Source organism: Gymnoscopelus microlampas (genome assembly GCF_963454915.1).
Source record: "Gymnoscopelus microlampas genome assembly, chromosome: 3".
NCBI lineage: Eukaryota > Metazoa > Chordata > Actinopteri > Myctophiformes > Myctophidae > Gymnoscopelus > Gymnoscopelus microlampas.
The window spans coordinates 2,513,031-2,585,119 of NC_139940.1; the positions used below are offsets into that span (position 1 = coordinate 2,513,031).

Genomic DNA, 72,089 nt, shown 5'->3' on the forward strand with positions numbered 1-72,089 from the left:
CATAGCGTGCTGGATTTTTATCCGATTTTTGTAAACACCAAAGATGTAGTTATGATACTGCATACTTATAATTATAATCATGTTTTTTTGTTTTAAATAACATTAAGTATGCAGTATCATAACTACATCTTGGGTGTTTACAACACACCAAACCGTTTGAAAATGGGATGAAAATTGAGCACGCTATGGTTATTTCAATAGTACATGCACCATAGACATAATGTTTTGAATGACTGTCGCAAGATGGCCGCCATTTGGCAACGTCGTACTCCATTGGCCAGAAGCGCGGGTGAGTCATCTAGCCTTTATATATATCTATGAGTAAAACCCCCTCATTTATAATGAAACCACGGCATGGAGCTACTGGACTGAACTAAAGTGAGAGTTTCTCAGACATTTTCATGTCAAGAACCCCCAAATTAATGTGTATTTGGCTAAATATAGCAAATTAAATGAATACTGTGACAGACCTGCCCCTCTGTCTCAGTGATTATAGGGCAGGGTGGAGCAGGGGCCATGAGACCAATGTGTTCATCTGGGTGAGGGGAGTTTAGGACCTCTCTCTCCTTCCAACACCTCTCTCTCTCTCTCTCTCTCTCTCTCTCTCTCTCTCTCTCTCTCTCTCTCTCTCTCTCTCTCTCTCTCTCTCTCTCTCTCTCTCTCTCTCTCCCTTGAAGCAGGTTGAGCTTGGGTTTGTCTCCTGCTTTGGGGCCTAAAAACCCTTTTGTTTAAGTTGCCTTTATGCGCCTTTTTATACAAACCTCACACATCACATGACATATACATCCATGCACTGCAGACACATGACTGATTACTGACTTGCTCACACCTCATGTCAGGTTGTTTTGATTTATTTTAATTTAGAACAATAAATATAAGTTTAAACGTTTGACCTTTGCGTGGACTCTCTTATTTTGCCATGTATTCCCTAGTGCGTGACAATACAAAGACTCAACATACATACAAACATACATACATACATACACGTGTTGTTGTGTTTCTTTAGTTTAGTTTTTAAAGTGTCCATTTCTGATTTCAAAGTTATTTTTGGCCAGCCTTATTTGCGTTAAACTGTCGTGTTTTTTAGTTTAGTTTATTACGGATCCCCATTAGTCCTCACCACAGTGAAGACTATTCTTCCTGGGGTCCAAACATTCACACTTTACAATACAATTAAAACATAATACAATGTAATTCTACCATTGCATAGTTAAAAACAAACAACAAAAAATCATTGAAGATTTTGATCTTCACAAATTCTATAAATGATTACATAGTATATCACCTTTAAGTTTGCAAATCAAGAAATTACAAACAAAACAAAAATAATTTCAAAAAATAAAATAAAATAAAATAGTATATACAACTAATCATAGTTCAAACATTAAACAACTAACTAAATCTAACTGTTTGACTAACTGTCCGCCCCTGTAGGCCCACTGTGAATAATGCTGCACTGATTTCTATTGGTGTTTGTGGAGGGAAATACATATAAAAACCCTGCATTCCTGGACTTTGAACTGTTCTTTGGAGCCTAAACCATCGGTCAACTGTTACAGTATCATTTAGATTTATGATGTAATACCTGTCTGTCTGTCTGTCTGTCTGTCTGTCTGTCTGTCTGTCTGTCTGTCTGTCTGTCTGTCTGTCTGTCTGTCTGTGTTCTGTGTTGTCATGACAACAATGACACCCCATCTGTTCAACAGAGTTACAGACCTGTAAGGGTCCATTTGGTTCCATCTGTACACTCTCACAGTCACACATCCGTATAAGGTTCTTTATACACTCGTAGAGTTACATTAACACCAACCAAGGCGCTAAACACAGAGACAGTCTTATTCTAAAACGACACGGTGTAAATACAACCAACTAGTCAATAAGTAAATGGTGTTTATTTACCTTTAGAAAGAATGACACTCAGAAAACCCACTCTGACCACTTTGAGAAGCACAGCGTCAGCGATACAGTTTGAAAACACAGTGAAAAAGTAAAAAAAAAAACTTTACATAATATTCATAAAACATAATGAAAAAACCTTACATATCAAGCAGCATATCACACCATTAAAACATTATCAGAGAACATGAGATGAACATGAAACCAGAACCGTTCCAGTCCTGATGCCCAGAACACGCCTAACAACGTGACTCACTGGCATCACCTGCCGGAAGGAGCAGCCTGCCAGCCACGGCCTCTAGGGGGCGCTGAAGAACATGCATGAAAAGGGGGAAGAAATGCACTTTTATAAGTGGAATTTCACTCATAATAATAAATTAATAATAATAATAATAATAATAATAATATATATATGGTATAATGAACTGATTAACAATATAAAGGTGGAACATTAATAATCATGGTCTCACCTGGTTGAATCTCTTCACTCATCATCTCTCTGGTTTCTGTGTAGAAATGTAAATAGCCTTATTAAACTATTGATGTATTATATTGTAAACAGCCTTATTAAACTATTGATGTATTATATTGTAAACAGCCTTATTAAACTATTGATGTATTATATTGTAAACAGCCTTATTAAACTATTGATGTATTATATTGTAAACAGGTGGTTTGAACCACAGACATAATATATTATAGGTTATATTTTATGTAAACATGCTAAACTATACATCTATTATAGTACAGGTATAAACAGGCTATTTAAAGCATATGATATGATATGATATATTTATATTATATGTGAACAGGCTGAGTGTTTTGTCCACTACTACATGCATTACAAATTTACAATGTAGGCATTTATCAGACGCTCTTTATCCAGTAAACAAGGTAAACACATGCATAGAATACAGAGAGACAGTGTAGTGTCTCAGTAAACTATAGGATCAAGAATAGTACTTAGTTACTAGCCAGGGAGCTATTTAGGGGTTAAGAGTCTTGCTCAGGGACACACATGTTGCTCGATTCCATCGGCATGGAATGGAACCTGGGACAACCAGGGGCTTTGGCTTATGATTGAGGAAGGTCTTACCGTCATAGTCTCTGTATCTGCTGTTTGGTCCACCACCAGGCCTCTCACCATCAGTCCTGTCTCTGCTGTTACCCCCACCATCAGTCCTGTCTCTGCTGTTACCTCCACCATCTGTCCTGTCTCTACTGTTACCCCCATAATCTGTCCTGTCTCTGCTGTTACCTCCTCCATCAGTCCTGTCTCTGCTGTTACCTCCATAATCTGTCCTGTCTCTGCTGTTACCCCCACCATCAGTCCTGTCTCTGCTGTTACCCCCATAATCTGTCCTGTCTCTGCTGTTACCTCCTCCATCAGTCCTGTCTCTGCTGTTACCTCCTCCATCAGTCCTGTCTCTGCTGTTACCTCCATAATCTGTCCTGTCTCTACTGTTACCTCCATAATCAGTCCTGTCTCTACTGTTACCTCCACCATCAGTCCTGTCTCTGCTGTTACCTCCATAATCTGTCCTGTCTCTACTGTTACCTCCACCATCAGTCCTGTCTCTGCTGTTACCTCCACCATCAGTCCTGTCTCTGCTGTTACCCCCATAATCTGTCCTGTCTCTGCTGTTACCTCCATAATCTGTCCTGTCTCTGCTGTTACCTCCTCCATCAGTCCTGTCTCTGCTGTTACCTCCATAATCTGTCCTGTCTCTACTGTTACCTCCATAATCAGTCCTGTCTCTACTGTTACCTCCACCATCAGTCCTGTCTCTGCTGTTACCTCCATAATCTGTCCTGTCTCTACTGTTACCTCCACCATCAGTCCTGTCTCTACTGTTACCTCCATAATCTGTCCTGTCTCTGCTGTTACCTCCTGTGTCTCTGCTATTGGCTCTGCTATTGGCTCCTGTGTCTCTGCTATTGGCTCTGCTATTGGCTCCTGTGTCTCTGCTATTGGCTCCTGTGTCTCTGCTATTGGCTCTGCTATTGGCTGCTGTACCTCTGCTATTGGCTCTGCTATTGGCTCCTGTGTCTCTGCTATTGGCTCCTGTGTCTCTGGTATTGGCTCTGCTATTGGCTGCTGTACCTCTGCTATTGGCTCTAGTGTTTCTGTTGTCTCCTCCAGCATCATCTTCAGTCTCCAGCCTCTCCAGGTCTTCAGGTGTTGTTGAGTGTCTGCGAGGAGCTGCTACTCCATGCAGCCTGTCAGCTGAACTAGGGAGCCGGTCTCTTCCTGGTGCCTCCTTACTCTGGACACCTAGGTCCCTGCTGTTCCCTCTGATATCATGAAGGTCCTGACTGTTCTCTACAGCATCATGAAGGTCCTGACTGTTCTCTACAACATCATGAAGGTCCTGACTGTTCTCTACAGCATCATGAAGGTCCTGACTGTTCTCTACAACACCATGAAGGTCCTGACTGTTCTCTACAACATCATGAAGGTCCTGACTGTTCTCTACAGCATCATGAAGGTCCTGACTGTTCTCTACAGCATCATGAAGGTCCTGACTGTTCCCTACAGCATCATGAAGGTCCTGACTGTTCTCTACAACATCATGAAGGTCCTGACTGTTCTCTACAACATCATGAAGGTCCTGACTGTTCTCTACAACATCATGAAGGTCCTGACTGTTCTCTACAACATCATGAAAGTCCTGACTGTTCTCTACAACATCATGAAGGTCCTGACTGTTCCCTCTGACATCATGAAGGTCCTGACTGTTCCCTACAACATCATGAAGGTCCTGACTGTTCTCTACAACATCATGCAGGTCCTGACTGTTCTCTACAACATCATGAAGGTCCTGATTGTTCTCTACAGCATCATGAAGGTCTTGACTGTTCTCTACAACATCATGAAGGTCCTGACTGTTCTCTACAACATCATGAAGGTCCTGACTGTTCTCTACAACATCATGAAGGTCCTGACTGTTCTCTACAACATCATGAAGGTCCTGACTTTTCTCTACAACATCATAAAGGTCCTGGTTGTTCTCTACAACAGTAATGGTTTGTTTTCTTGTCACACTGTCGGCGTTCATGACAGCCTGCTCCTCCTGACTCTCTGCATCCAACATCTCTCTGCTGGCTGTGGGGCCCCTCGGCCCAGCGGGGCCCCCCGGCCTAGCGGGGCCCTCGTCTCCCAGCCCAGCTCTGTGTGTCCCCTGAGGTCTCCTGGTTGTAGAGGGACGGGACGACAATGAAAATTACACATCACAATTGTTGTGGTAAAAATAATTGCAATTAACAATATTATTGCGAGAATCAAAATATGCTTAAAGGAGTAGTTCACCCAAAAAATGAATATTTTATTTCAATTACACACCCAAAATTCACATACAGCGTCTCTTTTGTATCTCCTACCGTAAGCGCAGCCGGTAGTGATGTGCGGGTCGGGTTTTTTCATGACCCGCCCCGCCCCGCCACGGAACCCAACCCGCCTCAACCCGCCCCGCGAACCCATATATAAATCTATGGCTCAACCCGCCCCGCGACCCGCGGTAAAAAAAAAAAAAAAGGTAAAATCATGAAGGAAAATAATCTTCAAGTATACACCCCAAGTGTATTCAAACTGTTTTATTGTTATTATTCTTATTCTTATTAGGAATAAAGACAAAACAAGAGCATGTGATTTTTTTATTTTTTTTGCGTGTGCGGCTGACCCGCTCACCCGCAGCCCACATAATTGCCTCTGAAATCCTGACTCGACCCACCCGTGCCGCGGGTTGACCCGTGGGTCCCGCGGGTTACGGGTCGGCCCGCTCATCACTAGCAGCTGGTCATCAAATTATTGGATCAGGAATGCACAACGCATTGTGAGCTTGTAGATCGGCTATTTTTGCCAAATCGATTTGTGTATGACAGAGGTAAACGATACATTTAAATCTCTGCGATATGATAATTGTGAGCGTTTTTTAATCACGATAAAGGATAATAATAACGATTATTGTCCCATCCTTACCTGGTGGTCTCTGGGTGGACAGTGATGTGTCCCTCATGTCTCCTGGTGGTCTCTGGGTGGACAGTGATGTGTCCCTCATGTCTCCTGGTTGTTTCTGGGTGGACAGTGATGTGTCCCTCATGTCTCCTGGTGGTCCCTGGGTGGACAGTGATGTGTCCCTCATGTCTCCTGGTGGTCTCTGGGTGGACAGTGATGTGTCCCTCATGTCTCCTGGTTGTCTCTGGGTGGACAGTGATGTGTCCCTCATGTCTCCTGGTGGTCTCTGGGTGGACAGTGATGTGTCCCTCATGTCTCCTGGTGGTCTCTGGGTGGACAGTGATGTGTCCTCCTCGTCGTGTCGTCTCAGATGCCTCCACAGTGTTCCTGTGCAGGACTTTCACAGCATCTATAGACAGAGTATAGACAGAGTGAAGTGCTATTATTGAATAACAAATTAAATCAATTCAATACAAATTTCAATTCTAATTTGTCTCAAATTGGAACAAGTTGTCTCCCTTTTTTTGGGGGGGGGGGGGGGCATTAGCAGAAAATAGCCGATCTACAAGCTCACAACGTGTCTGCAACGCGTTGTGAGCTTGTACATCATTGTTTTTTGTACATCGTACATTTTCTGCGAAGAGGTTTGGTGTAGAGGGGAAACAGAGTGGACCGAGTAGCTAAAGGTCAAGTTTACAAAGTATTGAGGGTTTAAATGGTTTAAATGTCAGAAAACACACATTAACATGAATCCAATATCTAGTGGGGGGTCCCTGCTTCATCTCTCTCTCAGCTAAGGGGGTCCATGGCCTGGAAAACATTGAAGACCCCTGACTCATTGCTCTAGTTGGGGACCAACAACTGATTATTGTTCACCTGCAAAGTCAGTGATTGGAGAGATGGGATTGAACAGGTTGTGCAGTTTTGCACAACAAAATGCAAAATAGTAATACTGTAAAAAACAACAACATGCCAGCTGAATGTACGGCTCGTTTGAGGCTCCTGTACTCTTCATCATCATCATCCTCATCTTCTTCTTCTTCTTCATCATCGTCTTCTTCATCATCATCATCATCTAAGGGAGACAGAGACGGGTTTAGATAGGATGGTCGTTAAGATACACAGTAAAATCATCAGCGTTCATTTAACTCTGAGAGTGTACACATGTAACCACATGTGTACACATGTAACTCTGAGAGTTTAAAGGAATAGTTTGCCCAAGAAATGACTTTTATCGTTTACTTATACCCTATATTGTCTTGAATACGCTACGAACGTTTTTGTTTGTAGAAACATTGCTTAACGGTGAATTGAAGAATTGAAGAAAAACAATGAACAAAATACTTGATGAATCCAAGTAAATCGGAGGCCGAGATTCTAACGACAGCAAAACAATATATAAAGAATCAGTGTGTTAAAGACATCACAGGGTTAATTAAACAATGAACTATTCCTTAAAGGATGTTTAGACTATACTCTAACCTCTGCTGTCTTCTCCAAGGCCTCTGTCAGGTCCACCTGCCTCTGAAATGTAGAGAATGGTATCTGTCAATCACCTGTCAATCATCTGTCAATCGTCTGTCAATCGTCTGTCAATCATCTGTCAATCATCTGCATGGAACAACCCCCTGACCCTCAGCACAGGAGACCCTTAGGGATGTGTTCTGAGCCCCCTCTCTATACTCCCTGTTGTAAAATCTGCATAAAACAACCACCGTACCAACATGTAGATTCTGTGTTTACTTGATCAATTCATTGATGAATGAATCAGTGACAACATAGTTATTGTTAACCCATTAGTCCTTAGACTCACCAGTCTCTGTGGATGGAGGCTCAGAGTCTTCTGTAAAAGGAACCCAGATGATTAACTTAATGTACAACATAGTTTTCTCCCTCAACAGTAAACAAAACAACATACATTACAAGTGGATACAGGGTATCTAAACATTTATATAGTGACTTTTAGGACCTTTTTAATACCTCTAAAATGAAAAAGAAAACTATTAATAAGACCATTACTACGTCAAAGGTAATCAACAAACTATACAATAAAGCTGGTCAAACATTGGCCAAATTGTCAAATACTATAAGAACGAGGCAAACACGCGTTGCGAGGCGTTGTGAGCTTGTAGATCGGCTATTTTCACATTGTTTATCTGTGGAGTCAAACTAAATGTAACGCCTCAATTCCTACGATTCCAAGAGATTGTCACGGTGAGGGGTCCCCAGTTCAAATATGATTATTTTAATCCATCATTAATAATGAATGCATCATTAATTAACTCATTAATGACCTCACCTATGACATCTGCAGCAGGTGCAGCAGGTGCAGTGTTTGAATGCTCCAAATCTGAAGACAAAATGACACAAAATTATGAATTATATTCATATGATATTAAATTATAACACTGATACCACTATGTGCTCTGGTGTAATAGTATGTAATAATCTTCAGTAGGAAAGTAAAATAACAACAACGGTGACTTAACCTAAAAATATCTACAATCTACATTAAGCTCACAGCGTGTCATGTTGTGAGCTTGTAGATCTAGTATTTTCATTGAATGTTCACCTATAATGACAGGGCCAGAATATGGATGCTGTTAAACACTATCCATATCACAAGAGGTTGAATACTTTTATTGGAGGAAAATGTTTCAGGATGGAAGCATAAATGAATTATTCTGCTGTTAGCCTACTGTAGGATATAAGGCCTACAAATCAGTGTTAAAGGTAGGGTAAGTGATTTTCTTTGGTTAAAATAAGTGTTAGCTAGTTAGTGTAAGTGTAGCTCTATATTCTGATTGTACTCATTGCTATAGAGCAGGGGTTTTCAACCAGTGGTCCGGGGACCACCAGTGGTCCTTGAGGGGGTTCCAGGGGGTCCCCAGCCAAATTAATAGTTAGCAACCAAATTGACCCTTATATGTCTGTAACTCTGAGAGTGTACAAATGGAACCAAATGGACCCTAACAGGGTCCATTTGGTTCCATTTGTACACTCTCGGAGTTAAATGAACACTGATGATGGTGATACAGTGTAGATTGGGACCCCCAAGAAATCAAAATGGTTGAGTCCCTCTTTTCAAATGGGGGTCCCTGGGCTAATATTTGTCAATTTGGGGGTCCTTGACGCAAAAAAGTTTGAAAACCACTGCTATAGAGTGTTTGTTCAGTAAAAGGAGTCTCCTTGTCTCTCCAGCTTATAAAACAGAAAATGCATTTTCGTTTCAGTTTCAGTTTCATGGGTACTTTTTCCTGATTGGCTGAGATTTTGACACCTACCGGAAGATGTATTTTCTGTTTATTAAAGAGCTGGAGAGACGGGGGGACTCCTGTTACTGAACAAACACTCTATAGCAATGATTACTATCAGAATATAGTGCTTTAACCTTTTAACAAAATACTTTTTGTTTTAACCCAAAAATATCACTTACCCTACCTTTAAGTTAGAGAAAATCATTAATTTTATTCCAACTAAACAAATTTGCACCCCCCCCCCCCCCTCCCAAATAGTTGACAATGCTGAAAATAAAAGAAACACTAAATATTTACCTGCTGAGTTTAGCTCAAGTTCTACCGGCTCAGGTGTAGTTTTATCAGACTCTAAAACACAGTGTAGGAGGAGAGACATTAACACAACTAAATAAAACAATACATACTAGACTAAGGGTGCGCTCTAACTGAACTGGAATTTTGCCCATGAGAATATAGCCCTCATGGATAAAATAGCCTAATATAGTCTATACCTGTTAAGTTTAAATCAAGTTTAAACGTTACCGGTTATGTTTATATTTACCTGTAAAGTTTCCAGGTAATGTTTTCTCCGTTGGGGTCACATTAAGAGCGTCTATTGAACAACAAAAGAAACTTTAATGACTTATTTTCCCCTGATTTCTGAATGCATGAATACTCTTTACCCAAAACGCAACATTATGCTCAAACTGACAGAGAAAACCACAGCTGATGCTATGAATGAATGATAAGCCACAAGAAAAGGAGTGAAAGTTACACGTTTATTGTCAAAGAAATGATTCCATGTTACACTTATGTACTCTCATGTAGCCCATGTAGTACCTCCACACACCCCTAGGGGTCCACGTACTCCATTTGAGAAACATAAAAAATATTATTGCTGTCAGGTCCAAAACTGTTACTTTCCAAGATTCAAATAAAAAATATAGCAAAGGTAGCAGATCTACAAGCTCAAACGTGTCTTTTGAGCTTGTATATCTGATATGATATTGTATGCTTTATGATTGTGATCACAATATGTAAATAAGCCCGACAGCAACGATATACATAAATCTACAAATGGAAGAACACTTTTCCTTTTTTTAAAACATAAAAATAAAAAGTGTGCAGACTCACCATTCAGGAAACTTAAAACGTTTTGTCTTTGATCTTTATGGAAAAACAACAGAAATATAAATCCTCCTCATCATCAGTGCTCATATTCATAACTAATCCACACTCCTGTATGATGTGTAAATAATATAAGATATTATTTAAATATGTACCTCTTATTGGAGACATTAACACCACAGTCACCAGGCTGAGAGTTAACACACAACACCACAATCTGCAACAAAACAAATGACAACTTTTCACAAAATTACATCAAATTATGTTTTTTTTTTATCTTCTCTGAAGAGCATGAAAATGCCAGTGAATCACAAATAAATCCTCAGTGTTAATTTATCCATGTGTCATGGAACACACACACACACACACACACACACACACACACACACACACACACACACACACACACACACACACACACACACACACATGGAACCAAATGGACCCTTACAGGTCTGTAAGTCTGAGAGTGTGCACATGGAACCTAATGGACCTGTTATATCGATACACTCTCGACATAACGACTGTTGTATAAAGCCTCATAAGTGCATTATGCATTATAAATGTGATTACAATGCATTATAGACCCAACGTTTACATAAAGTAAATTATGGAGAATTCACACAGGACAAACTGTAGGTGATGACACAAACAAGCAAACAAACAAACAAAAAAGAAGATAAAAAAGGAATTGGAACACTATAAACATTATAACAACACAAATCACCAACACAAAATATACTTAAAGTACCAAAAGTAAAAGTACTCATCACGCAGATTGTCCCAAGTTTTCAAATGTATACAAATCTTTTGAAAATAGCAGATCTACAAGCTCACAATGCGTCGCATCGCGACACATTGTGAGCTTGTAGATCGGCTATTTTCAAATGGCGGAAATGTATACAGGGCTGAAGTGGTTAATGTGTGTTTTGTAATAATAATCGAAATCTATCGAAAGTTTTCAAATAATTGTACTGGAGTAAAAGTACAATATTTGCCTCTGAGATGTAGAGGAGTAGATGTAAAAGTGCTGTAAATTGGAAATAAACCTCAAATTTGAACTTAAGTGCAGTACTTGTCGAGTATATTAATTTGGCCCTTGACGTCAAAGGTTTTTGAATGCTCTATAATATCAGAATGAAAGGTTAAACTTACGTCTTCATGGTAGAGTCAGGTCCTTCATATACAGATGGAACTAAACCTGGCTTTTATACACTGCTATGCCCTCCGACCCCATGACCCCATGACCTCTGAAACAACAGCTGTTCACCAGTGGTGGAACTGAAGTAACTGAGTACATTTACTCATAAGTACAATTTTGAGGAACTTTTACTTTACTGGAGAATGTCAGTATGTCAGTACTGACATTGTCGGCTGACTACAAACCCATTCAATCGGCTATAACCATTATTACTTTGGCTATTCAAAAATAGCAGATCTACAAGCTCATTGCGCGGCACCGAGTGCCGCGCAATGAGCTTGTAGATCTGCTATTTTTAAAAAACAATCTCGAACATTTGTGCAAATCCCAAATACATAATATATTTTTTGGAAACAAAAATATTTTTAACTCAAATCTTTGCATCTGGAGGTCCCTGGAACAACATATTTTACAAAGCTCATGAGTTTGTAGATCTACTATTTTTGAAAAGCCAAAGTAGAAAACAATGTATTAAAGTGGTTACAATCTAAAATTACAGATCCTTTCCTGGTCTGAATGGTTTAACTTGTTTTACCGGCTAACTACAAATGCCGTTTTAATGTTTTTACTTTCTCTTATTTGTCTTTCTCTCTTGCTGATGTTTGTAAAGCACTTTGTTTCTTACATTCATTCATTTATAATATAAAGACACATTCAAGTATCTGACCATGTATTAAGTCACCAAACTAACTTTGATGAGACAGTGTTGTGTTGTTTATCATTTCCTGAAAAGCTAATATTTTGCCTTTGGACAGCAGAGATATTTTGATGCCAATCATTGTGTTCTTTTCTTTGGTACTAAGAATATTTTGATGGCGATACTTTTGTACTTTTGTACTTTTTAAGTAAATACAGGCCCGTCTGGCTGTGGGAATGGGTGAATATCTGGGTTCAACAGAGCATGTCTGGCTGTGGGAATGGCTGTCGACTGAGCAGGTTAACGAGAATTCATTACGATTAATTACAGGCCCTGATCTGTTCCTACAAAGGCTTATTGACAACGGAATGTCAGTCTTAAAAAACAGGCTTTCCTGAACAGCCACACACGCACACACACACACACACACACACACGCACGTGCGCACGCACACGCGCACGTTCGCACGCACACTCACACACGCATGCACACACATGCACGCACATACACACACGCACACACTCACGCACGCACACACTCACACACACACGCAAACTCACACACATGCACGCACACACTCACACGCAAAATCACACACATGCACACACGCATGCACGCACGCACGCACACGCTCACACACGCTCACACACGCACACACACGCACGCACGCACACACGCGCACACACAGAGTACACATGAAACAGGACATTGTTTATGGTTACAGGTGGTTGTTTGTTTGTCTGTGTCTCCATGGTAACATGTGGTTTGTGATGCAGAGAAAAGGCCTGCGGGGTTTCTTCACAGGATTGTTTATTTACTTTAAAAAAAGCATCCATTGTTTCCCTCTGAGCCATTTCTGATTGGTCCACATGATTACGACCTCACTGAGAGGACCTCTCAGCAATGTATATACATCAACTTCTTCTGTGTTCATAACGTTATTACATTATTATTATTAAAGTGTGTGTTTGACACGATCTAAATGTCTCAATAGAAGAACAAGGAGACAAAATACAACCACCCCAATTATATAAGTTATATTGTATTAACATACTCTACCATACGGATTGTATAAGTTATATTGTATTAACAATATAAGTGTACAAATGGAACCAAATGGACCCTTACAGGTCTGTAACTCTTTAAAAAAAAAAATACAGTGAGGCTTAAATATAATTTCTCTGGGGACCCCCAGGAACCCCCTCAAATGGGCCCTGGGGGGTCCCCGGACCCCATTTTGAGAACCAATGGAGTATAAATAAAGTGGAATTGGATTGGAAGCAGTAAAACAGCGCTCTCTTCAGGACAATGAAGAAGGAGCAAAGCAAGTCAGGCAGGAAGAATTAAAAGCAGTGGTGGAAAAAGTACTCACATTTTTTACTTAAGTAAAAGCATCAATACTGCAATGTAGAAGTACTCCTGTTACAAAGTAAAAGTTCGGAATTCTAAATTTACTTGAGTAAAAGCACAAAAGTATTGGTATCAAAATATACTTAAAGTATCAAAAGTAGAAATAACTCATTTTGTAACTCATTTTGTCCCATTTCACAAGTTTTCAAATGTATAAAAATCTTTTGAAAATAGCAGATCAACAAGCTCTCAATGCGTCGCATCGCGACACATTGAGAGCTTGTAGATCTGCTATTTTAAAATGGCCTAAATGTACATAGGGCTGAACTAGTGGTTAATGTATGTTTTGTGATAATAATCTAAATCTAGAATTTAGATAATAACCTTTATTTATATAGCACCTTTCATGACATAAATGCAGCTCAAAGTGCTTTACAAAGCAAGAAAAACAAAAAGCAAAAAACAGAGCAAAAAAACCCCCCAAGAAATAATAAATAGAACAATAGCAAAGAAGAGTAACTAAAGTTTGCAAATAATTGTAGTGGAGTAAAAAGTACAATATTTGCCTGCTGAGATAGCAGTCGAGTACAAGTAAAAGTACTGAAAACTGCGAAATACTCCAATAAAGTAAAACAAATAAAATAAATAGGTTACAGGTACAAGTCAGTACTTGAGTAAAAGTACTCAGCTACTTTTCCCCCCCACCCACTGGAGAACACACACACAGCGCCCCCTGCAGGCCGGGTCCAGACGGTGCACTAAGCCCCCGCCGCCATATTGAAGCATCAGCAGCTTCACTACAAGGTAAGAGAACGACTCAAACCGCCACAATGGAGCGTTTTTAAACTCCTTTTTACACCTTTTACACATCTATGCTCTGCGCCTCTCCGCCGGCCCACGGCCCCGCGAGACGCGTGTTCAAAAACATGCCTATAAACATGTCTTTAAACATGTTTTATTCCATGTTTTATTAAATGTTTTTTTTTCTCCATGGAAGGCGTCGCCTCCTTTTTTTTTTTTTTTTTTCCTTCATAAACCTGAAGCCTCTCTCCGCTCGAGCCTCTTCTTCTTCTTCTTCTCTCTGTACGGCGGCGGCGGCGCGCGCCGAAAATAGCAGATCTACAAGCCCTCGAGACGTGGCGGACGCCACGTCTCGAGAGCTTGTAGATCTGCTATTTTCTCGCGTTTTTTTCCTCCACCCTCTAGCCGAGCCAAAGCCCAGCTAGCTCCCATGTTAGCATCTTAGCTTAGCATCCCTTTCCTTGGATGTGTGTGTGTGTGTGTGACAGAAACTATATTAAACCAAACGGTCCTTTTGGTCTTTAAGAGCGTTTTTATTGTTTTATTAACCGTGTTTTATTTAGTGTTGTTGGGGTTTTCATATAAACGTTTTCATGATGTATAAAAAAAGGTATAAAAGCCCCACAGTGGCGTGGAATCATGGAAGCGATGCTAACTATGCAAAGCTAACCCCCGGCTGGCGGTTGTTCTCCCAGCCGGCCTTTCACGTCCCTCCGGCGGGCAGAGGGGGGATGCTAACCCCGGCTAGCATCGTTAGCTGTCGCTCTGTGTGTGTGTGTGTGTGTGTGTGTGTGTGTGTGTAGGCCCTTGTGTGTGGCCGTGGAGGCTAACGTTAGCTAGCATCGTTAGCTCCTCTGCATATATTTATATAATAAAATAATATTTATTAAATATTGTGTTTTACTCCAGAGAGAGGTACAAATAGAACCAAATGGACCTTTTTTTTCCTACTGGTCCATTTGGTTCCATCTGTACCCCTGGCTGTCAGAGTCCCATAAAGGTCTATTTAGACAGTGTTGCTGATTTAATGTCATTACTGATGTTTATTCAATTAAACTCTTTGCAATGGTACTAATGTAACCCTGAGAGGGTTAGAAAGGTCCATTTGGTACCATTTGTAGAGATAAGACACCCGTAAAGGTCCATTTTGTACCATTTGTAGGTCCATATAAGTCCATTTGGACAGTGTTACTGTTTTAATCATATTACTGTAAAATTAACTCTGAGAATGAAGGGTACAGTTGCTATCAGACGGGTCCATTTGGTACCATTTCTTTTAACTAGGGTTGTCATCCGGAACGGGATCTAAACATTTGAGGAACCAGGAAACGGTTCCATCACATTTAGAACCGTTTTTGGAACCGGTTTTATCTCGCTGTCAGATCTGTAATGTGGACTTTATGTCTAATATACTATTACTATACCTGGAGGGTACGATACCATAAGGGTCCATTTGTGTACACTCTGAGTTACAGGCCGCTGTGAGCTTGTAGATCTGCTATTTTTGAAAAATTGTGAAAAAGTGTGCAAATCTTTGAATATATATATATTGTAGTGATAAAGGATAATTCCTTTTAACAGGTCGTTCATGAAAGTCCTTGCGGTCTTGTTTCCAATGAGAACCTGTGAGCAATTAGGGGTTAAGAGTCTTGCTCAGGGACAAATTTCATTTCATCGACACATATGCTGGCCTGGCCGGGAATCGAACCTGCGGCAACCAGGGCCTCTGGCTCCCTAGGCGGACTCACTAACCACTCAGCTACCCAACCCGCCTCGACCCGCGATTTTTTTTAATTCTGTAAAATCATGGTTAGAAAATAATCCCCAAGTATATTCAAACTGTTTTATTGTTCTTATTCTTATTAGTAATAAAGACAAAACAAGAGCATGTGATTATTTTAATTCTTTTTGCGTGTGAGAGCTGCTGACCCGCTCACCCACAGCCCGCATAATTGCCTCTGAAATTCTGACTCGACCCACCCGCGCCGCCGGTAGACCCGCGGGTTACGGGTCGACCCGCTCATCACTAATATATTGTTGTTTTTTTTTGATGGGGGTCGGCGGTCAAATACATATCAAAAGTTTGACATGAAAAAGTTTGAGAACCACTGATATAGAAACATACGTTTTTTTCAGAATACTGTTGGGATTTAGAAGACATTTTGTAGAATCGGCTTCAGGTCTTAATGGGTTTTAATGTTATTGTTTTTTTAGAGTTGTATCCGATACCGAAACCATATCGGCAGAAATGCCGCTGAAAATACTGGTATCGGCGAGTATGGCTGTCTATGCCGACCCGATAACATTTAATTTAATTTATTGAGGAGATGTGATTTACAGTCATATGTTGAACGCTTCAGTTGATGTCTTATACTCTGTACTGTACTATTTACATTATTATTTTACTAACTTGTAGCTGCACTTTAACTATTATTAATGGCATTTTGATTTATTCCTAGATATCAGTGGTTCTCAAACCTTAAAATTTCAAGCACCCCCCATAACTTTTAGAGTGTACACGGGTCCATTTGGTTCCATTTGTACACTCTCAAAGTTATAGACCTGTAAGGGTCCATTTGGTTCCATTTGTCTACACTCAAGAGTTGCATACCTGTAAGGGTCCATTTGGTTCCATTTCTACACTCTCAGAGTTACAGACCCGTAAGGGTCCAATTGGTTCCATTTGTACACTCTCAGAGTTACAGACCCGTAAGGGTCCAATTGGTTCCATTTGTACACTCTCAGAGTTACAGACCCGTAAGGGTTCATTTGGTTCCATTTGTACACTCTCAGAGTTATAGACCTGTAAGGGTCATTTTAGTAACCATTTAATGGTGAAGTAAATGTTGTGCTGTACTGGATTGATGGCCCAAATATTACCCTAAAACACCACAATACCTAGTTTACAATCTCTTTCATGTAATAAATTGCAGCCTCTGCCATTTGTAAATTGCAGTAGTTGGTATTTGCAACTTCAGTTATCTTTCGAATTAATTGTTAAAGGACAACTTTGTTTTTTTACAACCAAGGTTTATGTTTTAGATTGTAATTAAAGTAAATAAAAGATGAGTGTTAACATTTTTAATTTTACCGCTTTCTATAGTTTTAGCAATTTTCGCGACCTTTTTTTACAGTGGGCAGGGGGCATTCTGTCCGGTGGCTAAATATGTCCTTTTTTACACAATAACCCAGCGATTTCTTTATTATTATTTACAGTAGCTCTTCTAGCCCCCATTAACTCACATCTGGCCATCAATAGACCACAGGACCTTTTTTATTGTGTTAAAAAAAGGACATATTTAGCCACCTGACAGAATGCCCCCGCCCACCACTGTAAAACATATCGCGAAAATTGCTAAAACTATAGAAAACAGTAAATGAAAAAAAATAACACTCATTTTTTATTTACTTTACTTACAAGCTAAAATATAAACCTTGGTTGTAAAAAAAAGTTCTTTTAGCCGACCTTTTCCCTGAGTCGAGCCTAAGCTGACCTCATACCTCCTGGCCTGCTACTTGGGGGCCCAGCCAGGGGTCTTTCGTCCTCGTAGAAATCCACTGGCTGTTTCTTTCGGCTGTCTCCGATGCAGCTTTGACGGCTCGAGCGCTTGCCCTGTCCTAATTGCCTGTTGGCCTGTCCTTGGCTTGGCCTGGCCTAATTGCAATTGCCCGTTGTGAGCTTGTATATCTATTTTTGGCAAAGAGGTATAGGTGTAGAGGGAAAAAAGGGGAGACAAGTAAACAAAAAAGCTTTAATCTAAAACACAATTTTATACAACATAGAGGGGGGTCCCTGCTTCATCTCTCTCTCTCAGCTAGGGGGTCCTTGGCCTGAAAACGTTGAAGACCCCTGCTCTATGCTATATTATAAATGCACCATTTACTGGTGTGACAGTCGTGTAGCCCAGTGGTTCCATAATGCTTCAGATCAGCACACAGACAGAAAGACCTTTCCTCACTGGAACAAATGTTGTTATATTGAAGAAGGAAGGCAAACTCTGACAAGACCTGAAGCCGATTCTACAAATGTCTTCTAAATCCCAACAGTATTCTGAAAAAAAAAAACGTGTGTGTCTATATCAGTGGTGCTCAGACTTTTTCATGTCAAGGACCCCCAAAATGATATGTATTTATTTGACCGCCAACCCCCATATCAAAATGTGTTGTTCCAGGGACCCCCCAGACGCAAAGAATAGAGTTAAAAAAATGTTCGCTTTAAACAATATATATTCAAAGGTTTGCACACATTTTCACTATTGTTTAAAAAAAAATTGCAGATCTACAAGCTCATGAGTGCCGCACTATGAGCTTGTATATCTGCTATTTTTGAATAGCCAAAGTGTAAAATAATGCATTTTTTTTTAGCTCAAATGAAGAAGTGACACAGATGCGTTCCAGGTCTTAATGGGTTTAAAGACGTTATTTATGTGCCTGCACCTTTGTGAATAAAAACAGGCTTTGATTGTCTGAGGTTTGCTCCAGAGCCCTTCTCCTGCTCCTGAGATGAACCGGACCAGCCTGCTTTAGGCTTGACTCGAGGCGCGGTGGAACCTCTTTGTTCTGAACGTTGTGTCATATTGTTAGTGACAGCTGTCCTGTCACCATTACACATTTAAGTTGACGATCGCTCAAATAATTGAGATTAACAATTTAATTGTTTTTTTTATTTCCGTTTGCCCTTTAGGCTTCGTAATAAAAACTTCCACAGGGCAGATATGACAAATAACTTAAACATACAAAGAAATTATTGACATATTTAATACTTTTGTAAACATAGCAGAAATAGCTGATCTACAAGCTTACAACGCGTCCTAAGCCTTTAGATCTGCTATTGCTGCTTTTTTTTTAAATATTCGGACATGTGTAAACTTTTTTCAACATGGAAACGATTATGAGGATTATGCAAAAATAATTGTGATTAACTCAAATAATTGCGATTTGACGAGTATGTAATAATTGTGACAGGCCTGTTTGTTAGACATGATTTGGTCCACAATTTACTAATTTACTGTCAATGTACTGTTAGGTGTAGAGATACCTACTGTACCTACCTAATAGAAATCACTGTAAAACTCTTAATTAACTCATTTAGAACAGGAAAGAAGACTGTGCCATTTTTTGATTTCCTTGGCTATTCAAAAATAACAGATCTACAAGCTCACAAGCTTGTAGATTTTTTTTCCCGTAAAAGTTGTGCAAATCTTTGAATATATATATATATATATATATATATATATATATATATATATATATATATATATATATATATATATATATATATATTTTAGAGGTGGGCATAGATTAATTTTTTTAATCTAGATTAATCTATCTGCAATCCTGGAGTTAATCTAGATTAAAATGGCTCATTTGAAGTCTGCCAAAGGCATTCAAAATATGTGTGTTCTACCCAAATAATGACCAGAAGTAAGTCCTTGCTTTTTCTTTCCTCCTTACGTTTCTCGATATTGCGATATCGATACGATATACTACCGTTAAAATGTCATATTCTATATTTTAAGTGTTGCAACGTCAAATTATTAAAAAAAAAAAACTGTCAATATCACTATTTAAGTGCTATTGGGTTCCCACACTTGTTATTTGATATTCTAAGTGTAGTAACATTGAAAACTAAGCATTCTTCATCTATAACAAGTCAGTATCACTCATCACTCTTCACTTTAAGTATCCTATTTTTTTGGTTCACACTTTTTATTTGATATTCTAAGTGTAGCAACAATGAAAACTGAGCATTCTTCTTCTTTAAAAAAAAGAAGCAATTCAGTATACTCTTATTTTGAATTTCTCTGACCTAAAGTAAAACGGGACAAACGCTCTTATTTTGAAGGCCAACCGTCCGGAATCAAATGTTACTGTCGTTTGACTTGACGGACATTTGATTCTAAGTGAAAGACAAGTCGCGGAAAATCACTGAGTTCAATAAAACGAACGTCAATCCGACGAATGGACATAAACAGTCAAGCTTTTCATACAGAAGGCTTTAGGCAGCTTGTTACATTAAGGACATTGATTTTCAATGAGAGGCGAGCGAGTGCAGCTCCTCTAACTCTAGGAGCAGTCTGACACACGCATGTATGCTCGTCACACAAACACATCGCTCGCGCGCACACACCCACACCCACACACACACTTTCAACAAGTTGAAATCAACGCTACATGCAAAGTCCCCCCCCCCCCGCTCGCGCGCGGACACACACACACACACACACACACACACACACACACACACACACACACACACACACACACACACACACACACACACACACACAGAGTAAAGCTAATGTATTTGGCTCCCAGACCCAACTTTGAGAATAGATTAACGGCGGTAATTTTTTTTATCGCGCGATAAGAGTCCGCCGTTAACTTAGCCCGGTAACGGCGTTAACGGCCCGGCCTTAATATATTTAAAGCGAACATTTGTAACTCAAATCTTTGCTTCTGGGGGATTCTACAAATGTCTTCTAAATCCTAACAGTTTTCTGAAAAACGTATGTTTCTATATCAGTGGTTCTCAAACTTCAAACTTTGTCGTGTGAAGCACCACCCAAAATTATATGTACCCCAACTACAAATATGTTGTTCCAGGGACCCCCCAGAAGCAAAAGATTTCCCCCTTTAAAAAACATATATCCAAAGATTTGCACAAATCTTCACGATTTAAAAAAAAAAATAGCAGATATACAAGCTATGAGCTTGTATATCTGCTATTTTTTTTAACAGCCCAAAGTATAACATATGGACACAGATGCGTTCCCGGTCTTAATTGTAATTGTATTCTCGCTCTGTAAAGCACTTTGAGCTGCATTTCATGCAGGTTAAACCCCCTCCACCCCACATACAGAACCACAGGTGTATTGTGTGTGTGTGTGTCTGTGTGTGTGTGTGTGTGTGTGTGTGTGTGTGTGTGTGTGTGTGTGTGTGATGCTGAATGTCCATAATGTAATGTACTGTACGGAGGAATAACGCCCTGAATGTGTGTTTTTATTTCATCTGTTTCCATCCAGCTCTACAATCATAAAGGCATCTCAACGGTTCCTGTTCATAACATCTATCATCATCGTCCTGGAGGAACCCTCCAAGGTACAAATATTTCATTATTATCATTTATTTATTGTTATTATAATGTATTATCAGGGTCCCCACGGTCATGAAATTCCCGGATATATATATATATTACCCCCCCACACTGTTTACTGTAAATTCATATACTTTAACTGCTCCTGGTATTGATGATTTCTTGTATTGTATGTCTTGTAGCCCCTTTCGGGACCCTTTTTACCTTTTTTGTATTTGGGAAGGCGGTATCCAGGGTCCCTTGACGCTCGAACCACTCTCTCTCGTACTCACGGGTACCACTGTCTGGTCTCGGGCTAATATCTCGTCGCTTAGAAGTTGCAGAGATTTCTCAAAGGTACCCAGAGATGCAGTAGTAGCGCGCCATAACGCTGCATTAATCCGCACGGATCGGCCATGCCGTTCAACATTTTTAATCATTTAGTAAAACTTAAGCTCCTCTCTCACACTCTGCTCCACTGCCCATGTCCCGCCTCCCCGCGTTGTGATTGTCACGCAAGCATGTAGGAGCTGGCCAATCAGAGGCAGTACCGTAGGACGCGCAGCTAGTGGGGGAGGCGGGACATGGGCAGTGGAGCAGAGTGAGAGAAACGGCATGGCCGATCCGTGCAGATTAATGCAGCTTTCGGGCGCGCTACTACTGCAGTTCTGGGTACCTTTGAGAAATCTCTGCAACTTCTAAGCGACAAGATATTTGCCCGAGACCAGACAGTGGAGTACGAGAGAGAGTGGTTCGAGCGTCAAGGGACCCTGGATACCGCCTTCCCAAATACAAAAAAGGTAAACAGGGTCCCGAAAGGGGCTATATGTCTTGATGAATTGAATACACAGGACCACAATGGAAACGAGCCCTGAAGAGGGCTTTTTGCATTATTGTATTACTGTACCTCTGTACTCTTTGCAAACTGTCAATAAAGTATTCAATCAATCAATCGACGACATGCCCAACGTAGGGATCGATAATGTTATTAAATGACTATTCTTCATAATCGATCAGTCTGATCAACCCTAAACATATCCATGTTAATAACTGATCTGCATTGAGCACAGTGATGTAACCTAACCTGCAGCTTTTTGAATCACACTCTAGTTTGATGTGTCTTGTTGTTGTTTATTTCATGTTTCAGGAGATTTAGAGACTCTGTGTCTGTGTAGAATATGTCTGGACCTGTTCCAAGTCGCTCCCGAGTTTACCCCGATGTAAACACACAGAGACCCCGAGAGTACTGGGACTACGAGTCCCATGTGGTCGAATGGGGGTAAGACGCTCTCTCTACACCTACATGTTTGTCAGTAAGGTTGTGTCCTCGCTAGATTTGTCAGCTAATTTCGAGGTCTCCCCTTAACTCTGACAGTATACAAATGGAACCATAACGGGTCCATTTGGTTCCATTTGTAGACAATGTCCTGATGCTGTTGGCTGCTTAACCCATTAAGACCTGGAACTGTGTCATTTTTAGATTTGAGCTAAAAAGCATTATTTTAACCTTTGGGCTATTTTTGAAAAATCGTGAAAATGTGTGCAAATCTTCTGAATATATATATTTCTAAAGCGAACATTTTTAACTCAAATCTTTGCTTCTGGGGGGTCCCTGGAGCAAAATATTTTGATGGGGGTCCGCGGCCAAATTCATATCATTTTGGGGGTCCTTGACATAAAAAAGACTGAGCACCACTGATGTAGAAACATACGTTTTTCAGAAAACTGTTGGGATTTAGGAGACATGTAGAATCGGCTTCAGGTCTCAATGGGTTAAAGGAGCATTTCACCCAAATCATTTTGTGGCTGTGTCAGAAGGTTCCACTCATTATAGTTCAGTCTGTCTCAAGATAAGGTTTGAAAGTGTTAAAGTTTAACGGAGTGATTTTTCCCCTCCTTTTTCTCTCAGGAATCAAGATGACTATCAGCTGGTCCGAAAACTAGGAAGAGGCAAATATAGTGAAGTGTTTGAAGCCATAAACATCACAAACAATGAGAAGGTGGTCGTCAAAATACTCAAGGTACACACTTTTTTTTATTTTTTTTTATTAACACATTGGCTGCCATTGACGCAGATCTGCGTTCATTTGCGCAAAAGCCCGTTGGCTGCCATTGACGCAGATCTGCGTTCTTTCAAAAAAAAAATTTTTTCAAAATAAAAGTTTTTTTTTTTTTTTTTTTTTTTTTTTTTTAATTTTTCAAAAAAACCCAAAGACCAAGGAGATATGATTTTCCGAAGAGTTTTGCTCCCAGACACTTCCTTATAACTGAAAACTTAAAAATTATGTATCTCGGCTCCTAAGTGCTTTTTTTTTCTCATTGAAAAAGTCTGGCAGCCAGCTGTAGGTAAAAATTCAAAAAGCTGGCAGCCAATGAGTTAAATGTAGAAGAAAAAAAAAACACTCCCATCGGCGTTTACCAACAGGGTTTCTGCAGATCTTTAAAAAAGTCTTGAATTCATGCTTCAAAGTTCTTAAAAAATGGCACAGACACACAGACAGGCAGAAATAAGATTATGGTATTTATTTTACAAATTGGTTTGTGCTTTTTTTGTATAGCTATAAATTGGTGATGCGTTGTGAGCTTGTCGATCAGGTATTTTCGGCAAATGCCCCTCCGCAATGGGGATGATAGCGTTGCAAGTGGTTAAATTGAAGTGGCATTCAAAAGAGTCTTAAAAGTCTTAAATATAACTTGCAGAAACTGGCAGAAACCCTGTTCAAATGCAAAACAAATTTTAATGAAATTAAGACCTGGAACGCATCTGTGTCACTTTAGATTTCTTTGGCTATTCAAAAATAGTGAAAAAATATTTTTTATATATTTATTTCCTACATGCTTGTGTGACAATCACAACGCGGGGAGGCGGGACATGGGCAGTGGAGCAGATCTGCTATTTTTGAATATTTTTTTATTCAAAAATAGCAGATCTACAAGCTCATAGCGCGTCACCGAGTGCCGCGCTATGAGCTTGTAGATCTGCTATTTTTGAAAAAACATGAACAAATATTTTTTATATAAAAAAAAAAAAAACTGTTTTAACAATCGCCTCATGTCTTAATGAAATTAAATCGAGGATTGTTTATTTGGAAAAGTGTTTCTGGTTTTCTTTCTTATGGGCCCTGGTTTGGTCCTCTCTGACGCACCTGTTGTTTTATGTAGGCGTGTAAAAGTCTTGCTGTTCACTTACATGTCTTGTGCGATTACCTGTTTGTACATTTTATTTATGTCTTTATTTATTGTTCTGCAACTTCCACTGAAGTGAGTGGTGTGTGTGTGTGTGTGTGTGATGACAATGTGTGTTGTTACAGCCGGTGAAAAAAAAGAAAATCAAGAGAGAGATCAAGATTCTGGAGAACTTGAGAGGAGGTCCAAATATCATCTCCCTGTTAGATATCGTTAAGGACCCTGTGGTGAGTTTAATTAATGTTAGGTATCGTTAAGGACCCTGTGGTGAGTTTAATTAATGTTAGGTATCGTTAAGGACCCTGTGGTGAGTTTAATTAATGTTAGGTATCGTTAAGGACCCTGTGGTGAGTTTAATTACTGTTAGATATCGTTAAGGACCCTGTGGTGAGTTTAATTAATGTTAGGTATCGTTAAGGACCCTGTGGTGAGTTTAATTAATGTTAGATATCGTTAAGGACCCTGTGGTGAGTTTAATTAATGTTAGGTATCGTTAAGGACCCTGTGGTAAGTTTAATTACTGTTAGATATCGTTAAGGACCCTGTGGTGAGTTTAATTAATGTTAGACATCGTTAAGGACCCTGTGGTGAGTTTAATTAATGTTAGATATCGTTAAGGACCCTGTGGTGAGTTTAATTAATGTTAGACATCGTTAAGGACCCTGTGGTAAGTTTAATTAATGTTAGATATCGTTAAGGACCCTGTGGTGAGTTTAATTAATGTTAGATATCGTTAAGGACCCTGTGGTGAGTTTAATTAATGTTAGATATCGTTAAGGACCCTGTGGTGAGTTTAATTAATGTTAGGTATCGTTAAGGACCCTGTGGGTAGCGGAGGTGGATAATCACCCTGAAGGGCTTTAATTTTCAATAATGACCACCTCCCCACACATTATCTCGCTTATTACACGGCTACTTAGTAAATACATTGACCCAAAAGTAACAACAAAACGGAAGTATTTCCTTGCTTACGGCAATGAAAGTATTCCTTAAGTATTGGGCTGGGCGGAGAAGTTCGCCTCGGAAAAAACAAATGACAGTAGTCCATAGGTAACCGGAAGACTCGCCCCAAAACACACTCGCCCCCAGTCGCCCCATTCTAAATACCGACGGATTTGCCCCAGGGCGACTCGACTCTTCAGACTCCACCTTTATAGCCCGTAGCACTAGCCCTAGCCTTGACAACCATGCAGGCTTATGCAAAGACTAAAATGTAAGGTAGATATCATGTTATGTAGACAGATGACAGGTTCATGTGTAGACCTGGCATTCTATAGTGTGTATAGTTTCAATGTACCGATTTTTGTTGATATTATACTATTTAGACCAGGGGTCTTCAACAGGGGGTCCGGGACCCCTAGGGGGTCCTCCGAGTTACTACAGGGCGTCCGCCAAATCTTTGTGTGATATGATATTTTTTTTTTACATTAACCACTTGACTTGAACCCTATAGAATCCCTATTCTTAGGAGAACTTTAGCCAAAAATAGCAGATCTACAAGCGCGAGGCGTTGTGAGCTTGTAGATCTGCTATTTTTGGCAAAGAGGTTTAGTTGTAGAGGGAAAAAAGAGCAGATCAAGTAATAAAAAAAAACTTTTATCTTAAAGAATTTTATACAATATAGAGGCGGTCCCTGCTTCATCTCTCTCTCTCAGCTAGGGGGTCCCTGATTTAGACTGATGATAGGTTCTTGGTTTACCTATGATCCTAGATCAAATTTATTTTAGCATCTGCTAAATGCTTACATTAATATACATAATAAACCCTTAGTTCCTGCACTTCTCTCAGCTCTAGTTGAGAAGAACTAATGTGTTGTTTGTTGTCAAACGTCGTAGCAGAACATGAACAAATGATTCCTCTTTGTTTTCAGTCTCGAACCCCAGCTCTGGTTTTTGAACATGTCAACAATACAGACTTCAAGGTATGTCTCGTTGCCTCTTGTTTTACGTGACGTTTTTGAACTACATTTCTTATGCACATATTTAATTTGATGTCCGGATGTATTTTTGATGTTTGCACGCTTTTTCCTTTTCTTTTTTTCCCTCAGCAATTGTATCAAACCCTATCTGACTTTGACATACGGTTCTACATGTATGAAATCTTGAAGGTAAGGACCTCAGCGATCGATGGACTGACTGATATCCAGGGCCGCATTAAGACCCCTCAGGGCCGTGGAACACCACAAAACCAAAGGCCCCCCCAGTGGCGTAATTTCAGGCACATGCACATGCGTAATTTCACCCAACCTGCGCGCGTGCGCGAAATTTTTAGGGTCTAATTCGGGTCTAATTCGGGTCTAATTCGGTTCTATTTGACCAATATAAATCAACATTTTTTCTTTAAATACACAAAAATTAAATAAACAATTCTCACAGGGCCCTGCAGGCTGCGGGCCGTGGAACACAAGTTCCACTAGGTTCCACGGTTAATGCGGCCCTGCTGATATCTTTATTGACAAAATGCATGCTGTTGGGTTGGGGGAGCGGTGTTTCACCTCTGCGGTCATGTTAACGTCTTCTCAGGCTGTTGTGTTTCACCCCAGACAGTTTTTAAATTGCCTGAATTCAAATGTTTAGATATATTTTTGGGGTATTTTGAGACCATGCGTCATTGGTTCTTCTTCAAATATCCTAGAAACCTTAGAAACCTGAGATCACATAACCCATTAAAACCTGAGGCCGATTCTACACCCCCCAAAGGATATGTATTTGGCCGCGGACGCCCATCTGAACATTTTCAGACGGCACACTAAAGGGCAGTGGAGCGGCGGTTGGGAAACACTGGTCTAATAGACTAGTTATGATGTTGTCTAATAGGATAGTTATGATGTTGTCTAATAGACTAGTTATGATGTTGTCTAGTAGACTAGTTATGATGTTGTCTAATAGGATAGTTATGATGTTGTCTAATAGACTAGTTATGATGTTGTCTAATAGACTAGTTATGATGTTGTCTAACCTGCTGTTTAATCTGTGTCACCAGGCTTTGGATTACTGTCACAGTATGGGCATCATGCACAGAGACGTCAAACCACACAATGTTATGATCGACCACGAACACAGAAAGGTACCTGTCTGTCTCTCTGTCTGTCTGTCTGTCTGTCTGTCTCTCGTATGAACACAGAAAAGTGTGTGTGTGTGTGTGTGTGTGTGTGTGTGTGTGTGTGTGTGTATGTGTCTCTCTCTCCTATGAACACAGATAGATAATGTGTCACTATCTATCTTTAGTACAATGTAACATAGTCTCTGTCAACTGTTACTCTTCAGGAAATGTAAAAGGAAATGTTCCAATGGATCCAATCTAGTTATTATTTAGTCACAAGCTCTTGTTAGTAGCTTTCTTTGGTTCAATATCTATAATCCCACCACAAACACAATGTTTGGAAAATAGTGAAAATCGAGAGCTTGTAGATCGGCTACTTTTGCTCAGCATTCTTGCACGAACAAGTAGGGCATTAAAAACAAAAAGTTGAAACGTGGAGAAGGTTTCTGCCCGACAACAACAATATGAGGTGCTCACTCACATGTATGTGTGCTTACACAGCTGTTCTGTTCTACCATCCTAACATTATGTTTGTCACACAGCTGCGTCTCATTGACTGGGGCCTGGCAGAGTTCTACCATCCTAACCAGGAATACAACGTCAGAGTGGCTTCCAGGTACTTCAAAGGACCTGAACTACTGGTAGACTACCAGGTGAGTCCTTCTACACACACACACACACATATACACACCAGAGCACGTGAGTGGAGCGAGTGGAAATGCCGCACAGCGCTCCAGGGGGCTGTTTTCACGCTCGCTATTCGCTCACGTTAACTCCCCCCGCGTGCTCCGCTCCCGTCGCTCCGTTGCTCACGTTGATTCGCGCACCTCTCGCTCCATGCTCCGCTCAAACCGGGTCGCTCAACAGTAAAAAAAAGAACTGAAAAGAAAGTAGACATTGTAATGAAATGTGGGTGCGCTGTGTGCACTGCTGGATGTCTGTGTGTCTCTGAGTCCGTGCGACCGGGCATGCTGAAACATTGGGTGCGCGGCCCCCGCCGGGGCGCGGCTTGGAGCGGCAGGCGGTCCTTCGCTCTGAGTAGCGCTCCAACCTTTTTATAAACCAGCTCCACGCTCACGTCAAAATCGCGTCGCTCCGCTCGCGCGCCGCTCACATGCTCTGACCAGAGCATGTGACCACCAGAGAGCAGCAAATTGACACCTCGATGACTCGCTGACTCACTCACCCCCTCCAAACTGGATCAAACAGTCAAATACGTCATAAACCGGATGTGACGTTTTCGACAATCGCTGATCGGGCTTAAATACGATGTGATACACGACGCCGATGACTGTTCGTCACCCAGACTAAAGAAAATAGAAGTGGAGCTGTCCGTTTGTTTTTTATACCATGTGAAAAAAACGTGTTTTGGCCGCATTATCGCATTTTTCAAGCTAAAACCGGGAAACGGCAATCGCTGAAATTGCTTCCGGGTGAAGCGGAGGTGACTGGGAAGCGAAAATGATCTCGGAATGTAAATAAAACAGCGTGATCGTCTATTAACCAAATCAAACATTAGGACGCAGATCTGCGTCCTAGATTATTCTGGCAGCCCACGGGTTTATCTAATAGGACGCAGATCTGCGTCCATGGCAGCTTATGTGTTAACTGTCAATACTTTAGTTTTCTTGGCATTGACCTTGAGGCCGATCTTCCTGAACTCCATTTCTACTGCCAGTATTATATATGCCCATGGACATCAGTCACTGTCGAGAAGTAGTTTGACAGGTATCTGGACACTGATCCTTTGAGAGATCTGTTGTTTCAGATGGAGTTTGTTATTATTATTATTAATGATGTATTATATTTGTGTTGTTTCAGATGTACGACTACAGTTTGGACATGTGGAGTTTGGGCTGCATGCTGGCCAGCATGATCTTTAGGAAGGAGCCTTTCTTCCACGGACATGACAACTATGACCAGGTAGGAAGTGGACAGTGTTTTTATACTTAATAACTCCTCTGGCATGGGAAGATATCTGAAGAATCAGAATGCTGTAATATGGGGCCATATGCTGGAGGCATCATGCATTTCTCCTGCTTTTTCTACAATACAACATTTCCGGTTAAAGTCTTAGAGGACCAATCTAATCTCAATATGGAGAACCTGTATCTACATATTGAAACTTAATTTAGGTTTTTGCAAATGAATGCCCTAAACCAGGGGTCTTCAACAGGGGGTCCGGGACCCCTAGGGGGTCCTCAGAGTTACTACAGGGGGTCCGCCAAATCTTTGTGTGATATGATTTTTTTTTTTACCTTAAACACCTGAACTCTAGCATCCCTTTTTCTGAGGAGAACTTTAGCCAAAAATAGCAGATCTACAAGCTCACAACGCCTCGCGCTGCGAGGCGTTGTGAGCTTGTAGATCTGCTATTTTAAGCAAAGACGCTATAGGTGTAGAGGGAAAAAAGAGCAGACCAAGTAAACCAAAAAAAAGTTTAATTCTGAAACACAATTTTATACAATATAGAGTAGGGGGTCCCTGCTTCATCTCTTGCTCAGCTAGGGGGTCCTTGGCATGAAAAGGTTGAAGACCTCTGCCCTAAACTACAGTGTCACACACAAGTAGCAAAAAAAATGCCGATCCACAAGCTCACACAATGAGACACGTTGTGAGAATGTAGATCTGCTATTCTTCAACCTTTTGAATTCATTTTAAGTGAAAAGTGGTTAAGTGTGTGTGTGGGTTTTATAAACATTTAACCAATGAAACAGCTTGTGACTAAATAACTACACTGGATCCATGCAGTAGTACCACAGTTGTCACTAATGGATGGATGGTGTTTTTAGGTGATTTTTAGTATTTTGGCGTTCATAACGTACGATGCGGCCATGCAACCGTGGATTGTCCGTGGATTGTTTTTTTTTTACCACAATCGTTCTTAACTCATAAAGTTCCAGACTTATTTCTGGCTGTGTTGTCCCTGTGCCAGGGCCAAAAAATACATTGTAAAAGAGAAAGTACACAGGAGCCGAGATACAGCCTTTTTAAGTAATAAGTTAAACAAGAAGTGAATGGAGCAGCACATCTTCAAATCATGATATCTGGGGTCCTGAACGTTTTTTTTTTTTTTCATTTTTTTTTTTCATTTAAAATGTTCATATATATTTTTTGTGGAGGTTTTAGACGTCCATGGCACTGAATGAGTTTGGAGGAATTTGTTGTAGACAGCAGTAGCTGTGTGTCCCATGGACGCACGGACAGTGAGTGGAAAGCGTCTTTTCTTAATAATAAGCGTAAGAGAGGCAGGACGCAGGCCTATCGGCATCACTGATTGTTTGTTAGGGTAAAAATGTCACGCCTCTTCTGGACGCATGGATGCGAGTTTAATGTTTCATGTCAGAGACGCAGGACGTGTTCCTAAACCCATCTACTGAGGCACGTTGCCAGTCTGTAGATCTGCCATTTTCACTGTTAGAAATGTTATTTTACTTTTCATTGTCGCCTTATAATGACTTACCCAACATAGGCGTAGGTTATGGATTATTTTATTTAGTTGTTTAGTTATTTAGTTGTATTAATGTTGCTCATGTGTGTGTTGTCATGCTCTGCAGCTGGTGCGAATCGCTAAGGTCCTGGGCACAGAGGACCTGTACGACTACATAGACAAGTACAACATCGAGTTAGATCCTCGATTCAACGACATTCTGGGAAGGTAAGGGTCCTCCTGCACCTCACTGTATTCATGATGCTGCTGCACCTCACTGTATTCATGATGCTGCTGCACCTCACTGTATTCATGATGCTGCTGCACCTCACTGTATTCATGATGCTGCTGCACCTCACTGTATTCATGATGCTGCTGCACCTCACTGTATTCATGATGCTGCTGCACCTCACTGTATTCATGATGCTGCTGCACCTCACTGTATTCATGATGCTGCTGCACCTCACTGTATTCATGATGCTGCTGCACCTCACTGTATTCATGATGCTGCTGCACCTCACTGTATTCATGATGCTGCTGCACCTCACTGTATTCATGATGCTCCTGCACCTCACTGTATTCATGATGCTGCTGCACACATGGTGATGTCTATTTGTTGTGATGTTTAGACACTCAGGCAGTGTTGATTTCGTCGACTAAAACTATGATGAAAGACGTTTGTCGACTACCTTTATTCACTGACCAAAACTACGTAGAAACTGAATAAAAACTAAGCTACGACGACTAAAACTATGACTAAATATATTGACAATTTCGTCAACAAATAAAAACTAGACTAAAATGTTAGTGAGGGATCTAGTGGAGAAGAGACCCAGTAGAACTAAAAGACAAGTCATTTTATGTTTGGTTGCGCTCGGGTGTTGCGCTCTGAAAATAGCCGATCTACAAGCTCACAGCGCGTCGCGCTGCGACGCGCTGTGAGCTTGTAGATCGGCTATTTTCAGCATGCAACCAAGTGTAAAGTGAGCCATTACGACGGCATCAAGGCCCGCTGATATACCTTTTTGTCGACTAAATCAACCGTATGCTGCACACATGGTGATGTCTATTTGTTGTGATGTTTAGACACTCAGGTGTGATGTTGTTGATGTTTTTTTATATTCTGGTGTCAAGCTAGAAGGCTTGTCTAGGTACAGTTGCTCATTGCAGACGGGTGCTCTGCTCTCTCATGGCGGTGTTGAAGGAGGGTAGGGACTCACACCTTTTGATTGGCTGGTGGAAGGGCAGTCCACATTTTGGTGGCATAACGCAGACCCCATGTCTGTTGTGCCGAAGCTGGAGGGAATGAGATGAGTAGAGCTCCCTCTGGTGGTGTGCCCTTGAGTGTTTCTCACGCTAGTGCAGCAGTCAGTGTGACAGGTACATGGGCACTGCTTCCTTCAGTATCTTGTAGACCTGGAGCCAGTTGCACCACCTCACACTAAGTTCAAACTTAGCCTAGTTATAGCTTAACAGATGGTTCATATGTTATCTTGTAGAACACTGTGTTAACAGATGGTTCATATGTTATCTTGTAGAACACTGTGTTAACAGATGGTTCATATGTTATCTTGTAGAACACTCTGTTAACAGATGGTTCATATTAGGGCTGAACGATTTTGGGAAAAAATCTAATTGCGATTTTTCTGACCGATATTGCGATTGCGATTTGATTGCGATTTTTTTAATTAAAAAAAAAAATCTTAAACATTTTTTTAAAGTCAAGCTTCAGTTTAGTATTCACTGTGTACGTTTAAAAAGTAATTGGAAGTAATGGAACATTACCAAATGGCATACCATTTATTTACTGTTCTAGATTCTAATAAATAAGGATGAGAACTAAAAGATATGAATTGCTTCATTGCTTCCAACATGTATCTTCCAAGTACTTTTTTCCCCATGTATATATTTAAACATTTAGCTGGAATAGAAATAGCTTATTTTTGTAAACAACCCAACATTGAACTTGTTGTCATTAACTTATGGCTCAAGAAGAGAAGCTTTTTCTGAAATGAAGTTCAATAAATAAAAATAAAATTAAACAAATAATTACCATTTTGTGTAAACAATTCACAGCAGTGAAATAAGTAAGTCTTTCACTTATGGCTCCAGAAGCATATTTACTGATATCCAGTATTTAGCTTATGTAGATTAACATTCAACTAAAATTAACACTTTTTTGTCTCACAAGGCAAAGTCCTCTCCTACTGTACATAATATTACTACTACTCCTTGGAAGTGAAAAACTCAGAATACATAACGCAGTGGTGGAAAGTAACTAAGTACATTTACTTAAGTACTGTACTAAGTACAATTTTGAGGTATTTGTACTTCACTTGAGTATTTCTAATTTCCAATACTTTAACTCCTACTCCACTACATCTCAGAGGCAAATATTGTACTTTTACTCCACTACAATTATTTGAGAACTTTAGTGACTAGTTACTTTGCAGATATAAATTATAATATTATAAAACCTACATTAACCACTTTAGCCCTATTTTATACCTAGGTAATTTGAAAATAGCCGATCTACAAGCTCACAACTCGCCGCGATGCGACGCGTTGTGAGCTTTGTAGATCTGCTTTCAAACATTAGTATTTTTACTTTTGGTACTTTAAGTACATTTTACTTAAATACTAATATACTAATAAAATACTAACCAATACTTTTGTAGGCCTACTTTTATTCAAGTCAATTTTGAATTTGGGATTTTTACTTGTAAGAGAGTACTTCTACATTGCAGTATTGATACTTTTATTTAAGTACAACATTTGAGTACTTTTTCCACCACTGTACATAAGTGACAAAGATACAGTTCATAGTCGCTTCTTTTGTTTTGGGCTTGTTTTCATAGACAGGGTTGCTTATTTCTCTCTCAAACCCTGGCAACACTGACCAGGAAGTGCTTTGCATCGTATTGTTGTTTACATTGGATCACAGCATCCGACAGTAATAGTTTAATAATGATGGGAAAAATATAAGTTACACTTACAGAAACAAACATAGATATGAGCAACACTACTACTACACTACTTGTGTCGAACCGAAAATAATGTTTTACCGCTACGCGCGGCATCGGGGACTTAAGTTGCGCAACGCGGCCGCTCGACAAACTTTAACCTAACTCTATGAGAGGGACAGAGCGAGAGAGAGAGAGAGGGGGGGGGCGCTGCCCTCTCGCTCCCTGTAGAGAGAGGCAGCCACTCTGGATAGAAGGAGACAAGTCCCGCGGGTGCTCTGAGATTAATATTAATATTACAATTATTTATTATGATAAAATAAAAAAAATAAAAATCGCGGCCTTTGCGATTAGCTAATCGCGTGGTTTCAAATCGCGATTTCGGTTTGAAAACGATTAATCGTTCAGCCTTAGTTCATATGTTATCTTGTAGAACACTGTGTTAACAGATGGTTCATATGTTATCTTGCAGACACTGTGTTAACAGATGGTTCATATGTTATCTTGTAGAACACTCTGTTAACAGATGGTTCATATGTTATCTTGCAGACACTGTGTTAACAGATGGTTCATATGTTATCTTGTAGAACACTCTATTAACAGATGGTTCATATGTTATCTTGTAGAACACTCTGTTAACAGATGGTTCATATGTTATCTTGTAGAACACTCTGTTAACAGATGGTTCATATGTTATCTTGCAGACACTGTGTTAACAGATGGTTCATATGTTATCTTGTAGAACACTCTATTAACAGATGGTTCATATGTTATCTTGTAGAACACTCTGTTAACAGATGGTTCATATGTTATCTTGCAGACACTCTCGTAAACGGTGGGAGAGGTTCGTTCACAGTGAGAACCAACACCTGGTCAGTACAGAGGCTCTGGACTTCCTGGACAAGCTGCTGCGTTACGACCATCAAGCTCGCCTGACGGCCCGAGAGGCCATGGATCACCCTTACTTCTGTACGTATTATTATAACTATCTACCTAACCATGGATCACCCTTACTTCTGTAAATATGATTATTATTATTATAACTATCTACCTAACCATGGATCACCCTTACTTCTGTAAATATGATTATTATTATTATAACTATCTACCTAACCATGGATCACCCTTACTTCTGTATGTATTATTATAACTATCTACCTAACCATGGATCACCCTTACTTCTGTATGTATTATTATTATAACTATCTATCTAACCATGGATCATCCTTACTTCTGTCAATATAGTATAACTATCTTTAAGTGTCAAATCACAACAAGTTGTTTCAAGACACTTTACTTTAGTTGAGCAGAGACCCCACAGTCCATCCTGAACAACAAGACACTTTACATGTAGAGCAGAGACCCCACAGTCCATCCTGAACAACAAGACACTTTACATGTAGAGCAGAGACCCCACAGTCCATCCTGAACAACAAGACACTTTACATGTAGAGCAGAGACCCCACAGTCCATCCTGATCAACAAGACACTTTACATGTAGAGCAGAGACCCCACAGTCCATCCTGAACAACAAGACACTTTACATGTAGAGCAGAGACCCCACAGTCCATCCTGAACAACAAGACACTTTACATGTAGAGCAGAGACCCCACAGTCCATCCTGAACAACAAGACACTTTACATGTAGAGCAGAGACCCCACAGTCCATCCTGAACAACAAGACACTTTACATGTAGAGCAGAGACCCCACAGTCCATCCTGAACAACAAGACACTTTACATGTAGAGCAGAGACCCCACAGTCCATCCTGAACAACAAGACACTTTACATGTAGAACAGAGACCCCACAGTCCATCCTGAACAACAAGACACTTTACATGTAGAGCAGAGACCCCACAGTCCATCCTGAGCAACAAGACACTTTACATGTAGAGCAGAGACCCCACAGTCCATCCTGAGCAACAAGACACTTTACATGTAGAGCAGAGACCCCACAGTCCATCCTGAACAACAAGACACTTTACATGTAGAGCAGAGACCCCACAGTCCATCCTGAGCAACAAGACACTTTACATGTAGAGCAGAGACCCCACAGTCCATCCTGAACAACAAGACACTTTACATGTAGAGCAGAGACCCCACAGTCCATCCTGAACAACAAGACACTTTACATGTAGAGCAGAGACCCCACAGTCCCACCCTGAACAACAAGACACTTTACATGTAGAGCAGAGACCCCACAGTCCCATCCTGAGCAACAAGACACTTTACATGTAGAACAGAGACCCCACAGTCCATCCTGAACAACAAGACACTTTACATGTAGAGCAGAGACCCCACAGTCCCATCCTGAGCAACAAGACACTTTACATGTAGAGCAGAGACCCCACAGTCCCATCCTGAGCAACAAGACACTTTACATGTAGAGCAGAGACCCCACAGTCCATCCTGAGCAACAAGACACTTTACATGTAGAGCAGAGACCCCACAGTCCATCCTGAACAACAAGACACTTTACATGTAGAGCAGAGACCCCACAGTCCATCCTGAACAACAAGACACTTTACATGTAGAGCAGAGACCCCACAGTCCCACCCTGAACAACAAGACACTTTACATGTAGAGCAGAGACCCCACAGTCCCACCCTGAACAACAAGACACTTTACATGTAGAGCAGAGACCCCACAGTCCATCCTGAACAACAAGACACTTTACATGTAGAGCAGAGACCCCACAGTCCCATCCTGAGCAACAAGACACTTTACATGTAGAACAGAGACCCCACAGTCCATCCTGAACAACAAGACACTTTACATGTAGAACAGAGACCCCACAGTCCATCCTGAGCAACAAGACACTTTACATGTAGAGCAGAGACCCCACAGTCCATCCTGAACAACAAGACACTTTACATGTAGAGCAGAGACCCCACAGTCCATCCTGAACAACAAGACACTTTACATGTAGAGCAGAGACCCCACAGTCCCATCCTGATCAACAAGACACTTTACATGTAGAGCAGAGACCCCACAGTCCCATCCTGAGCAACAAGACACTTTACATGTAGAGCAGAGACCCCACAGTCCATCCTGAACAACAAGACACTTTACATGTAGAGCAGAGACCCCACAGTCCATCCTGAACAACAAGACACTTTACATGTAGAGCAGAGACCCCACAGTCCATCCTGAACAACAAGACACTTTACATGTAGAACAGAGACCCCACAGTCCCATCCTGAGCAACAAGACACTTTACATGTAGAGCAGAGACCCCACAGTCCATCCTGAACAACAAGACACTTTACATGTAGAGCAGAGACCCCACAGTCCCATCCTGAGCAACAAGACACTTTACATGTAGAACAGAGACCCCACAGTCCATCCTGAACAACAAGACACTTTACATGTAGAGCAGAGACCCCACAGTCCATCCTGAGCAACAAGACACTTTACATGTAGAGCAGAGACCCCACAGTCCATCCTGAACAACAAGACACTTTACATGTAGAGCAGAGACCCCACAGTCCATCCTGAACAACAAGACACTTTACATGTAGAGCAGAGACCCCACAGTCCCACCCTGAACAACAAGACACTTTACATGTAGAGCAGAGACCCCACAGTCCCACCCTGAACAACAAGACACTTTACATGTAGAGCAGAGACCCCACAGTCCATCCTGAACAACAAGACACTTTACATGTAGAGCAGAGACCCCACAGTCCCATCCTGAGCAACAAGACACTTTACATGTAGAACAGAGACCCCACAGTCCATCCTGAACAACAAGACACTTTACATGTAGAACAGAGACCCCACAGTCCATCCTGAGCAACAAGACACTTTACATGTAGAGCAGAGACCCCACAGTCCATCCTGAACAACAAGACACTTTACATGTAGAGCAGAGACCCCACAGTCCATCCTGAACAACAAGACACTTTACATGTAGAGCAGAGACCCCACAGTCCCATCCTGATCAACAAGACACTTTACATGTAGAGCAGAGACCCCACAGTCCCATCCTGAGCAACAAGACACTTTACATGTAGAGCAGAGACCCCACAGTCCATCCTGAACAACAAGACACTTTACATGTAGAGCAGAGACCCCACAGTCCATCCTGAACAACAAGACACTTTACATGTAGAGCAGAGACCCCACAGTCCATCCTGAACAACAAGACACTTTACATGTAGAACAGAGACCCCACAGTCCCATCCTGAGCAACAAGACACTTTACATGTAGAGCAGAGACCCCACAGTCCATCCTGAACAACAAGACACTTTACATGTAGAGCAGAGACCCCACAGTCCCATCCTGAGCAACAAGACACTTTACATGTAGAGCAGAGACCCCACAGTCCCATCCTGAGCAAGACATTTTGTGACAGTGGCAACGAGAAACTCCCCCTTAACTGGAAGAAACGTCAGGCAGACCCTAGGCTCAAGGGTGGGAGGGGCCAGGCTCTAGGGTGGGGGCCTTCTGCCTCGACCGTGTCGGGGGGAAAGAAGAGAGAGAGAGAGGGAGAGACAGAAAGAGAGATACAAGTAGTAACAATAACAATAGTAGCAAATATAATAGTGTAAGATAGTATATGATAATATAATATAGTACAACAATAATGTGTATACAGTATATAATGGTATAATATAAGAATCTTAAGATAATATGCAGTGGTATAGTGTAATGTAATAGAAATCCACGGTCGTGCTCCATGGAGAGGCCCGGTCCACAGTCACACTCTTGATCTGCAGCTGGGGGTCCGTAATGACAGTCCATGGAACTGCGAAGTGGGAGATAGTGCGGCACTCGGTGCTGCGCTATGAGCTTGTAGATCTGCTATTTTTGAATAGCCAAAGACACCTATAAATGACACAAGATGCGTTCCCGATCTTATTATACACATTTGAAAAGTTTGAAAACTTGTTAGCATCGTCTGCTCGGCACGATTTCAATCAGCTGCAGCCCCTCAGGCCTAATTTAGGCGCCGTCGCGCACATAGAACATCATTCTATGAAGTCTAATATGTCTCGGTAGGGAGCTTCTGTCCAGCCAAACACACAGGAGGGACGTTGAATGAAATGAAACCAGCGATGCCCTAAACAACATGTTTAGAGGATCTGTTGGGAATATTTTAATGAGCATTATTAGTGAGAGGGATAGCGCCCTCTAGCGGCAGTGATGTTACACTTTGGTTTGGTCTATAACAGGGGTCTTCAACAGGGGGTCCGGGACCCCTAGGGGGTCCTCAAAGCTACTATAGGGGGTCCGCCAAATCTTCGTGTGATATGTTTTTTTTGTGTGATATGAACTTGAACCCTAGAATTCATTTTCTGAGGGGAACATTAGCCAAACATAGCAGATCTACAAGATCTGCTATGTTTGGCAAAGAGGCTATAGGTGTAGAGGGAAGAGCAGACTAAGTAAAACATTTTTTTTAATCTGAAACACAATTGTATACAATATAGAGGAGGGGGTCCCTGGTTCATCTTTCTCTCAGCTAGGGGGTCCTTGGCCTGAAAACGTTGAAGACCCCTGGTCTATAATGATGATTAATAATATCTGTGTTTCCATCCAGACCCCATCGTTAAGGACCAGGATGATGGTAATAATAATGATAGTAATAATTATAACTGTTTCCATCCAGACCCCATCGTTAAGGACCAGGGTAGAGGAGCCACTCCAGGAGGAATGGCTGCCAGCAACACACCTGTCAGCTCATCTAGTATGATGGCAGGTATGTAAATATATGTAAATATACCTGATTTACCTCCAGTGTTGATTTCGTTGACTAAAACTATGACGAAAAATGTTGGTCGACTACCTTATTACACTGATGAAAACTAAATGAAAACTAAAGAAAAACAAAGCTATGATGACTAAAACTAAAACTAAATGTACTGACAATTTCGACAACAAATAAAAACTAGACGAAAGGAGGGGCGAGTGGAGAAGGGATCCAGTAGAACTAAAAGACGCGTTGTGAGCTTGTAGATCGGCTATTTTCAGCACGCAACCAAGTTGCCAAAATCAGCCATTACAACGCCATCAAGGCACCGCCACAATACATTTTAGTCGACTAAATCAACTGTAGATTTAGTCGACTAAAATGTGATGATATTTAGTCGCTGCTTGTGTGAACGCAGCGTGAGTTCACATGGATGCATGCGTGTCGCACGCCAAAAATAGCCGATCTACAAGCTCACAACGCCTTGTAACGCAAGGCGTTGTGAGCTTGTAGAAAGGCTATTTTATTGCTAAATGCAATGCCTACAATTCCAAGTACTTGTCAGGGTGGGGGTGGGGGGGGGGTCCCCAGTTCGATTTTTCGGTTTTTGTGTTAAAAAAATCTTGAAAAATGGTATTGTGGACCTAGTATCAGTGGCGTGCACAGACATTTTGAGGGGCAGGTGCTCAAGTAAATTATACTTTTTTTTGGTTTACTTGGTCTGCTCTTTTTCCCTCTACACCTATACCTCTTTGCCAAAATAGCCGATCTACAAGCCCACAACGCCTCGCAGCGCGAGGCGTTGTGAGCTTGTAGATCGGCTATTTTTGGCTAAAGTTCTCCTCAGAAAAGGGGATGCTACTGTAGGTTTCGAGTGGTTATGGTAAGAAGAAAAATCATATCACATAAAGATTTGGCGGACCCCCTGTAGTAACTCTGAGGACCCCCTAGGGGTCCCGGACCCCCTGTTGAAGACCCCTGCTGTAAACTGAAAAAAAAAAAAACTTTTTTCTTTTTTTCAAAAGGGCACTTCTGATCAAGAGGGCAAAGGGCAGGTGCTCTAGCACCACCTAGAGTCTAATCTGTGCACGTCCCTGCCTAGTACCGTGATTGGAATCATATCGTGACATGCCTAGTTGTAACGCTGTGTGTGGTGTGTGTGTGTGTGTGTGTGTGTGTGTGTGTGTGTGTGTGTGTGTGGTGTGTGTGTGTGTGTGTGTGTGTGTGTGTGTGTGTGTGGTGTGTGTGTGTGTGTGTGTGTGTTTGTGTTTCTCCTCCAGGCATCACGTCCATGTCGTCGACACAGCCTCTGGCCAACATGGCCGCCGGGTCGCCCGTCATCTCCGCCCCCAACACTCTGGCACCGCAAGTCCCAGCAGCCACCGGGGCGCAACCCTAAGCCCCGCCCCTCCCTCCCTCCCTCCCTACCCTCCCTCCCTCCCTCCCTCCCTCCCTACCTACCTACCGTGTTTGTGTGTGGCCACGCCCATGGCCCTGGCCACGCCTCCATGTGGCCACGCCCCATGGCTCTCCTTTTTATTATGTTAAAGAAAAAAACGAAGAAGAAGAAGAATTGCTTTTCACGTTCAGTTTATATTTTCAGAAGAAGAAGAAAATCTTGGGACTTGACAGAAGATGTTAGTTAATTGATTAATATTCAATATTTATCATATTAGTCAATTAATTATTGATGTTATGGTCAGGATTATTAGTTTAATTTGGGTGTGTTTACCTTTTCACCATGCCAGTGTCTCTAGAAGGAGAAGAAGAGGAAAAAAAAAAAGAAATAAATTCTAATAACCATGTAGACATGAAGAGAATGGAGAAGAATAATAAAATTTATTTTGTATGTTCCAAATAATACCAGTCTTTGCTTGAAGCCGTTTGTTTGTTTGTTTGTTTGTTTGTTTGTTTGTTTTTTTGGGGGGAAAATAAGGACATCCTGCTAGTTGGTAAAATACACTGTGAAACCTGGACTACGCCACCTTGACACACCTCACCGCTAAAGCTGCTGTACGCCATGTTTTCTTTGTGTTTTTTTTTAGCTTAACCCATTGAGACCTGAAGCCGATTCTACACGTCTCCTAAATCCCATCATTTTTTTGAAAAACCTACGTTTGTATATCAGTGGTGCCCAATTTCTTTTCATGTAAAGGACCCCCAAAATTATATGTATTTGGCCCCCGGACCCCCATCAAAATATTTTGTTCCAGGGACCCCCCCAGAAGCAAAGATTTGAGTTAAAAATGTTCGCTTTAAAAATATATATATTCAGAAGATTTGCGCACATTTTCACGATTTTTCAAAAATAGCAGATCTACAAGCACGGCACCGAGTGCCGCGCTACGAGCTTGTATATCTGCTGTTTTTGAATAGCCCAAAGTGTAAAATAATGCTTTTTAGCTCAAATCTAAAAATAACACAGTTCCAGGTCTTAATGGGTTAAAGGGCAAGACCACTTTGGTAGAGTTTTGGGTTGCAAAGGTGGACAAGAAATGAAAAATAATTGCTCCATTAATTAGAAATTGATAATTGAAAATATGCTCCTCATTGACTTACATTGTACGGTAAAACAGCTCTCAAAGTCACTCTTTTAGCCCGTAAACGAACACAAACACAGCTGACTCATTTTTTAATAAAAATGTCAACTTCCTGTTTTTACTATTTGAAGATCCGGATCCGCCGATCCAGTCCGGGTTTTCTTTCTAATAAAAATAGCTAAATCAACAGTAAGTTTACATTTTTATCAACAAAAATAGACAGTAGTGGGTTTGGTGATGTTCTATATTGTCTGAATCAACTTTGTTTGTTTACGTGCTAAAAGAGTGACTTTGAGAGCTGTTTTACCGTACAATGTAAGTCAACGAGGAGCATATTTTGAATTATCAATTTCTAATCAATGGAGCAATTATTTTTGTCTTGACCACCTTTGGAGTTACATCATGGCAAGGTAACTACACAACCCAAACCTCTACCGAAGTGGTCTTGCCCTTTAACCCATTAAGACTGGGAACGCGTTGGCGGTGTCATTTTAAGATTTATTTGGCTATTCAAAAAATAGCAGATCTACAAGCTCATTGCCACGTTAAGAGCTTGTAGATCTGCTATTTTTCCGGAAAAAAAACTTGAAAATGTGTGCAAATCTTTGAATATATATATATTTTAAAGTGAACGTTTGTAACTCAAATCTTTGCCTCTGGGGGCGGTCCCTGGAATAAACCATTTAATATAAAAATGTATACATATTCAAAGATTTGCACAAATTGTCACGATTATTTTCAAAAAATAGCAGATCTACAAGCTCATAGCGCGGCACTCGGTGCCGAGTGCCGCGCTATGAGCTTGTAGATCTGCTATTTTTTGAACCGCCCAAAGAAATCTAAAAATGACACAGAATGGCGTTCCCTTCCAGGTCGTAATGAATTAGAACAAAAAAAAAAGGCTATATCTCTATATTGTGATATTAATCATTGCTATAGAGGTTTCCCTGTCTCTCCAGCTCTTTAATATAAACAATTTTTTAATGTTCAGGTCGGGATATCGATTTCGTCCAATCAGGAGAGAGAACCCGTGTTTATCAGCTTCAATTTTATAGTGTTCCAATGTTTGTCTTTCTCACTACTTTTCCTTTTGTTGGTGTTTCATCACTTCACCAATTTAACTTGTTTATCCTGCATGAGTTCTCTCTTCTGATTGGCTGAAATTGATATCCCGACCTGAACGTGTATTGTTTAATTAAAACCATCCGTATCATTTTATTCAAAAACAGCAGATCTACAAGCTCACGGCTGCGATTTTTGAACATTTTTGAAAAACATCCTGTAAGTGTTGATAACTAGTGATTTTAGAAGGTCATTGGTAGAATCGGCCTCGGGGTCTTTATGCGTTAAAGAGCCGGAGAGACACTTTTATCACAATATAGAGATATTTATAACACTTCACTTCAAGAAACATCTCTTACGCCAGCTTTAGCGTCAGCAGTCTGGTCGATCCCCACACACACACACACACACACACACACACACACACACACACACACACACCTACCTGTTGTGTGACTTTTTTTTTTTTAAGTTGTTTACCGGTAGATTTCTCTCATCCTTTTCCATCTGTAGGACTTCCTGTAGGAGATTACAGATTACTTTGTCAGATTACTTCAGAGTACTTCTCGGGCTGCATGCACCCTAAGCTGACCGACGTTCACAGGGTCAAAGGGTCAAAATGGGGTTTTTGCCAACAACGTTTTTTTTCTGTTACTCTCACGACCGTTCTGTATGTATGTATGTATGTATGTATGTATGTATGTATGTATGTATGTACGTTCTACATGTTTGTTTTTTATCAAGTCAGTCTCTTATTACTACATGATTTTTTGATTACATAGAAACGATTTTGTAATTTTTGTTTTTGTTTTTGTTTTTATGTTTTTGTTTTTTTGGGGGGAGGAGTCTTATCACTTGCAAAAAAGAAAAAAAAAAGTTTAAAAAAAACAAAAACAACTTCAGAAATAAACCGTTGAAAGAGGTGTTGTCCGTTTTTACTGAGGACACCAGAGCTGGGAGAAGTATTTTTACTTTTATACTTAAGTAATAATAGCAATAAGCTATATATATATATAGTTCTATATGTAAAGAATAGGGCCACTTCCGTACTTCCTTCACACAGGTCTTACCAATGGATGATCCTAATAATTTAGTGTAGCACAGTGGTTCTCAGACGTTTTAATTTCGAGCATAACCCTCAGGGGCGCCGATATGTATAAGCTCTAGTGGGTGCCCAACCTGGCGCGCGTGCATGTGTGCCCCGCGGGTTTTGGCCGGATAATTAACTTTTTTGGGGGGGTTTTGTAACTTTATTTCAGTTAATTCGGTTTATTCAGTGGCAATCTGAATCAGGCAATCTGATTTTGAAAAAAAAAAAACAGCACCTAGTGGGTGCTTTAGCCCCGAGGCACCCACACTATCGGCGCCCTTGATAACTCTTTAAAGTGACTGAGATTTCAAGGAACCCCCAGAATGGAACAGAGCCTTCATTGGTATCATTGTAACAACCAGAATGGAACAGAGCCTTCATTAGTGTCATTGTAACAACCAGAATGGAACAGAGCCTTCATTAGTGTCATTGTAACAACCAGAATGGAACAGAGCCTTCATTAGTATCATTGTAACAACCAGAATGGAACAGAGCCTTCATTAGTATCATTGTAACAACCAGAATGGAACAGAGCCTTCATTAGTGTCATTGTAACAACCTATAGGGCAGTGAAAGGAACAGCTCCTTCCTACCTCCGGGCTATGGTTGATGCCTACACCCCTGCCCGACCACTTCGGTCTGCCACCTCGGGGCGACTGATTGCCTCGTCACTCAGGGGTCCTTCTGGTCGATCGACACGGTCACGACTTTTTTCTGTTCTGGCCCCACAGTGGTGGAATGAACTTCCCACTGATGTCAGGACAGCAGAGTCACTGCCCATCTTTCGCCGCAGGCTGAAAACCCACCTCTTCAGTAAACACTACCCTTACTCTTTGCCTGGCCTACTTGTTGTTAACTAGTTGTACGAACTCTTGTTTTAGCTTTGTATTGTTTTATTGGATCTTGTTTAGTCGATACACTTATTTGTCTGAGCTCGTGCTCATTTGATTTTGCTATTTTGTCTCATCTGTTTAAGAAAGTAGTTAGCTGATATATTGCACTTTTACCTTAGCGCTAGGTATACTCTTGGTTGCTTGTTTTTTGCAGGAAATGCACTTAAGACTTCTGGTGATTAGTAGTTTTCGTTCCCTACCTATGTTGAATACACTTATTGTAAGTCGCTTTGGATAAAAGCGTCTGCTAAATGACTGTAATGTAATGTAATGTAATGTAATGTAATTGTAACAACCAGAATGGAACAGAGCCTTCATTAGTATCATTGTAACAACCAGAATGGAACAGAGCCTTCATTAGCATCATTGTAACAACCAGAATGGAACAGAGCCTTCATTAGAATCATTGTAACAACCAGAATGGAACAGAGCCTTCATTAGTGTCATTGTAACAACCAGAATGGAACAGAGCCTTCATTAGTATCATTGTAACAACCAGAATGGAACAGAGCCTTCATTAGTATCATTGTAACAACCAGAATGGAACAGAGCCTTCATTAGTATCATTGTAACAACCAGAATGGAACAGAGCCTTCATTAGTATCATTGTAACAACCAGAATGGAACAGAGCCTTCATTAGTGTCATTGTAACAACCAGAATGGAACAGAGCCTTCATTAGTGTCATTGTAACAACCAGAATGGAACAGAGCCTTCATTAGTATCATTGGTAACACCTGTGAAGGAAGTAAGAATGTCTTTAATTACATTATGGCTGCTGTGCACAGAGCCAATAGTGCTGCAGTGTAAAGTTAAAGTCCTGTATGAAACATATATCAAATCAAAATAGACCTAAAGTATCTGTACTCAAGTGTATATCAAGTTCTATTATTTTTTCTGAAAGGTTTTCCAAATTTAATCAAAATCTACAAGCTCACACGTTGTGATCTTGTAGATTATATAGGCTTCATTGGTTAATGTGTTGTTTTTTTTTAAAGGGGGGGGGGAAAGTACAATATTTGCCTCTTAAGGCAGTATTGTGTTGTTCTAAAAACATGTTTTTTTTCGTAATCTCCTGAAAAGTTAATATTTTAGCTGGTTTCTGCCTGACAGCAGAGAGATATATATGGTGATGGAAGAGGCATCATTTTCTATCAGCTCGCCACCTATCCTGGAAGAAACCTGGTCTTGACTTGTCTTCCATCTCCCTTTCAGAATGGTCTCTGCTGTTAGTTGACAATATTAAACCACGATGCATGATCAAGTAATTTGCATTATGTGGCCTCTAGAGGGAGGCAGAGATTAAAGCTGAATTCCGACTCACTCTCCTCGTGAAAGTTTTCAAGAATTATTTGAAAACTTTAGTTACTAGTTACGTTGCAGATATAAATTATGATATCATGAAACATATTTTAGCCCTATTTTATACCAAGGCTATTTGAAAATAGCAGATCTACAAGCTCACAACGCGTCGCTTCGCAACGCGATGTGAGCTTGTAGATCTGCTATTTTCAAACATTCGTGTACTTTAACTTTTGATACTCTAAGTAGGCCTACATTTTTATACCAATACTTTGTACTTTTACTCAAGTAAAATTCCGGACTTGTACTTGTAGCAGAGTACTTCTAACATTGCAGTATTGATACTTTTACTTAAGTAAAACATTTGAGTACTTTTTCCCACCACTGGGCTCTCTGGTCAAATAACGCCTTCTAGTGGATGAGTCCATCATGGTTCCTCAGTAACGGTCCGTTAGTGCAGTGGTTCTCAAAGTGGGGTCCGGGGACCCCCAGGGGTCCTTGAGGGAGTTCCAGGGGGTCCCCAGCTAATTGATGGAAAGTTAGGATTAGGAACCAAATGGACCCTTATGGGTCTGTAACTATGAGAGTGTACAAATGGAACCAAATGGACCCGTTAGGGTCCATTTGGTTCCATTTGTACACTCTCTCTGGTCAAACAACGCTCTCTAGTGGATGAGTACATGATGTTGTTCCTGTGTTCCTCAGTCTCAGTCAGTCTCAGTCAGAATGAAGTTCTCTCTGGTCGTGTCTCTTCTGGTCGCTGTTTGTGCAGCTTTTATTGGACACAGGTTCATGAAACTCAGGTGTGTTTGATGTTTACTGATGTTATTGTCATTATAACAGATGTTATTGTCTTTAGAACAGAGTGCAGTCTGCTTTCTCTGTCTTTGTAATGTCTGTCTGTGAAGCTTTCTGAATGTGGGTTAAAGTTCATATGCATGCTGCAGGAATAACAACAATAACATTAATATAAACTGATGTAATTATACAGAGGAGCGACTCTTTCTACCAGAGAAGTGGCTGTGAAACATCTTCCCAACTGTCAACCGTTAAAGAATCTGGGTAGGTAAACGTTGGGACTTGATTTAAGTGTTTCTGATGTCATGAAATCCTTTTGTTTTGAGTCATTTATGAAGAATATTATGTCTGGTTTATGAGTGATCTGACATGTTGTGGCACAGATTAAGTTGTAGTTGTTGACAGGTTAATTTAAGGGTCAGGTTAAACTCATAAACAAAGTCCACAACTCAGCTGACATACTGTAGTACTGCTGTCAATATCACTTATTGTAATGGACTGTGTGTGTGTGTGTCTGTGTGTGTGTGTGTGTGTGTGTGTGTGTGTGTGTGTGTGTGTGTGTGTGTGTGTCTCAGGTGTGCAAGAAGTCCTAGAGAAGCATTATGTTGATTTGAAATGTGTTATTGATAAAGCAGACAGTGTGTGTGCTATAATTTATTGTCTGTCCGTCCGTCCGTCCGTCCGTCCGTCCGTCCGTCCGTCCGTCCGTCCGTGTGTGTGTGTGTGTGTGTGTGTGTGTGTGTGTGGGGGGGTTCTCTCTGTGGACAGCTAATCTCCGGCATCATTGGCTGGATCGCAGCCAAACTGCACACACACACACACTCCCTGGATTTTCACATGGGCCTGTTACAGCGCCACCAGGAGGCCGATTTTTGCAAAACACATTTCTTGACAGTACTCCGACAGATTGTGTCCAAACGTCATGCAAATCGATACACAGTATCTCTATAGTCATTAAACAAAACGGGTCTGTCGGATTTTCCATATTCCATCCTGATTGGCTAAGGTTGGCTTCCAAAGTTTGCAGGAGTGATCCGTTTTGAACAAAATGCCTCAAATCATGAGTGCAGTTTCCGTGAAATTTTACACACACATTCCTACTAGGCAGAGGAAGAAATGCCACTTGGACATTTTCAAATCAGCCTCATGGTGGCGCTATATCGGGCCGATTTGTGTGTTTGTACTTATAACTGCACCGTTCTGTGTAAAACTTTGCACACGCTCTCCCTAGAGGCCAAGAAAAAACCTCTGCCCTGCATTTTTCACATCTGCCTGTTATAGCGCCACCAGGAGGCCACAATAACCTACCTGACCTGGCGGAGCCCTCATGTGCTGCGAGGAGCACTTTGTCTAGTTGTGTATTATTGTGTACAGTTATGTATTCATATTATTATCATTATGATAATTTATTGTTCATTATTTTATGCAGATTTCGGGGCAGAGGACCTGACCATTCTGAGTGATGGACTGGCCATCATGAGTACGGTATGTGTGTGTTGGATCTACTAGATTACTCTATCCATGTGCATAGTGTCTCTACAGCAGTGGTTCTCAAATACAGTGCCTTGCAAAGGTATTCACCCCCCTTGGCATTGTTTGTGTTTTGTTGCCTCACAACCTGGAATTTAAATGGATTGTTTGAAAGTTTGCATCATTTAATTTACAGAATATGCCTACAACTTTGAAGATGTGCTTTTTTTTTATTGTGACGCAAACAACAACAAGTAGGACAAAATAACAGAAAACGTCAATGTGCATAACTATTCACCCCCATAAAGTCAGTACTTTGTAGAGACACCTTTTGCGGCAATCACAGCTGCAAGTCGCTTATGATGAGTCTCTATGAGCTTGCCACATCTTTCCACTGGGATTTTTGCCCATTCCTCAAGGGAAAACTGCTCCAGCTCCTTCAAGTCTGATGGTTTGCGCTTGTGAACAGCAATCTTCAAGTCTGACCACAGATTCTCAATTGGATTGAGGTCTGGGCTTTGACTAGGCCATTCCAACACATTTATACGTATGTCTCCCCTTGAACCACTCAAGTGTTGCCTTAGCAGTATGCTTGGGGTCATTGTCCTGCTGGAAGGTGAACCTCCGTCCTACTCTCAAATCACTTGCAGGTTTTGCTCAAGAATATCCCTGTATTTAGCACCATCCATCTTTCCCTCGACTCGGGACAGTTTCCCAGTCCCTGTTGCTGAGAAAACAGCCCCACAGCATGATGCTGCCACCACCATGTTTCACTGTGGGGATGGTGTTCTTGGGGTGATGGGATGTGTTGTATTTTTTTCATTTCAGGGCTTAAAGTATCCAGGCCTGCCGTCCTTCTCTGAGGATCCTGGTAAAATGTACACCCTGGATCTACTGGATCCCACAGCAGATCCCGTCGAGCTGAAGATCCAAGCAGAACAGGATCTACTGGAAACCTTCAACCCACATGGGATCAGTGTGTTCGTAGATGACAAAGGTAATGTACACTCCTTAACGAGTTCATTCCCTTTGTTTGGGGAGAGAGTCAGTGCACTGAAGTCAAGGCACAGACTACTGTGTTGTTGACGGACAACGGATGCACGCTTATGAGAAACAACACAAATAAAACCTGGCAAAACAGTTGTGTGCATTAGAGCAAGATGAGGATAAATTAAACATTCAGTCTAAATGTCCAGTAATTCGCAACTACTACCAATACTTTTGCATTTGAAACTTTAAATTTCTCTAAATATTATAAACTCTCAGGACAGCCTAATACAAATATAGTTTATGAAAAGGCTACTATAGGCTACAGTGAAGTCGGACTGAATGACTGAAACGTTTTTTTCTTTTTTAACTCTCTTGGTGATTATCTGGCACAGTAGTTGTGAATTATTAGCAAACTGGACATTTAGACTGAATGTTTCCTTTATCCTCATCTTGCGCTAATGCACGACTTCACTGTAGCCTATAGTAGCCTTTTCATAAATTATATTTGTTATATAACAAATATAATATTATATTTTTCTATATTATAATATTATTATAATATTATATTTTTCATATACTCAAGTCATTTTTTTATTCTGGACTTTTACTTGTAACAGAGTATTTTTATATTGCAGTATTGGTACTTTTACTTAAGTAAAGAATTTGAGTACTTTTTCCACCACTGCTACAGGCTATAAGGTGGAGTGCGAAGAGGTGAGTGTTCAGATTACAGCGTTTGGCTGTGACTGCGTTGTTAGTGAACAAGATGTTTGGTTCCCACGTTCTTATTGTGAGCTCTGCTCCAGGGCTCAAACTGAAAGAGACAAGAAGTGACTTGTTGTTGTTTCCCTCATGATGACACACCTGTGTTCCTTGGATGTGTGATGAACCAGTGTGTACATATTGTTGTGTATTTACAGATGACAGTGTGTATGTGTTGTTGTGTACTTACAGATGACAGTGTGTATGTGTTGGTGGTGAACAGTGTGTACATATTGTTGTGTATTTACAGATGACAGTGTGTATGTGTTGGTGGTGAACAGTGTGTACATATTGTTGTGTACTTACAGATGACAGTGTGTACATGTTGTTGTGTATTACAGATGACAGTGTGTATGTGTTGGTGGTGAACAGTGTGTACATATTGTTGTGTATTTACAGATGACAGTGTGTATGTGTTGTTGTGTACTTACAGATGACAGTGTGTATGTGTTGTTGTGTATTTACAGATGACAGTGTGTACATGTTGTTGTGTATTTACAGATGACAGTGTGTATGTGTTGTTGTGTATTTACAGATGACAGTGTGTATGTGTTGTTGTGTATTTACAGATGACAGTGTGTATGTGTTGTTGTGTACTTACAGATGACAGTGTGTATGTGTTGTTGTGTACTTACAGATGACAGTGTGTATGTGTTGTTGTGTACTTACAGATGACAGTGTGTATGTGTTGTTGTGTATTTACAGATGACAGTGTGTATGTGTTGTTGTGTACTTACAGATGACAGTGTGTATGTGTTGTTGTGTATTTACAGATGACAGTGTGTATGTGTTATTGTGTACTTACAGATGACAGTGTGTATGTGTTGTTGTGTACTTACAGATGACAGTGTGTATGTGTTGTTGTGTACTTACAGATGACAGTGTGTATGTGTTGTTGTGTACTTACAGATGACAGTGTGTATGTGTTGTTGTGTATTTACAGATGACAGTGTGTATGTGTTGTTGTGTATTTACAGATGACAGTGTGTATGTGTTGTTGTGTACTTACAGATGACAGTGTGTATGTGTTGTTGTGTATTTACAGATGACAGTGTGTATGTGTTGTTGTGTACTTACAGATGACAGTGTGTATGTGTTATTGTGTATTTACAGATGACAGTGTGTATGTGTTGTTGTGTATTTACAGATGACAGTGTGTATGTGTTGTTGTGTACTTACAGATGACAGTGTGTATGTGTTGTTGTGTATTTACAGATGACAGTGTGTATGTGTTGTTGTGTACTTACAGATGACAGTGTGTATGTGTTGTTGTGTATTTACAGATGACAGTGTGTATGTGTTGTTGTGTATTTACAGATGACAGTGTGTATGTGTTATTGTGTATTTACAGATGACAGTGTGTATGTGTTGTTGTGTACTTACAGATGACAGTGTGTATGTGTTGTTGTGTACTTACAGATGACAGTGTGTATGTGTTGTTGTGTACTTACAGATGACAGTGTGTATGTGTTGTTGTGTATTTACAGATGACAGTGTGTATGTGTTGTTGTGTATTTACAGATGACAGTGTGTATGTGTTGTTGTGTACTTACAGATGACAGTGTGTATGTGTTGTTGTGTATTTACAGATGACAGTGTGTATGTGTTATTGTGTATTTACAGATGACAGTGTGTATGTGTTGTTGTGTATTTACAGATGACAGTGTGTATGTGTTGTTGTGTACTTACAGATGACAGTGTGTATGTGTTGTTGTGTATTTACAGATGACAGTGTGTATGTGTTGTTGTGTACTTACAGATGACAGTGTGTATGTGTTGTTGTGTATTTACAGATGACAGTGTGTATGTGTTGTTGTGTATTTACAGATGACAGTGTGTATGTGTTGTTGTGTACTTACAGATGACAGTGTGTATGTGTTGTTGTGTATTTACAGATGACAGTGTGTATGTGTTGTTGTGTATTTACAGATGACAGTGTGTATGTGTTGTTGTGTATTTACAGATGACAGTGTGTATGTGTTGTTGTGTACTTACAGATGACAGTGTGTATGTGTTGTTGTGTATTTACAGATGACAGTGTGTATGTGTTGTTGTGTATTTACAGATGACAGTGTGTATGTGTTGTTGTGTATTTACAGATGACAGTGTGTATGTGTTGTTGTGTACTTACAGATGACAGTGTGTATGTGTTGTTGTGTATTTACAGATGACAGTGTGTATGTGTTATTGTGTACTTACAGATGACAGTGTGTATGTGTTGTTGTGTACTTACAGATGACAGTGTGTATGTGTTATTGTGTATTTACAGATGACAGTGTGTATGTGTTGTTGTGTATTTACAGATGACAGTGTGTATGTGTTGTTGTGTATTTACAGATGACAGTGTGTATGTGTTGTTGTGTACTTACAGATGACAGTGTGTATGTGTTGTTGTGTATTTACAGATGACAGTGTGTATGTGTTGTTGTGTATTTACAGATGACAGTGTGTATGTGTTGTTGTGTATTTACAGATGACAGTGTGTACATGTTGTTGTGTATTTACAGATGACAGTGTGTATGTGTTATTGTGTATTTACAGATGACAGTGTGTACATGTTGTTGTGTATTTACAGATGACAGTGTGTATGTGTTGTTGTGTATCTACAGATGACAGTGTGTATGTGTTATTGTGTACTTACAGATGACAGTGTGTATGTGTTGTTGTGTACTTACAGATGACAGTGTGTATGTGTTGTTGTGTACTTACAGATGACAGTGTGTATGTGTTGTTGTGTACTTACAGATGACAGTGTGTATGTGTTGTTGTGTATTTACAGATGACAGTGTGTATGTGTTGTTGTGTACTTACAGATGACAGTGTGTATGTGTTGTTGTGTATTTACAGATGACAGTGTGTATGTGTTATTGTGTATTTACAGATGACAGTGTGTATGTGTTATTGTGTATTTACAGATGACAGTGTGTATGTGTTATTGTGTACTTACAGATGACAGTGTGTATGTGTTGTTGTGTACTTACAGATGACAGTGTGTATGTGTTGTTGTGTATTTACAGATGACAGTGTGTATGTGTTGTTGTGTACTTACAGATGACAGTGTGTATGTGTTATTGTGTATTTACAGATGACAGTGTGTATGTGTTATTGTGTACTTACAGATGACAGTGTGTATGTGTTGTTGTGTATTTACAGATGACAGTGTGTATGTGTTGTTGTGTACTTACAGATGACAGTGTGTACGTGTTGTTGTGTATTTACAGATGACAGTGTGTACATGTTGTTGTGTATTTACAGATGACAGTGTGTATGTGTTGTTGTGTACTTACAGATGACAGTGTGTACGTGTTGTTGTGTATTTACAGATGACAGTGTGTATGTGTTGGTGGTGAACAGTGTGTACATGTTGTTGTGTATTTACAGATGACAGTGTGTATGTGTTGTTGTGTATCTACAGATGACAGTGTGTATGTGTTGTTGTGTATTTACAGATGACAGTGTGTATGTGTTGTTGTGTATTTACAGATGACAGTGTGTATGTGTTGTTGTGTACTTACAGATGACAGTGTGTATGTGTTGTTGTGTACTTACAGATGACAGTGTGTATGTGTTGTTGTGTATTTACAGATGACAGTGTGTATGTGTTATTGTGTATTTACAGATGACAGTGTGTATGTGTTATTGTGTATCTACAGATGACAGTGTGTATGTGTTGTTGTGTATTTACAGATGACAGTGTGTATGTGTTGTTGTGTATCTACAGATGACAGTGTGTATGTGTTATTGTGTATTTACAGATGACAGTGTGTACATGTTGTTGTGTATTTACAGATGACAGTGTGTATGTGTTATTGTGTACTTACAGATGACAGTGTGTACATGTTGTTGTGTATTTACAGATGACAGTGTGTATGTGTTATTGTGTACTTACAGATGACAGTGTGTATGTGTTGTTGTGTATTTACAGATGACAGTGTGTATGTGTTGTTGTGTACTTACAGATGACAGTGTGTATGTGTTGTTGTGTATTTACAGATGACAGTGTGTATGTGTTATTGTGTACTTACAGATGACAGTGTGTATGTGTTGTTGTGTATTTACAGATGACAGTGTGTATGTGTTATTGTGTATTTACAGATGACAGTGTGTATGTGTTATTGTGTACTTACAGATGACAGTGTGTATGTGTTGTTGTGTATTTACAGATGACAGTGTGTATGTGTTGTTGTGTATTTACAGATGACAGTGTGTATGTGTTGTTGTGTATTTACAGATGACAGTGTGTATGTGTTGTTGTGTACTTACAGATGACAGTGTGTACGTGTTGTTGTGTATTTACAGATGACAGTGTGTATGTGTTGGTGGTGAACAGTGTGTACATGTTGTTGTGTATTTACAGATGACAGTGTGTACATGTTGTTGTGTATTTACAGATGACAGTGTGTATGTGTTGGTGGTGAACAGTGTGTACATGTTGTTGTGTATTTACAGATGACAGTGTGTACATGTTGTTGTGTATTTACAGATGACAGTGTGTATGTGTTGTTGTGTACTTACAGATGACAGTGTGTATGTGTTGTTGTGTATCTACAGATGACAGTGTGTATGTGTTGTTGTGTATCTACAGATGACAGTGTGTATGTGTTGTTGTGTATTTACAGATGACAGTGTGTATGTGTTGTTGTGTACTTACAGATGACAGTGTGTATGTGTTGTTGTGTATTTACAGATGACAGTGTGTATGTGTTATTGTGTATTTACAGATGACAGTGTGTATGTGTTGTTGTGTACTTACAGATGACAGTGTGTATGTGTTGTTGTGTACTTACAGATGACAGTGTGTATGTGTTGTTGTGTATTTACAGATGACAGTGTGTATGTGTTGTTGTGTATTTACAGATGACAGTGTGTATGTGTTGTTGTGTATTTACAGATGACAGTGTGTATGTGTTGTTGTGTATTTACAGATGACAGTGTGTATGTGTTGTTGTGTATTTACAGATGACAGTGTGTATGTGTTGTTGTGTATTTACAGATGACAGTGTGTATGTGTTGTTGTGTACTTACAGATGACAGTGTGTATGTGTTGTTGTGTATTTACAGATGACAGTGTGTATGTGTTGGTGGTGAACAGTGTGTACATATTGTTGTGTATTTACAGATGACAGTGTGTACATGTTGTTGTGTATTTACAGATGACAGTGTGTATGTGTTGTTGTGTACTTACAGATGACAGTGTGTATGTGTTATTGTGTATTTACAGATGACAGTGTGTATGTGTTGTTGTGTATTTACAGATGACAGTGTGTATGTGTTGTTGTGTATTTACAGATGACAGTGTGTATGTGTTGGTGGTGAACAGTGTGTACATATTGTTGTGTATTTACAGATGACAGTGTGTACATGTTGTTGTGTATTTACAGATGACAGTGTGTATGTGTTGTTGTGTACTTACAGATGACAGTGTGTATGTGTTGTTGTGTATTTACAGATGACAGTGTGTATGTGTTGTTGTGTATCTACAGATGACAGTGTGTATGTGTTGTTGTGTATCTACAGATGACAGTGTGTATGTGTTGTTGTGTATCTACAGATGACAGTGTGTATGTGTTGTTGTGTATTTACAGATGACAGTGTGTATGTGTTGTTGTGTATTTACAGATGACAGTGTGTATGTGTTATTGTGTACTTACAGATGACAGTGTGTATGTGTTGTTGTGTACTTACAGATGACAGTGTGTATGTGTTATTGTGTATTTACAGATGACAGTGTGTATGTGTTGTTGTGTATTTACAGATGACAGTGTGTATGTGTTGTTGTGTATTTACAGATGACAGTGTGTATGTGTTGTTGTGTATTTACAGATGACAGTGTGTATGTGTTGTTGTGTATTTACAGATGACAGTGTGTATGTGTTGTTGTGTACTTACAGATGACAGTGTGTATGTGTTGTTGTGTACTTACAGATGACAGTGTGTATGTGTTATTGTGTACTTACAGATGACAGTGTGTATGTGTTGTTGTGTATTTACAGATGACAGTGTGTATGTGTTGTTGTGTATTTACAGATGACAGTGTGTATGTGTTGTTGTGTATTTACAGATGACAGTGTGTATGTGTTGTTGTGTATTTACAGATGACAGTGTGTATGTGTTGTTGTGTACTTACAGATGACAGTGTGTATGTGTTGTTGTGTATTTACAGATGACAGTGTGTATGTGTTGTTGTGTATCTACAGATGACAGTGTGTATGTGTTGTTGTGTATCTACAGATGACAGTGTGTATGTGTTGTTGTGTACTTACAGATGACAGTGTGTATGTGTTGTTGTGTATTTACAGATGACAGTGTGTATGTGTTGTTGTGTATTTACAGATGACAGTGTGTATGTGTTATTGTGTACTTACAGATGACAGTGTGTACGTGTTGTTGTGTATTTACAGATGACAGTGTGTATGTGTTATTGTGTACTTACAGATGACAGTGTGTATGTGTTATTGTGTACTTACAGATGACAGTGTGTATGTGTTATTGTGTACTTACAGATGACAGTGTGTATGTGTTATTGTGTATTTACAGATGACAGTGTGTACGTGTTGTTGTGTATTTACAGATGACAGTGTGTATGTGTTATTGTGTATTTACAGATGACAGTGTGTATGTGTTATTGTGTATTTACAGATGACAGTGTGTATGTGTTATTGTGTATTTACAGATGACAGTGTGTATGTGTTGTTGTGTACTTACAGATGACAGTGTGTATGTGTTGTTGTGTATTTACAGATGACAGTGTGTATGTGTTGTTGTGTACTTACAGATGACAGTGTGTATGTGTTGTTGTGTACTTACAGATGACAGTGTGTATGTGTTGTTGTGTATTTACAGATGACAGTGTGTATGTGTTGTTGTGTATTTACAGATGACAGTGTGTATGTGTTGTTGTGTATTTACAGATGACAGTGTGTATGTGTTGTTGTGTACTTACAGATGACAGTGTGTATGTGTTGTTGTGTACTTACAGATGACAGTGTGTATGTGTTGTTGTTTATTTACAGATGACAGTGTGTATGTGTTATTGTGTATTTACAGATGACAGTGTGTATGTGTTGTTGTGTATTTACAGATGACAGTGTGTATGTGTTATTGTGTATTTACAGATGACAGTGTGTATGTGTTATTGTGTATTTACAGATGACAGTGTGTATGTGTTGTTGTGTACTTACAGATGACAGTGTGTATGTGTTGTTGTGTATTTACAGATGACAGTGTGTATGTGTTGTTGTGTACTTACAGATGACAGTGTGTATGTGTTATTGTGTATTTACAGATGACAGTGTGTATGTGTTATTGTGTATTTACAGATGACAGTGTGTATGTGTTATTGTGTATTTACAGATGACAGTGTGTATGTGTTGTTGTGTATTTACAGATGACAGTGTGTATGTGTTGTTGTGTATTTACAGATGACAGTGTGTATGTGTTATTGTGTATTTACAGATGACAGTGTGTATGTGTTATTGTGTATTTACAGATGACAGTGTGTATGTGTTGTTGTGTATTTACAGATGACAGTGTGTATGTGTTATTGTGTACTTACAGATGACAGTGTGTACGTGTTGTTGTGTATTTACAGATGACAGTGTGTATGTGTTGTTGTGTATTTACAGATGACAGTGTGTATGTGTTGTTGTGTATTTACAGATGACAGTGTGTATGTGTTGGTGGTGAACAGTGTGTACATATTGTTGTGTATTTACAGATGACAGTGTGTACATGTTGTTGTGTATTTACAGATGACAGTGTGTATGTGTTGTTGTGTACTTACAGATGACAGTGTGTATGTGTTGTTGTGTATTTACAGATGACAGTGTGTATGTGTTGTTGTGTATCTACAGATGACAGTGTGTATGTGTTGTTGTGTATCTACAGATGACAGTGTGTATGTGTTGTTGTGTATCTACAGATGACAGTGTGTATGTGTTGTTGTGTATTTACAGATGACAGTGTGTATGTGTTGTTGTGTATTTACAGATGACAGTGTGTATGTGTTATTGTGTATCTACAGATGACAGTGTGTATGTGTTGTTGTGTATTTACAGATGACAGTGTGTATGTGTTGTTGTGTATTTACAGATGACAGTGTGTATGTGTTATTGTGTATTTACAGATGACAGTGTGTATGTGTTATTGTGTATTTACAGATGACAGTGTGTATGTGTTATTGTGTATTTACAGATGACAGTGTGTATGTGTTGTTGTGTATCTACAGATGACAGTGTGTATGTGTTGTTGTGTATCTACAGATGACAGTGTGTATGTGTTGTTGTGTATTTACAGATGACAGTGTGTATGTGTTATTGTGTATTTACAGATGACAGTGTGTATGTGTTGTTGTGTATCTACAGATGACAGTGTGTATGTGTTGTTGTGTATCTACAGATGACAGTGTGTATGTGTTGTTGTGTATCTACAGATGACAGTGTGTATGTGTTGTTGTGTATCTACAGATGACAGTGTGTATGTGTTATTGTGTATTTACAGATGACAGTGTGTATGTGTTGTTGTGTATCTACAGATGACAGTGTGTATGTGTTGTTGTGTATCTACAGATGACAGTGTGTATGTGTTGTTGTGTATTTACAGATGACAGTGTGTATGTGTTATTGTGTACTTACAGATGACAGTGTGTATGTGTTGTTGTGTACTTACAGATGACAGTGTGTATGTGTTGTTGTGTATCTACAGATGACAGTGTGTATGTGTTGTTGTGTATCTACAGATGACAGTGTGTATGTGTTGTTGTGTATTTACAGATGACAGTGTGTATGTGTTATTGTGTACTTACAGATGACAGTGTGTATGTGTTGTTGTGTACTTACAGATGACAGTGTGTATGTGTTATTGTGTACTTACAGATGACAGTGTGTATGTGTTGTTGTGTATTTACAGATGACAGTGTGTATGTGTTATTGTGTACTTACAGATGACAGTGTGTACATGTTGTTGTGTATTTACAGATGACAGTGTGTATGTGTTATTGTGTACTTACAGATGACAGTGTGTACATGTTGTTGTGTATTTACAGATGACAGTGTGTATGTGTTGTTGTGTATTTACAGATGACAGTGTGTACATGTTGTTGTGTATTTACAGATGACAGTGTGTATGTGTTATTGTGTATTTACAGATGACAGTGTGTACATGTTGTTGTGTATTTACAGATGACAGTGTGTATGTGTTGTTGTGTACTTACAGATGACAGTGTGTATGTGTTGTTGTGTATTTACAGATGACAGTGTGTACATATTGTTGTGTATTTACAGATGACAGTGTGTATGTGTTGGTGGTGAACAGTGTGTACATATTGTTGTGTATTTACAGATGACAGTGTGTACATATTGTTGTGTATTTACAGATGACAGTGTGTATGTGTTGGTGGTGAACAGTGTGTACATATTGTTGTGTATTTACAGATGACAGTGTGTATGTGTTGGTGGTGAACAGTGTGTACATATTGTTGTGTATTTACAGATGACAGTGTGTATGTGTTGGTGGTGAACAGTGTGTACATGTTGTTGTGTACTTACAGATGACAGTGTGTATGTGTTATTGTGTATTTACAGATGACAGTGTGTACATATTGTTGTGTATTTACAGATGACAGTGTGTATGTGTTGGTGGTGAACAGTGTGTACATATTGTTGTGTATTTACAGATGACAGTGTGTACATATTGTTGTGTATTTACAGATGACAGTGTGTATGTGTTGGTGGTGAACAGTGTGTACATATTGTTGTGTATTTACAGATGACAGTGTGTATGTGTTGGTGGTGAACAGTGTGTACATATTGTTGTGTATTTACAGATGACAGTGTGTATGTGTTGGTGGTGAACAGTGTGTACATGTTGTTGTGTACTTACAGATGACAGTGTGTATGTGTTATTGTGTATTTACAGATGACAGTGTGTACATATTGTTGTGTATTTACAGATGACAGTGTGTATGTGTTGGTGGTGAACAGTGTGTACATATTGTTGTGTATTTACAGATGACAGTGTGTATGTGTTGGTGGTGAACAGTGTGTACATGTTGTTGTGTACTTACAGATGACAGTGTGTATGTGTTATTGTGTATTTACAGATGACAGTGTGTACGTGTTGTTGTGTATTTACAGATGACAGTGTGTATGTGTTGTTGTGTACTTACAGATGACAGTGTGTATGTGTTATTGTGTACTTACAGATGACAGTGTGTATGTGTTGTTGTGTACTTACAGATGACAGTGTGTATGTGTTATTGTGTACTTACAGATGACAGTGTGTACATGTTGTTGTGTATTTACAGATGACAGTGTGTATGTGTTGGTGGTGAACAGTGTGTACATATTGTTGTGTACTTACAGATGACAGTGTGTATGTGTTGGTGGTGAACAGTGTGTACATATTGTTGTGTACTTACAGATGACAGTGTGTATGTGTTGGTGGTGAACAGTGTGTACATATTGTTGTGTACTTACAGATGACAGTGTGTATGTGTTGGTGGTGAACAGTGTGTACATATTGTTGTGTACTTACAGATGACAGTGTGTATGTGTTGTTGTGTACTTACAGATGACAGTGTGTATGTGTTATTGTGTACTTACAGATGACAGTGTGTATGTGTTGTTGTGTATTTACAGATGACAGTGTGTATGTGTTGGTGGTGAACAGTGTGTACATATTGTTGTGTATTTACAGATGACAGTGTGTATGTGTTGGTGGTGAACAGTGTGTACATGTTGTTGTGTATTTACAGATGACAGTGTGTATGTGTTGGTGGTGAACAGTGTGTACATATTGTTGTGTACTTACAGATGACAGTGTGTACATGTTGTTGTGTACTTACAGATGACAGTGTGTACATGTTGTTGTGTACTTACAGATGACAGTGTGTACATGTTGTTGTGTACTTACAGATGACAGTGTGTACATGTTGTTGTGTACTTACAGATGACAGTGTGTACATATTGTTGTGTACTTACAGATGACAGTGTGTACATGTTGTTGTGTACTTACAGATGACAGTGTGTATGTGTTGGTGGTGAACCATCCTCAGCCTCGTCACAGCAGAGTAGAGATCTTCCATCTGGAGGAGAACACACTGATTCACCTGAAGACGGTGACCCATGACCTTCTGCACAGGTGTGTACAACACTGTCACAGAAGCAAAAGATTTGAGTTACAAATGTTGGCAGGGACGTGCACAGATAGACTCTAGGTGGAGCGAGAGCACCTGCCCTTTGCCCTCTTGACCAGAATAAGTGCCCTTTTTTTTCAGTTTACAGCAGGGGTCTTCAACAGGGGGTCCGGGACCCCTAGGGGGTCCTCAGAGTTACTACAGGGGGTCCGCCAAATCTTTATGTGATATGATTTTTCTTTTTACCATAAACACTAGAAACCTAGCATCCCTTTTCTGAGGAGAACTTTAGCCAAAAATAGCAGATCTACAAGCCCACAACGCCTCGCGCTGCGAGGCGTTGTGGGCTTGTAGATCGGCTATTTTTTGGCAAAGAGGTATATAGGTGTAGAGGGAGAAAAAGAGTGGACCAAGTAAACAAAAAAAAGTATAATTTACTTGAGCACCTGCCCCTCAAAATGTCTGTGCACGCCACTGAATGTTCGCTTTAAAAATATATATATTCAAAGATTTGCACAAATGTTCAAGAGTTTTCAAAAATAGCAGAGAGTGCTGCACTACAAGCTTGTATATCTGCTATTTTTGAATAGCCCAAAGCTAAGTGGTTAAAATAATTGTGACGCTATTATAACACATTTTGTTGGGGACCCCCTGGTACCACCTTTTCCACCACTGGCTGTCTCCTCAGTGTGAATGACATCGTCGCGGTGGGCGTGGACAGTTTCTTTGCCACCAATGACCAGGCGTTCTCCAGCGAGGCTCTGCACCTGATGACCGTCCTGCTGGGTTTCCCATGGTGCACCGTGGTTTACTACAGCCCCGCCCAGGTCACGGAGGTCGCCGGAGGCTTCCTGTCTGCCAACGGCATCAACATGTCTCCTGATAAAAGGTCTTTGTTATTCACTGTGTGTGTGTGTGTGTGTGTGTGTGTGTGTGTGTGTGTGTGTGTGTGTGTGTGTCAAATGGCCCCCACAAGCATAGTAGTCTTGGTTGATTTATGCCATAAGGGCGCGGTCACACCGAACTATGGCTTCTGGCTGATAAACAGGTTGTGTGCGGCCGGCCGTTTTTTGCAGCCAGAGCATAAAAAAAAAACTTGTAGCTTGCAGCGCATTCTGTCCCAATAACCAGTGACACACCTGTCACTCACTTTCAGGACCCTCCCCATAGGCCACAGTGTCTTTATCTCAAGCACCATGACGCTTCCTGAGTCTTGGGACGGACCCGTCCGCCTTCCTCTCACCCGATTGGACAGAAGGGGGAAAGCAGCATTTATCTGCTCCTAATAGACATGGCGTGTAGAACGCTAAAACACAAGGTGTGGGCGACACACGGAAAGATGCACAGGACCATCAAACCACTCTGTTCCCTTTGAACAGCATTGGCAGAATCCACCTTCAGAGGTAGAATTAAAGTGCGGTGTGAATTGCCGTCCTAGAAGCATCTTCACAAGCATAATAATGTGTGTGTCTGTGTGTGTGTGTGTCTGTCTGTCTGTCTGTCTGTCTGTCTGTCTGTGTGTGTGTGTGTGTGTGTGTGTGTGTGTGTGTGTGTGTGTGTGTGTGTGTGTGTGTGTGTGTGTGTGTGTGTGTGTGTGTGTGTGTGCGCACGCACGCGCGTCCTAGATACTAATAAAACGACGCATGTTTATGCTGTTCAGGTTCGTGTACGTCTCTGACATCATGGATCATGAAATCGAGGTGTTTGAGAGAGTTGAAGGACAACGTCTATCTCCTGTGAAGGTAGAACACTTTTATTCTAATCATCTTCATCATGTCATCTTATTTATATAATCAACATGAAAGAAATGAATCCAAAGTCATGACGTTCACTGCTATGCGGCCGAATCTGTACATGATCGCCTAATCATAATTATTTGAGATAATCACAATTATTTTTTGCATGATCGTTGTAATCTGGACTTCGAACCACTATGCACAATCCGCGAGCCACGTGCTGGCAGGGGTCTTCAACGTTTTCAAGCCAAGGACCCCCTAGCTGAGAGAGAGATGAAGCAGGGACCCCCTCTATATTGTATAAAATTGTGTTTCAGATTAAAGTTTTTGGGGGCGGTGTAACCCCCCCCTATAAGTGAGGTTTGGCCAATAGTCTACAACGCAGTCTACAACCCCTAACCCTTCCACAGTCAATGCAAATCTATACTTTTGCAAAGTCAGCCAATCACATCACAGCTAGTGTCATCACCACTAACTGTAATGTGATTGGCTGACTTTGCAAATTCAGGACTGTGATTGGCTAGCGAAACACATGACACATGTGCAGCCCTATGAATAGCAGTATGGACTTAAAAAAAACACAATAATGTTTTTTAAGAGAGTCATGTTGTGATGACCACACACCGCCCACTTCACACTGGGTGTGATTTTTTTTTTTACTTATTCTGCTATTTTTCCCCTCCACACCTATAACCTCTTTGCCAAAAGTAGACGATCTACAAGCTCTCAACGCCTCGCAGCGCGAGGCGTTGAGAGCTTGTAGATCTGCTATTTTTGGCTAATGTTCCCCTCAGAAAAGGAATTATAGGGTTCAAGTGGTTAATGTAAAAAAAAAACTAAATCCTATCACACAATGATTTGGCGGACCCCCTGTAGTAGCTCTGAGGACCCACTAGGGGTCCCGGACCGCCTGTTGAAGACCCCAGCTCTATAGAAATGTAGATGTGAGGGCCACGTGCTGGCAGGTCTAGAACTGTAGATGTGAGGGCCACGTGCTGGCAGGTCTCTATCAGAATCAGGTTTATTGTCACATCACATGGTTTACAAGGTAAAAAGTGGGTGAAATTCGTTTTTGTACATCATTCCCATCGCAACGTTAATTTCCATAGAAAGAAGAGGGGGGGGGGGGGGTGAAGAAGAAGAGGGGTGGGGGGCAAGTGGGAAGGAGATCAAACAAGAGAACAACAGAAGGCCAAACAAGTTATCTACATATTTACAAAGTACCTGAGATAAAGAAACAAACTAAGGTGCCTGAGCATAGCAGCAATGTATGTATACTGTGCATGATATCCTTATGGACGTTAAGGTGCTTAGAGAAAAAAGAGCACAATAAAAAAGACAAAAAGGTCAGTGCGTTATACATGGGATTAAGGTGCAAAAGGCCAGTGCGTGTCCGCCTGAAGGTGGACTGACCCTGGTATAATCCGCAAGTAGCTCCATGAGGGAGAGCAGCAAAAGAAAGTCATTTGTACCTGGTGTAGTCTACAGGTATGTCCGAGGGGGAGCTAAGTCCAAGTCATTTGTCCCTGGTATAATCCACAGGTGTGTTCAGGAAGAGCCAGAAAAGTCTGCGACCAGCTGGGCAGTACCGCCTGTTGTCAGGCTGCTGAACAAGGCTCATGCCTTATTCAGCATTCTGACAGCAGCCGGGTTAAAACTGCACCAGAACCTGGTGGTGGAACTCTTGATACTGCGGTAGGTCCCCGCGGTCGTTGTAGGGTTCTGAACAGTTTGTTGGGTGGTGCTTGTCCTTGACGATGCGCTTGGCTTTGACCACGCACCGCTTTTTGTACAGATCCTGGAGCGCTGGGAGCTCGCTTCCCATTATTCGCTCTGCCGATCGCACTACTCGCTGTAGGTTGATCTTCTCTCGGGCAGTGCAGTTCCCATACCAGGCCGTGACATAGCCTGTTAGGACGCCTTCAACCGAACTGTTGTAATACAGCCTGATAGAACTGTATAGAACTGTAGATGTGAGGGCCACGTGCTGGCAGGTCGCTCAAAACAAGAGGGATTACCATCAGAAGCATATTGTGGGATTTTGGGAAAAAAAACAAATTGGGTGGCGATTGGGGGCGCTACCTACACGTTTAGCTTTGTTGCTCATTCTACGATTGCACGATCCTTACAAGTTATACCTCGTTGTAGAGGTGACTAATCAACGATAAAAATGAATGAAATACAATACCCATTGTTATTATTGAAGGGGAGAAATAAGCGACCGAAGTTACGTTTCCAGACTTTTTATGAGGAGTTTATATATTGTATACATATGCATTTATATTTTATATATACTATATATTTATGTGTTTCCAGACAGTGTCAGTGGGGTCTCTGTGTGATAACATAGAGGTGGATCATGTGACATATATATTTATATGTTTATAGACAGTGTCAGTGGGGTCTCTGTGTGATAACATAGAGGTGGATCATGTGACATATATATTTATATGTTTATAGACAGTGTCAGTGGGGTCTCTGTGTGATAACATAGAGGTGGATCATGTGACATATATATTTATATGTTTATAGACAGTGTCAGTGGGGTCTCTGTGTGATAACATAGAGGTGGATCATGTGACCGGTGACCTGTGGCTGGGCTGTCACCCTAATGGATACAAGTTCATCACCAATGACCCCAGCGACCCCCCTGGGTCAGAGGTCAGTCATTGTTATTTTTACATAATTATGTTCATTATGTAAATTAGGAAACATGTACTGTGTGTTGGACTATGGAGGCCAGTCTATGACATCATATTGATGACATCATAAGGAGTCCAGGGGTTAATACTAAACGTTATCCACACACACACACACACACACACACACACACACACACACACACACACACACACACACACACACACACACACACACACACACACACACACACACACACACACACACACACACACACACACACACAGACCTGATGATGCAACTCAATACATTCACATCACCAGGTCCACATGTTGTTCTCTTTAATAAACACACATGATGGTGTTTGGATCATGTCTAAATGAGACACAGATATCAGACAGAGGGCCTGGTTTGGTTCTACAGACAACCGCTGGTCTGACAGAACTACCTTCAGCGATACACACCACCACTTTGATGTCAATCGTTTTTGGACACTCCTCGAGATATATACCACACACACACACACACACACACACGCACGCACGCACACACGCACGCACGCGCACGCGCACACGCACACGCACGCGCACACGCACATTCTGTGCATTTATAGATAGATGATTGTTTAAATTTGAAGGACAAGTCACTTTATTCTCTCTCTCTCTCTCTCTGTAAATGAAGGTGATTTAAATACGCTCGTTTACACTATATCCAGTAGGAGGATCAATCATAGTTCCTCACATCAACCTGCTACATTGTTTCAGTTGAAAGTGTTGAAACATTATGAAACAGGAAGCCTTTCAGCAAAGTGTTAAACATGCTAAACATCCTGGACAGACAGTGACAGACAGGGTGAAGACAACAGCTTGGAGGCAAAGGGAAAACTAAACAAACCTCTATTACATAACCACACAGCAACACATCTCAACATGTCAAACACAGTTGAGCTGCTTCATATTCATCATGTGTCATTGTTTTGAGCCAGTTTTAAAGGGATAGTTCACCCCCAAAATGACTTTTTTTCCCTCTATGGATGAGTCACCCCATGGAGACTTGCATTCATGGATACATTTTAGTTTTTGTCTCATTCCTAAGACAATAATTTTGATGACCGGCAGCGGTTCCGGTAGGAGATACAAAGAGCCTCCTTTGTATCTCCTACCGGTCCGCTGTCCATCAAAATTTTGGCTTAGGAACAAAGAAAATATCCACAAATTCAAGTAAAAATTCATTGGGTGAACTATCCCTTTAATTTTGGTTGAGCTACTAAGTTTCTGTGTTGTTTTGTTTCCCAGGTGATCCGCATCCAGAACATCCAATCGGATCGCCCGCTGGTCACGCAGGTGTTCGCTGACGACGGCACCACCATCATTGGCTCGTCCGTCGCCGCCCCTTATGGAGGGAAGCTCCTGATTGGTTCAGTCTACCACAAGGCCCTGTCATGTGACCTGGAGTAGTGCTTTTGTGCTTCATCAGAAAAGAAAGAAAGAAAAGAACAAAAAACACATGATGTGTTGTGTGTTGATTACATGATGGACACAATAACCTCTTTTTATTCTGTTTGCAAAGGAAAATCACTTCTGGAATCATATTGTCTCATTTAAGCCATTAAAACCAGGAACGCATCTGTGTGTCATTTTTAGATTTCTTTGCCTATTCAAAAATATCAGATCTACACAGTGGCGCGGGAAGGGGGGCACTACGGGGGCTGCAGCCCCCCTGGTGATGGGAAGGGATTTTTATTTTTTTATTTTATTTATGAGAACGAGAATTAAATAACGTAACCCTAACTTAACCCTAACCCTAAAACCGAAATAAAGTAAAGGAAAAAAAGTGCCAAAACCCACCCAAACCCGCACATTTTTCGACCCGAAACCGAAAGCGCGCGTGCATGCGTCAAGCGGATTCCCCCGACGCTCAGCCCTCCTGGCTATTAAGTACTTCCCGCGCGCCTGGATCTACAAGCTCATAGCGTGCCACCGAGTGCAGCGCTACGAGCTTGAAGATATGCTATTTTTGAATAGGCAAAGAAATCTGAAAATGACACAGATGCGTTCCCGGTCTCAATGTTTTAATAGTAAAGGCCCCTGCATGCTACCAAATGAGGTGATCACCGAGAGAGCCCTCTCTATCATCTTATCACCACCGCGGTGATAAGATGACCACAGAAAATGGTAGCATGTGCCCCCCTTTATTGATACATATACAATATGTAAAATAGATGTATACAACAAACAAACCAACAATTTTAAGGTGTGTAACTCTCAGAGTTACACACCCACAAGGGTCCATTTGGTTCCTATAGTCCAGGCAAACTAACTCATTCTTTTTTTTTTTACCTTCAAAATCAAAGTAAATGTAACAGAATATTTTTTTCTTCACAGACCATGTCTATGAAGTCACCAGAACAACATACTAAGTCCTAAGAAATCCTAGTTGAGGAAATATGTTTTTAATTGGCATCAATCCAAAATGGCCGCCAATTATGGTCAAAAAGCCATATAAAATGATGGTGAGACTAATTTTCATTCGTCTGAGATTTTCAATTAACTTCCAAATACATTTTGAGGAGAGTAACATTATGGTGAGTCAATGTCAATGGGGGCGGCCATAGCTGAGTGGTTAGTGAGCCCGCCTAGGGAACCAGAGGCCCTGGTTGCCCCAGGTTCGGTTCCAGGCCAGGCCAGCATATGTGTCGATGAAATGAAATTTGTCCCTGAGCAAGACTCTTAACCCCTAATTGCTCACAGGTTCTCATTGGAAACAAGACCGCAAGGACTTTCATGAACGACCTGTTAAAAGGAATTATCCTTATCCATATCCCCCTCAAGGACCCCAGGGGGTCCCCAGGCCTCACTTTGAGAACCACTGGCTCTTGACACATTCAAGCTGCACTGGAGAGTTTGACACATTACACAGTACATGGGTTACCCCAGGTGGTCAGTGGTGGAACTGCAGCGTTGTAATGATGGTTGTGTCAGTGATGGCTGTCACTCACACCCTGTGGTGGAAAAAGTACTCAAGTTTTTTACTTAAGTAAAAGTATCAATACTGCAATGTAGTAATACTCTGTTGCGAGTAAAAGTCCGGAATTCAATATTTACTTGAGTAAAAGTACAAAAGTATTGGTATAAAATTTAAAAATGTACTTAAAGTACCAAAAGTAGAAAGTACTCATTATGCAGAATGTCCCAAGTGTCAGAAGTTTTCAAATGTATACAATCTTTTGAAAATAGCAGATCTACAAGCTCACAATATGTGTCGATGTAGATCGGCTATTTGAACTATTTGAAAATGTTTTTAAAAAATAGTAAAAATGGCAAATAAGTTTAGGGATAATGGGTCATTAAGGCACCCTGAGTCTAATGATCATTACAATGGTCTGATGGGAAACACAATATTTCAAAAGAAGATGAAATAATTTGTTATGTGTACAGTATATGGACAATCAGAATATGTTGAAAATATTACATTTTGATGTTTTTTTTGATGGTGTCATAATTAAACGTAATGTTGATACTGTAGGCACACTGACAGTGGCGTGCACAGACATTTTGAGGGGCAGGTGCTCAAGTAAATTATACCTTGTTTTGTTTACTTGGTCTGCTCTTTTTTCCCTCTACACCTATACATCTTTGCCAAAAATAGCCAAAAACAACGCCTCGCAGGGCTTGTAGATCGGCTTGTAGATCTTGGGCTTGTAGATCGGCTAAAAAATCATATCACACAAAGATTTGGCGGACCCCCTGTAGTAACTCTGAGGACCCCCTAGGGGCCCCGGACCCCCTGTTGAAAAAAACGTTTTCTTTTTTTTCAAAAGGGCACTTCTGGTCAAGAGGGCAAAGGGCCGGGGTCTCTAGCGCCACCTAGAGTCTATCTGTGCACGTCCCTGCTGACTATTAAATAAAAACATCACTTTGGAGGTTGAACTCTGTGTAATAATCCATATAATAATCCATAGTGTGTTTTACTAAACATAATGTATGTGAAGGTTTAGGCCAGTTCATTATGGTCTGTAGTCAACCCCAGTGGTGGAAGTAATAGTAAGTCATTGTAAATAATAGTAGCAATTACACAATATATCACTTACCAGTGAAACTTAAAAGTATGTGAACGTTTACTTGAGTAAAAGTGCAAAGTCATTGGCATCAAAATACAAAAGTATAAGTAGTAAACATGACAAACTTAAAAAAAAAACAAAAAAAAAACGCTATTTTCTAATAGCCACGTCAAGTCTAAAATAAGGTTTTCAAATAATAATATAAATCCAATAAAGTAACTATTGGTTGTTTTCCTTATCTATATCTCCTCTGTATCTACCCTGTGTTTCCTAATCCTTACTGCTGAACTCTGCGTGATGATCAATAAAGATTTATCCATCCATTCAAACCCTTTGATCACCAAAACATTTCTAGTTTTGCTTTAAAAATCTTTTATTATTTCATAGTTCAGCTTTGAACAATATTCATCTGCTGCATGTACTACCTCCTCTCACCACATGGGGGCACTAAGGGACAGGTCCCACTGTGTGTGACCTCTTCTCAAGATAGCTGCCTTATAGCTGCCTGATCTTAATTGAGCTTAATTAACCATCAGCCAGCAGGGTGTCTCATCAAAAATAACCTCCTTTCATGTAGCCTATTTGGCCGCAGACCTAATCTAAACACATCTTTTGCCAGGAACCCCCTAATAAATCATTTGTGTGTTTTTTTTTTAACATTGCAGATGTACAAGCTCACAACGTGTGTAATTGCAACGTGTCATGAGTTTGTAGATCTGCTTTTTTCAAATAGCTAATATGTATATAGGTTTAAAGGAGTAGTTCACCCAAAGAATGACTTATTTTCTATCAATTACAAACCCCACGAAGCCTTGAATTCATGGAGATTTTTTTGGTTTTGTCTCATTCCTGAGACAATAATTTGATGAGATAGGATCCGGTACGAGACACCATTGAGTCTCCTACTGAGGACTTACTTGTAACAGAGTACTTCTACTTTGCAGTATTGATACTTTTACTTAAGTAAAACATTGGAGTACTTTTTCCACCACTGACAGTACAGTAGGTCATCTTTAATTAACAGTAGAGTCACACTGAGGTTCCAGACCTTCTTTTAGAAGTGAGAGCTGACCAGCACCTAAAGCACTATTAAAAATAACAACAATAACAGAAATACATGTAACCGAAGGATATAAAATACAAATAAAAACATAACATTATAGTATTAACACTAAACATTTAACAACATGAGCAGGACATAGACAGTGTATTGTAGTGTAAATCACATGATCTACTTTAAAGGGATAGTTCACCCCCAAAGTTACTTTTTTTCTATCGATTAGTCACCCCATGGAGACTTGAAATTGTTTTTGTCTCATTCCTAAGACAATAATTTGATGACCAGCAGTGGTTCCGGTAGGAGACACAAAGAGTCTCCTTTGTGTCTCCTACCGGAACCGATGCCTATCGGTCCGCCACAAATTATTGCCTTTTATTGCCCACAAATTATGCGACAAAAATAAAACAATATCCATGAATTCAAGTCTCCATGGGGTGACTTTTTTTGGAGTAATTTTTGGGTGAACTATACCTTTAAGTTTTGTCTGTAATTCACTCCATGACTGAGGTCTTTGATGAAACAAACTCATCATCATTGCCTCCATCAGTTCCAACAGCAGGTACAGTAAAATGCGACCACTTCATAGTATACCTAGAATGGCTTTATAAATACACAAATATACCAGTGTTTTATTCCTGGCAGTGTAAGGGATGCTACACAAACACACTGATGGTTCCTGTGATTTAGAACAGGCTCTGTGCACAGCAGCCATATTGGAAAGAAAGTGGGCCTCTTCCTTACTTCCAAGTTCACAGGTGTTACCAATGATACGAATGAAGGCTCTGTTCCAATTAGTGTAGAACAGTGGTTCTTAAACCCCCATAACTCTCAGAGTTACACACCCGCAAGGGGCTATTTGGAACCCCCTCAAGGAACCGTGAAGGTCCCTGGACCACACTTTTTTTGGGGCCTTTATTCATAGTTTTACTGTAGATATGGACTGGAAACAGGGAGAGA

At 40.4% G+C, this 72,089-nt stretch overlaps 4 protein-coding genes across 8 annotated transcripts in view; 3 read left to right on the plus strand and 1 right to left on the minus strand.

The window, feature by feature from the left end:
* tyrobp (transmembrane immune signaling adaptor TYROBP) overlaps positions 1–617 on the plus strand; it is a 3,653-nt gene extending 3,036 nt beyond the window's left edge. Inside the window, exon 6 of the mRNA XM_084052050.1 lies at positions 321–617. The gene's annotated coding sequence lies outside the window, so the exon portion shown is untranslated. The remainder of the gene's footprint in view (positions 1–320) is intronic.
* A 13,549-nt stretch (positions 618–14,166) lies between these two features.
* LOC311041594 (casein kinase II subunit alpha-like) lies at positions 14,167–41,457 on the plus strand. 3 transcript variants are annotated; one of them, XM_084052045.1, is made up of 14 exons: positions 14,167–14,207; positions 21,230–21,305; positions 22,427–22,558; positions 23,189–23,300; positions 24,591–24,692; positions 26,336–26,386; positions 26,513–26,572; positions 27,448–27,531; positions 28,050–28,160; positions 29,329–29,430; positions 31,065–31,165; positions 34,721–34,869; positions 39,516–39,605; positions 40,877–41,457. In XM_084052045.1, exons 3-14 carry the CDS (start codon positions 22,458–22,460, stop codon positions 40,993–40,995), a joined length of 1,182 nt encoding a protein of 393 aa, XP_083908171.1. In that variant the 5' UTR covers positions 14,167–14,207; positions 21,230–21,305; positions 22,427–22,457; the 3' UTR covers positions 40,996–41,457. The 3 variants fall into 3 exon arrangements, with proteins under 3 accessions (XP_083908171.1, XP_083908173.1, XP_083908172.1); XM_084052047.1 differs by lacking the exons at positions 14,167–14,207; positions 21,230–21,305; positions 22,427–22,558; positions 23,189–23,300; positions 24,591–24,692 and adding an exon at positions 25,233–25,252; XM_084052046.1 differs by lacking the exons at positions 14,167–14,207; positions 21,230–21,305; positions 22,427–22,558; positions 23,189–23,300; positions 24,591–24,692 and adding an exon at positions 25,280–25,291 and having other exon boundaries at positions 26,335–26,386.
* Positions 41,458–47,155: 5,698 nt separating this feature from the next.
* On the plus strand, positions 47,156–67,637 carry LOC311041595 (serum paraoxonase/arylesterase 2-like). The gene is made up of 9 exons (XM_084052048.1): positions 47,156–47,285; positions 47,474–47,544; positions 48,710–48,765; positions 49,579–49,747; positions 61,518–61,641; positions 62,325–62,525; positions 63,297–63,378; positions 65,905–66,033; positions 67,308–67,637. The coding sequence occupies exons 1-9, from the start codon at positions 47,209–47,211 to the stop codon at positions 67,467–67,469; spliced, it is 1,071 nt and encodes a 356-aa protein (XP_083908174.1). The 5' UTR covers positions 47,156–47,208; the 3' UTR covers positions 67,470–67,637.
* Positions 67,638–67,774: 137 nt separating this feature from the next.
* The window catches only part of LOC311041592 (potassium channel subfamily K member 5-like), a 26,030-nt gene continuing 21,715 nt past the window's right edge, over positions 67,775–72,089 (minus strand). For all 3 annotated transcript variants that reach the window (XM_084052043.1, XM_084052042.1, XM_084052041.1), the window contains exon 6: positions 67,775–72,089. This exon is cut by the window's right edge. The gene's annotated coding sequence lies outside the window, so the exon portion shown is untranslated.

What these genes read in the sequence shown, in the direction of transcription:
- LOC311041594 (XM_084052045.1), top strand. Translation starts at nt 22,458, where the DNA reads ATGTCTGGACCTGTTCCAAGTCGCTCCCGAGTTTACCCCGATGTAAAC. An exon ending in TCCCATGTGGTCGAATGGGG is followed by an intron (nt 22,559 to 23,188) that starts GTAAGACGCTCT and finishes TTTTTCTCTCAG; the next exon opens with GAATCAAGATGACTATCAGC. An exon ending in AACTACTGGTAGACTACCAG is followed by an intron (nt 28,161 to 29,328) that starts GTGAGTCCTTCT and finishes GTGTTGTTTCAG; the next exon opens with ATGTACGACTACAGTTTGGA.
- LOC311041595 (XM_084052048.1), top strand. Translation starts at nt 47,209, where the DNA reads ATGAAGTTCTCTCTGGTCGTGTCTCTTCTGGTCGCTGTTTGTGCAGCT. An exon ending in CACAGGTTCATGAAACTCAG is followed by an intron (nt 47,286 to 47,473) that starts GTGTGTTTGATG and finishes GTAATTATACAG; the next exon opens with AGGAGCGACTCTTTCTACCA. An exon ending in ACCCATGACCTTCTGCACAG is followed by an intron (nt 61,642 to 62,324) that starts GTGTGTACAACA and finishes CTGTCTCCTCAG; the next exon opens with TGTGAATGACATCGTCGCGG.